Here is a 72,089-nt window from a genome sequence, read left to right as displayed (position 1 = left end):
GTGGTTTGGCAAAAGGAATTAGTTCAGGAAAGTTCATAAACGTCTATTTTCTTTTCACTTCTACTACACTTCACAGCTGTCTCACTGTACTCTTGTCACTTTTCTTTCGAGTATACTTATGAAAACCCATCACAGCAGCTAAGGTCTGCAGGGTTGGAAAGATGACCTTCCAACACAAGGGGCAGAAATACGGGAGGCAATCGTTCTCCCATCAAATAACAGTTCCTCCACAACCCTTTTACTGTTTGGGATATCGCTGAGAAAATGCAAAGCCTCAATTTTGGCTTGTTGCAGCATTCACAATGATGGAGAAAAAGCTGTCAGGATTCACTTGTCAGCAGCTTAGTTGTGGAACTTGAGGTCCATTTGAAAATACTTCAGTTATTTGTATGCAGTAGACCTAAATGCAAGGGCATTAAAATCTGGCATGAAAGCCTATATGAGCAGGATATGCTCTAGTCTGAAAGAAGACAGGTTTTGATTGAGATAAGATGAAACACAGACAACTAGAAAGAAGTACAAGTGCAATACTGCTGGTTGACTTCATGTTTAAAAACATGGCACATCAGTGCAGAGAAAAACTAGTCTGTAGCATCCAATTAGAGCTGTTGCATTTTTCTAAGCTGTCCGGCTTACTCTGCATCCAGGCAAAACAGTTCACAAAAATAGTATATTCCCTTTTTTATGTATCACTTCAGGAGAAAAGGAAAAAAAAAAAACACCAGACAACAAGACACACAAACCCCCAAACCTGTTGCTATAGAGGTATCATCTACAGAGATAAAGAAGGCCTAAAATGAAGCAAGAATTCATAGAATCACCTTTCTAAATCTTCAGTTGCTCAGTCTTGAAAATATGGGGGAAGAAAACTGAAATGCATGTGAGTTAGCATGCGGTTGCATAAAGCTATCCATGAGATCAACTAGGACTCTAGGAATTTCCAAAGAAGCTGATCCCACCACACCTGCTTTCTCCCTACCTGTGAGAAAGGACATCATGAAAATCAACCTTCAGACAGATAAGATTCCTTCTCCCTTCGAGTACTGCATCATCACAGAGAGCCCAGCACCCCAAAACAGCAAGAGAGATGAAGGAACTGGCACTTACTGCCACAGAGCATTTCCAGTTGGTTTGATACTGCAGGTCAGCTACAAGCAACAGGATCCAACTCATGTTCAAAGAGCTCCAGCTCTACGTCTTATTTAACAATGGAAGTGGTGCACTCTGGAAACTAATTTAGATGTCCCACTATATATGCTGGTAAAAGCATATATATATATATATATAAGTAAAAAAATACATACACACACACACACACACACACACTGATTATTCAGACATAATCTGGGGTTTGCCTCACACCTCCTGCAATGAATCTACTGATACTTACCTATCATCACATATACAGGGCATTGCAAACCATCCTTGAAACAACTCATCAGCAACTAGTAGACTCTGTATTAAAAATGTAGCAGTATTAATATTTGATGTCTTCACAACAGTAAAGATTTATTTATTTTTTAAAAAGCAGAAAAGTCTGAGAAAGCCATTATTTGTCATGGGATGATTCAAAAGCTGTTAATCTCCTGCCTACACCTTAAAGAAAGAAAAGAGGAGAAAAATCTAATTTAAACAAGTGTTATTAGGGATAAAAAATTCAGACTGATGTTACATTAAATTATTTGGGAGGCTGAGGTATCCAGCCATGGTCTTCAGTATAAAAGAAAATTATAGGGTCTATCAACTAGAGAAGCGGTGCTCTGAGTCTATGTGCTGGCATGCTTACAGGTTTTTTAATGTCTGGCAGGTTGTTTTACAAACTAAACTCAGCAAGATGACAATTCCACCAGAAGGTGCTTCAGATGGTTTTGCTAATAATTTTGATCAGCTGAAATGGAGAAAAACATAACTTCATTTATTTGGCTTTTCCAGAACCTGTCAAGTCTGAGCAGAACCATTAATTCCCCCTTCTGCATCTCCCCCACCTTCTTCCAGAAAAGACACACTTCAATTTTATTTTTTTTCTACAAGTATTCTGCATAATCAGCCTTTGTTCCCAAAACAAACTTTGGTCATTCTTTGTTCACTTCCTTTGCTAGAAGGAAGTGCCATTTCTTGAGAATATTCATTGGAGGCTGGTACTGCTACTGCTGCAAACATGGAAGTGCTAACCACATCTATTGGCTTTTGTTTTAAGAGCCTTTTAACCAACTTTGTTAATGGACTGAATGCAATTCAGATATGGAACTTGGCTAAAATGTAGCTTCAATTGGCTATGAAAATTTAAGAGCCAACTAAGATAGCTAATTACAAAAAAGCTCCAGTGATAATGCTAAGCAGAATTAGTAATAGCAAATGACAGTCTGTCTAGTCTTATTCCCAAAGGGAAAGAAACTCTTAACTAAGAAGTCAACCAGACAACGTGCAGAAAACCTAATTGCATTACTGTTATTATGGCATCCCAAATCTGGCAGCTCACTAGGATAAAACAGTGAGTAAAGTCTGTCAAACTACTCAGGAAAGCAGCTGACCCCCTTCTTAATGCTAGCTGTAACAGACATCGGGAATTACATTATCATTTTATATTAACTTATTGGGAAATATTCCTGTAAAAATTAGCAAAGCAGCACCATCTAAAAAATATCTTATACCCATCCTGAATTTGATTCTTTCGCCAGATATTTTAGATTAAGGAAAAAAATAGAAACAATTTGTCTGCAAAGTGTTCAAGCACTAAAAGAAGCATTCTGTGCTTCATTATCAATAGCCTCATTACACCATCAGCTGAAGTGCCGACTAGTTCTCCTAGTGGCCACTTTGAAACATAGGTAGCGGAGTCTTTAACATTCCCTACTCAAGAGTCTCCCTGCTGTGCCTGTAAATGTCAGTCCGGTTTTTTCACGGCTGTGCGCACAGATTGGAAACAGCAGGAGAGCTTGGGAGTATGACTGCAATACCAGTAAGGACACTTGTCTTCACGGCACTGCTCAAGTGATTCTGGGAATGCAGGACCCTGCTGTTCGCTAATATTTACACACACCTGGAGCCATCAAGAGCAGTAGATGCAGTCTAAAGGCAGCTTGCTTCTTTTGTGTTGGGGGCTTTACTTTCAAACAGGGATGGCAACAAAATCCTACCGTTTCCCTATCCCTGTTCTGCAAAACAACACACACGTGTGCAAGCACATACAGTATGCGGTATGTACAGTAGTACTACAGGATTATCACAGCCTTCCACTTCGCTTATCCTGACCATCCCACACTGTAAAACATCATTGCAGTTCACAGTGAGCCAAAGACATTCTTGCTTGCCAAGACTGTAGTTTTGCAGTCTCTTGTGAGCAAAGGCAAGCCCTGAAACAACATTCACCTAGGATGGAAAGCACCCCTTTTCTTCGCAGAACACTTGCCAGTACAAACTTTTTCCAGGAGTTTTTTGGGGTGGGAAGAGACAGGGATGGCTTACAAAATCTGCACCTCAGAACATTCTTTTCAAATATATGGAAATATCTGTGTTTCCTGCATTTGGCTTTGGCAGTCTCAAAAGAAAACACACTGCTTGTAAACTTCAAAATAAAGAGAGAAAGTTTACTGGTAAATAAGTTTCTAAAACAATTAAAATGTCAAACAACTAAAGTACAAAAGAATGACATTAACTTTGAGTATGCAAGACAGCAAGAGAATACAATATGCTTTCTTGACAAAGTTCTTCAGAATAGTGTGACATACTTTTTGAACAAAATGATTAAATGAAGTCATTAAAATGATAGTTTGGTTTGAGGAGTTTTAAATATGAGAGAGGCTTTAGCAGTCCTGTTTTGCATCTGAAATGAAAAGCATGCTATGCTTAAAGTCACCAGCCACACTTTGCTGATTGAGTCTGTATAGCAGTCAGAGTAGAAACGAACTTTTAAATATGTTATTCCAGTTTTATTTCAAAACAATGGATTCCCTTGTTTTCAAAACATAACCTCAGCATTCATTCAACATTTTATGCTACAACATATTTATTTCAGTAGCGATTCAGACATAAAATCAAGCTAGCAGAGCACTGGACATCCACACAAATACACCACCCACTGGCTCATATGCATTCGTTTTGGTTTGCCAAGCTTCATAAAGCACTCTCCCTGATAAGAATAATGTTCATGCCCTAACTGGTTTGTTTTTTTTTTTTCAGTATCTAAATGTAAAGTAGTGGTATTTCACACCAAAATTAAACACTGCATTTTTTTACTTACAGCTCTGAAAACAAGACTCAAAGCCAGGCAAGGAAGTACTTTTAAGAAAGGTTATGGAAGGTTACATGCTTCTCAACTATGAAAAAAAGGTAAACCATTATTTTGTTATGAGAAGCACATGTGAGTCAAGCTTCCACTGGAACTAGACACTTTACAAAATTATTAATAATTACAGCTTTTCACTAACATAAAAAGAAAACCTGAGGGGGCGGTTGAGAATGGAACTTGGGTTTTGGTTTGTTTTTTTCTTTGCCCTGGGCCCTATGTCTGAAATTCTGGTCTCCTCCTTTCCAGAGAAAATCTGAATAATTAGAAAAGTGACACAAACACAAATACTATGAAAAAAATGACTAACATTCACTACCTGTTCTCCAAATAATTGTTTAAACATATTTTGTAACAAACTGGAATGCAAGGATGTGATTTTTGTCTTACATTCTCTTTTTTTAATTCAAACACTTGAAAAATATTTAAAAGGTGTCTCTACCATTTCAGACTTCCTCTTCGTGTACATCTAAGTGGCCCTCAATAGGACTTACTCAAAATTAGAAGAAATCAGATGCAACACCACTGTTCTTTATAAAGTACCCACAACAAAAGTAAATGAAGCTTTATTTCTACATTATAAAGCAGAAAAAAGCACTTTAGTTTGCCTTTAAGATATGAATTTGTGTATATAAAGAAAACACATCCTCACTTCAAAGTTGGCAAAACTTTGCATTTGTATTGAAGTATTCATAAATTGTGCAAATATTTTAATAAAATGGCTATTTAATAAACATCTATTTTAATAAAACATGTATTCTTCAAAACAGGTACAAACATCATTTCAGGATTCATCACTTTAAAAGGAATGAAATAGATTCCAGTGCTACAGTAACTGAAAAAAAAAGACAACCCAGAGGTAAGCCAAAGAGCAACTTAATCTGTTGTTCCATCTATAGTTTACTTCTGGACTCCCCTTCTGGATGCTGTGCCTTTCTTGGCTTTTGGTGAGGTCATCTTCCACCGTCTGGTAGCTACTGCATCAGCAATCCAAACAACAACAACAACAAAAAAGACAAGACTTTCTAGAAAAATAACAGAAACATATCAGAAGAAAATATGTATAGTCTTAAAGAGGACAGATCTACTCAAATCATGCATTTAGTTTTGACTGGGAGGCAGGCGGACACATGATAGGGACTCAGAAGAATTTACCACAGCTTCTGGGCACAACATTTTTTCCTGAAAAACATGTACAATTCAGCTTCTCAAATGGTAGAATTACATACCTTGGAGCCAACTTAATAGCTCAGGTCCACTAAAGGATGAAGAATCAGATCCTCTTCAAAACCTAAACCCCTCCTTCGTCCCCACGCACCAACTTTTAGTTCCATGATCCCTCCCAGTATTAAGCCATTTTTGGTGCTCTTTAGCCCTTCCGCTAAGCTGATCCAGCTCCACAATCTGGCAAAGAACTTTTCTTTGGTCTAATAGTTTAGTGAGCTGCAGCATCTTAGAGCATTCTGAATGAAGCTTATACAAGGGGAGGTGGAAGGCACACAGGTAGAAAAAAGGAAGATTTTTGTTTGGCACTGTTGAGCTGTTAAATCAGCTCAGCTATCTGTGCAACTTCACCTACAAATTTCAAGCTATTATTTGGCAATATTTTATTAGCAAGTGTAGCAAACAGTGCCATCTAAGTAAGATTCCTAACAAACTTGGCGGGCAGGTTGTTCAAAAAGACCATACTCAAATGCAGCAATAAAAAACTCCCTGCACTTTGATTCTTTCCTGCCCACTAATAGGGAAAAGGGGAAAAAACCCCAACAAAACACCACAGCTCATTTCTGTAAATCACATTCAACTGTAGTCACTTTGAGAAAAAAATATTACTTACCAATAAAATTGCTACCATTTTCACAAATGCAGTAACAGTAATATGTTTTTCATCTCTTAGCCACAGTATTATTTGGTTTGCTTTTTTTTTTTTATCCTGACTTCACCCTTGAAGTCAGTATGCCTAACTATTTAAGTTCTTGCTTGCAAAACTATATGTAACTCTACAGTTCCTGTTAACCTTTTAATCTGGATTACTGACAAAGGAAAAAAGATAAAATTGAGTTTCATGGAAGTCTGTAAGAAAGAAGCTGTTTGCGTAAGACAACAGCCTTTGAGCAGTATGAGTCACTGATTGTCCAAGCTCAATGAGTATGTCTGGGGGAAAGTAAGAGGTAGAGAACAATACAAACCAAACCCAAACAGTTCTGAGTCTACCCAAAGCCAAAACCACACCAAGAAAAGCAGCAAACTACTGCAGACAGTTTTGCTTTCCTGTTTGCTTAATTTTACACACCTTAATTTGCTCTGAAAATGTTGATTTGAAATTAAAAATACCAAAATTTGCTTTGAAGAATTCTAGTCTTGAAAATAAAATGGAGAATGAAAAAATATTCTTGTTCCTTTTTTGTCCAAAAGCACTTGCTGCATTCAACACATAACTATAAAAAAATTGCAAGACAATACATCTTTGATTAATAAATCACTTTAAAAAAAACAGCACAATGGACAGTTCTGGTGATAGTCTCTCATTAAGCAGAGCAGCTTTACCAATGAAAAATATGTTCTGGCAAAACAGACCGCTGCCTCCCCCCCAGCTGCTATGTAAAAATCAAATCCATTCTGGTACCCTTACATAGCTAAAAGATATACAAGCAGGTATCATAAACGGATGTAGTAAATTAACTATGTAAATCTTTCCTTCTCTCAGCTAAATTCTGGTTTATGTTCAAGAATTATTTTATAATTTTCAGAGTCACAAAATACAGAAGTATTTCAGCTACTATAACTGTGAATTCTAGCAATAGATGGTTCTCCTGAGTTTTCAAATGGAGTATTCAGTGGTATGTAGGTCAAGCTGTCCTACCAACTGCATGAGCTGTAAGTTTTCCTCTCTCCACCTCTCCCGAGATTTTTTTTTTTCCTGGCATCTTTGTATTGCAACAGAAAGCAGAGAACGACCCAAGTTTTCTCTTCAAGAAAATACAATAACCTGATCTTTTCCCCTTTCATTAATCCTCACTGGTTATGACTGAGGTAACCGTGATTTTTCTTCTCATCCAATCATAAGACTGTGTGATCAAACACGGCAAAGACAGGTCAAGTTCATGGTTCTATTATCACAAAGATGGTCAATATGAAAATGATGAACTTCAGTAGGAAGGTGTCAGTTTATAGAGAAAAAAAGAAATGCGTTACCAGATTTTCACATTTGTATTTCAAGAATGTAGTATTTCATGGTTGTCACAGACAATACAGGCAACTGCAGCTCACCCATTCCTCATTCAGCAAGAGCTTACCCATTTCTAGTGCCTATGCTGGAACATCAAAAAGGAGAAGACAGCTGCCCTGTCTCTGATTTGTCCTTTATGTTTATTGCATTAATGAATTGTTTTCAAGGCTTTTCTAAACAAACCACGATCATGGAGAATCTCCAAGTGAATCATAACAAAAAAGGGAAAAAATCCTTGTCATGGTTCTTCTATTCATAATTTCAAACTTCAGCAGCAGAAAGACTCTCTTAAACTAAATTAATTATGTTCAAGTCAGAATGACTGCTCTGAACCCAGGTTTATCTTCAAACTTTTCAGCTATTTCAGAACTAAAGGTCTTTTGTACCAAAAAGCTTGTCTGCGTTTTCAAAATTGATTAGTTTGATAGCATATACTGCCCCCTCCCCACAAACTTTTTGTGTGGGAGAAATGCCAACTCTATTCCTGAAAACAGGAGAAGTCCTGTGTGGGCAGCACCGAATGAGGACACAAAGCTATTACAAGGAAAGGAGAGAGTTTTTATAAAGCAGCTTAAACTGAATTAGGTTGAAACAGCAATTTAAATGCAGAAGAACTATATAGGCAAAACCAAACCAGATGGTGTCACTGCACAGCTTGTTTTGAGACTGGAACAAAGTTCAGCAGAGGCATAGAGTCTCACAGGCTCTAGAGGAATTATTAGACGAGTTGACTGTGATATGTGTGTAAACAATATTATAAAGCAACTTTAGAAAAGAAGCCCAGTATAGTTTTGGGCTCTATCCTTCAAGAAAGTTCTGAGCAAAATAGAGGTAGGGGAAATACCAGGAGTGGTGGTCATGGTTTCTAGCTTTAGGAATAAATAAATAAATTGAATTTAACCAGTTTATCTGAAGAAAGGAAAAAATTAGAGAGAGATGTGATGTGCAAATGTGTACCACATGTGCAAAAGGTTGCTGCATAAAATTAGAGCAATTTTCATGTCCACAGTGGATAGGACAACTAATAAGCTTAAGGGAAATTTGTATTAGGTACTGAAGATATCAAAACAAGATACTCAGCCTTATGGAATCCTTTTTAGTAGTAAGGACAGTAAAGTATTGCAAGTGGTGTTGACTGGGGCTGTTTTAAAACCTTAATCATAGAGGTTTTAACAGAAAATATTGGCACCCATGTAGAGAGATAAGCCTGTCCTTAGGCTGGTGTATAGAGCAGGTGACCTCTTGTCGTCCCTTCTCCTCCTGTTTTCCAAATCTGCATACACTGTTTTAGAAACACACATAAGTGTTATAAGTAAGAGAAATAAAACTGTACTTGAATCAAAAAATGAGAGTTTTTATGAAATGACAGAAGTTCCTTTGGTAAAAATAAGCAGACACTGGAGTCCCAAGTTTCCCACTCAACTGCCTGTTTTGATGGAAATGAAGACAGTGAGAGATTCTGAGCAAGAAAACACAGCTAATGAGCAGATTAAATCAGGTATGATTTAGGTGATAATGGTGACTTCTAGGTTACATCATAGGCTAGCATATTTGAAAACATACATTTTTAGTCATACAGATTTTTAGACTCTAGGCAAACATCAGTAAGTGAAAAATCTCTAGTAGCAGGCGTGCTGGAGGTTAGCAGCTGCATCACTTGCATGTGCTGAATTTACACCTGACAGAGGCTGAGTACATGCCAGTCTCTGTAAAATGGCTGAAGAGTTCCAGGAATTCTAGTTAATGCAAGCTCTTAAACTAGGCTTGTAGTAATCATCATTAAAAAACACACCTAATACCTTTCACCCTCAAAAGAAGCATATGCATCCAAGTACATTGATCACACACCACCAGGTTTCCTTTCTTTAAAAAAAATAACCTAATGTGTGTTTACACATGTGTATAATCTCATGCATACACACTGCTGTATGTTTATCTCTTTAAGAAGTAAAGGTCAACAGACTGGGAGTGTTGGACCAGGCGCTGAAGAATTCTCAAGTGGTTTCTGGAAGATATGTTCTCTAGACTCCACATAGATGGAGACAGATCATCATTTCTGTATAGATACCCAGTGTGCTACAGCAGGACACCTATGACAGAACCGACGTTTCTTTAATGCTGGTAACTTCATGCCACATACACTGAACTGCCACAGTTAAGCTGAGAAGCGATGAAGTAGGAATGAGAGGATCACTATGACCTACCACAACTCTCCCTAGTCAACTAGATATGATCTTACATATGTCACTAGATCAGATAAATTAATCCAAGAATATGTTTTGTTAATAGTCTAAGTAACTAATTGTGGACTTGTAACCTCCAGAGGAGACAAATTTAGGACACTGTTCTTCAAAATTCCTCCACCGACCACAGTGTCACTTTTTACTTGCAAAATGTGTTTCAGTCATATTTCAGCTGTCTCTGATGGTACCAAATAACCAAGTCATGTTGCTGGATGGCTCCATAAGAGACTCTTTTCCTTCAACAGCGCCTTAAAAGGATTGTACAATCATCAAACTGAAAAGGGAAAACAAGAGAATAGAACCCATACAATTGCTATTTACATATGGAAGGAGTAAGGAAATGAATAGCATTGGAAGCTGAAAGACTACACTCAGCGTCCAGCTGCAAACATCAAATGGGAACAGAAGCCAGGCTGTGCAGCATTTGAGGAGAGTTAAGCATCACACTAGTCTACCATTCCCAAATCAGTTTGGGCAGTTCAAATACGGTACCAAGGAAGAGCTACTTTTCTTTTGAGATAAAATAAGGAAGAGTATGTAGTCCTCTGACAAACCCTTTCCCAACTTGGCCAGGGAACACTGCACAGCTGATAAACCTTGTAGTATAACACTTCTTAACCAAGAAGTCTTCAGTACTTTGAAGGCTGTTGAAGGAACTGCAAGGGCAACAAACAGTAGTTTTGCTTATTTGGCATTTTCTCAGCAGTTCTCTTCCTCTACAAAAAAACAGAAGTATGATTCAGAAAAAAGAACAGAGAGACCAGAAGAATGCAAATATGGATGGGAACTCCAGGAAATATGATTGCGGGGTGGGGATGAGAGAGGGGAAAGTAAGTTTGAAGAGTTATGGGATGGGATTTGGCTTTCGGTGCTCTGTTCCTTCAAGCCCTCTGTTTCCTGCAACAAATGAAGCTGACATGTTTCAGTATTATCATATGGAAAAACATCAGGACACAAGAACATATTGTTTGATGACTTTATGCCTGTGTATTTCCTAAAGATAACATCAAATCTATGAGTGCTGTTTTAAAAATTTTAATATAGAATTGTTCCAGATAAAACTGATGTACTTCCATTTGTAAAAATTGCTTTACTGAAGACATTCCAAAACACAATTGTATGTACACATATAAATCGGCAGTCACACACAGCATGCGTTTAGAATATCCCTCTTCACCTCCACAAAGCAATCTGAAGGAGGAACAAAAGTTTAATTCAAATATATTACTTGCAATCTTGAAAAAGTTTAGTACCCTGTAAAAATCTGAGTCACTGCAGTACAATTTTTCTTTCTTTACTGTAGAAAAATTTCACTTGCAAATTTTATATCCGAGTTTGAATTGCAACACTTGTTCAGCATACTGCAATACATCTTCAGGTTACATAAAAACAACTAAAAAGCAGACATCACTTTTATGCTTAAATGATTTAGTTCTACATGTAAAGTCATTATACAAAACCTTAATCCATGAAAAATTTTCCTCAGAAGGTTTTTGGTTTTGTTTCTTTTGTTTTAACACTTTTTTATTAGCAGCAAACACAAGACAATCCTGTGAAGTGTAACAAGGAACTTAAATGTATTTACATTTTAAATGTGTTTAAATGCTACAAGCATTCTGAAGACATTGTATAGAAAGAAACTTAAAATACAAAGGAAGACTAAGTAGAAAACTGTTCTAAGCAGAGACAGGAGTAAACAGGAACACTCTCATACTTTACATCTTGGACATTAATGTTGCCTCTTTATTATAAGTGGCACACGTTCAAGGTGCTTTTCAGTGAATGTGTCACTTGCAAATTGTCATGGAAAACCATTATGCAGGAAGAACCACAAAGATCCATTTGTTTTGTACCTAATTTACTTTAACCTTCCTACCCACAATACTTCAGGATCTTTATACTTTAAAAGCACCTTCTACCACCCCTCTTCTACTTTAAATAGCTTTTGAAGATCCTCAAACAATTTTGGGGCGCACCATAAAAAGACAGATCACTTCATATCACGTTTGAATATACTTAATGAAAAATACAGAAGCAAGTTTGTCGATATTTCTGAGAACTAAGCACAGTATTTCTCTGCTTTAAAACCTAAATCTTGCTGTTAATTTCTAGACACAACATAGCAGCACATGCTTTTAATTTTAACTTCTAAAACCAGATCAGGTAACTCTCATACTAGAACATTTAACTTGCAACATTCCTGAGGCAGGGAAGGGAAAGCTAAGAATGGCACAGAAAGGGACAGATCTTTAGGTGACTAGTCAAAGAAACAGATACACTGTTGTAAAACTACTATCCACTTACTCCTGGAGTGTGTTACTGATAATAGTATCAACTCCTTCACAAGAAGGAAAAGATGAATAACAGACAGTTAGAACTACTGTACAGCTACAGGTTTTGTTGGAAATGTCTGTATTAGGGTATAAAATTAAGAGGTAAAAAAAATATCTACCTATAATGTGAACATTGGTGTGGAGTAGAAAGACAAGTAACAAGTGGCGCCATAAACAAGCTCAAAAAACCTGTATGATTTGCCTTCTCCTAAAGCTTGATGATAAGGCCAATAATTCTTTAAATATAAAAATGAGCCTAAGTGCAGATTTAATCCAACATTAAGGAATAAATCTTGCTTGAATAAAGAAGCCATGCAATGTAAATAAACAAAGCTAAGTGCCTATTAATTGAGTAATACTAATAAACCTCCATTTTGGAAAGCCGCCTAACCATTTTTACATTGGAGCTTTTTACATAGTTTTTATTTATACTGCAAGAGTATAAATAAAACCCAGTTAAAGCCTTACCATGCTAGATGCTATTCAGCAATGCAGACATGCACAATTCCTACCCTGAGAAGCACTGACTATTAAAAAGAAGTCCTTTAAAGAAATACGGTACTTTCATTGTCATGATTACTTTAGTATTTCTCTATACTGCAAAATTGTTTTAAAAAAATTCACAACAGAAAATAAAAAAGGCTGGTGTTAAAAAAATCCTATTCTAAAAAAATCCTGTATTTCTATAACCCAATCTCCATCAACCCCAAGACTGAAAAAAAAAAAGACTAGGCTTTGAACCTAGCATTATTTACAAATTCCCATTAAACTCTTCCAGCATTTATGCCATTTTCACCAAAGCTCGCTATACTAGCTACCTATTCCATACAAACAGATTAAAAATAAGCATATGAATCTTATTAATATTATGCGGTACAACCCTGCAGAAGTGTTGCTGGGTATGTACAGCATATATCAAAATATGGTATTCTGCTTTAATAGTATCATCACTTATAAGCCTGTATTATTTTTACTATTATACATGAAGGCAGCTGATACAGAAAATAGAGCTGTGACAGCATGAAAAAACCTTCATTTAAATAAGAATAATTTCTTCTGATAGCATTTTTCCTGGTGGACAAACAGTGACTAATATAATACTTCAACATCATCCATATTACCTTAAAAAGATACCTCTTAAAATTCCACCTTTCAGGAAAGAATACGGGTTCCAGTTATCACAGGGGGAAAAAAAGAGGAAACTGATAACATGCTAATTTAAACAAAAAACAGTATCAGAATTCCACAAAATTTTGTGCATCTTATTTTGGAAGTACAACAGAGCTTGTTTCTTGAGAGCTTTCTAAAATTCTGTGTCTAGAGTCTAACACTCTTGCTTGACAGCTCCAGAAACACTGATGGCCAACAGGACTGAAGAAGATGGCCTTCAGGGAACTCATCTGAAGCGGCCACCCTTAGGCGGAGAGCAACCAGGGGAGCAGAAGGAAAAAGCAAGAATTCCCAGATGCCTGTCCATTTTTTTCTCAGTGCCATTCTTCCTTGCTCCTCCACCAAGCCTGGGGGCTCCCCAGCCTCAGCAGTAGCAGGTTTCATGGCTGGCAGAGTCCCTGGAGCCACTGAGTACCCTGGTGTACTCCAAGTGCTGCACAGCTGAGTAGGGTCTGTTTGGGACAATTGACCTTTTGACTGGATCAGACAAACTGCATGGTCAGATGCAGTTCGTACTGAGCAGCTGAGCAGCAAGAGGCTGCGTGGCCAGCTCTTCTCGCCAGCGCTGGTAAGTCCAATAACTAAATAACTACACTTCAAGTTCTACAATTAATAGGTATCCAGAACTTATCCATTTCACCGGACAGTAAATTTCAGGCTGTTTTTTTAGTCACAGAACTAATTACATAACAGAGGAACAAGCCGATGGTAACATAAACTAGCCAGATTTGGAAATGGAGTTTTAAATATTTCTATAATAGTCATTTTCAAATTATCAAAAGCATCAGAATCGTAAGATTATGAATCAGTTGCACTTCCCTTCAACAAAGATTTATGAATCATGTAATAAGTGGTAAAGTATTTAATTCCAAATCTGGAGAGAACCAAATGAGTAAGTGCATGTATCACTTTTCACCTGAAATAATTTGATATACTTCCCCCACCTTGGTATTCATTAAATTGGGTAGTATAAAAAGGTGAAATTAGAACCATTTCACCTGTAATTCTATTGAACTGGCAAGAGGAGATTTAAATTTAAGGTTATGTCCCCCACTCACTTTAAGCACTGAATGCTGAAAATAGATATATAACCTCCCAAATACTTTGGCTTAAGTCTGAAAAAAAATTAGCATTTACAAAAAGCTGATACCACCACTTGGATTGCAATTCCTCAAGTTCTTTTTCATCTCTATCCATGACAATTTCAATCTACCATCCCAGGAAAAGAGAAGTCTAATATATAATATATAATATATAATATATAATATATAATATATAATATAATATATAATATATAATATATAATGTATAATATATAATATATAATATATAATACATAACATATAATCTATAATCTATAATATATAATGTATAATATATAATATATAATGTATAATGTATAATATATAATATAGAATGCATAATGTATAATATATAATACATAATATATGATATGTAATATAAAATATAAAATACAAAATATAAAATGAAAGCATATTCTGCTCATGTGTATCAAATCACAACCAGAATATAGTCAGACATATCTAGTATTTTGTTATAAAGTCTTAAATAAAATAAAAAAATGCTAAAACTACGAACATCAGCATCTTCTCAAATAATTCATTTTTCCTTGAAAGAAAGCATAATCTAATTAACACTTTTCCAGCCACTGGCAGACTAGAAAATTCATAATAAATGGAAGTCAACAACACAAAAGGCATTCATGAGCTATGTGAAGTTGTAGCCACTTTAAAAGCTGTATTAGTAAAGCTGTAGTCTCACACAATTACAAACAGACAGTTTAAGAAACAGGGTAAATAGTGTCTTCTATTAGTTCCGACTTGCACAAGTAATGCAGGTACATACAGAACTGATGTTGCTTTCCAGAACTTTTAAACACATACGAGAAAACAGGAAAGGTATTTACACTTAGTATTACCAGTGTACACATAATTACAAGTGTAATTAATTTACACTGATAAACTGTAAATAAACCATCAAGAAACAAAAAAGTTACAAAAGATTTATTATGACTTTAAAACAAATATGGTGAAATCTGATTTATTAGCAAAAGTATCTGCTTACCTCTGAATTTTTTCCTATAGTTCTTCTTGTCTCTTCTTCTAGTTCCTTTTGTCTCCCAAGGTGGTTGTTCAAAATTCCTTCTTGAAGAGCTCTGGCCCTCTTTTCCTGAGAGAGCTGTCTCTGTGTTTCATCACGTTCCTCTTCAACCTGCAGCACTACAATAAAACTACTTGCATCTTGAGAAAAACCAGAGCTAGCAATACATCTTCCCATTCTCTCCCTTGTATACTTGAAAATGTTTTTGATTCCCCACAGTTATGATAATCCACCTATAATAAATAAATTTAATAAATAAATAAATTTAAATTTTCTTATGAAAATTTAAGAAGAAATACAGGATGTTTTGTAGCAATCCAGAAAAAAGTCAGGCTTTGCCTGAAATACAAAATGAAACCTAAATTTTGAAAAAGGAAAAAAGGAATAATAAACTGCAAAGAAAAAAAAAAGAACAGCCCAATTGTGAACCAACTGTATTCTGCTGTCCTCAAAATTTGACAATTGTTATCCAGTGCCTCTTCCATGAACAAAGCACCTTCTTCTCTAGGCATACTGGAACACAATTGAAAAGAAGCAGAAAATAAGACAAAGTGTTTAATTCATTATTTAATATACCTGTTTCAAGAGCTTTCTCAGTGTTCTTAACTCCATTTCTAAATTCCTTGGGTGTAACTCAAGTTTCTGTTTCTCCTCCATCTCTTTACAATATTGATCTTCTTTGCTTTGGAGGTCTTCTCTCATTTTCTCACACAGCACTTCTACTCTGAGCCTCTTTTCTTCTTGTTGTTTCAAAGAACATCTGGGATTTAATAGAGTATTTGAGAAACAAAAGCACTGATATAAAAGTAGATATTCCACATGATGAACTTGCAGAGACAACTCAACCCATAAAAAATGTTAAATATTTTCAGAGTTCATATTTTTACTGTACTTTTCAACTTTTTAAAGAATTCTAACTTCATGCCATTGTCCATGGTATCAGTTGTACAAGATACAGAAAAAAAACGTTGAGTGATTTATCAGTTATTTGTAAGTTTGTATAGGGAAACACACACCAGTGTGCACACTTCTATAATAAAAAAATAAATCATTTTACAGCCATTTTGTTGAAAAAGGAGTTTGTTGTCTCAACAGATCAAAGCATCATAAACTTTTACTATGGTTAATATACATTTTCTTAGTATACTGAGGCTACATATTACGGATTCAGTGACTAGAAGTAATACTGGTGAATCAGCATGCCGCTTACCTATGGCAGACCCAACAATTTTTCAGCAAGCCTTCGGTAAGTCTAAAACAACTGCTGACCACAGACAGAACAAGCAGTTTCTGTTTACTCAAGAACGATGTCAGTGTTCAAAACCAGATTCAGAAATGCATGGGGTTTATGCTTAATACAATTAAAAACAGTTTTAAACCTCAGTGGATGTACCTCTGGGAGAAAGAACAGCAATTTCATTTTGAAGCTGATTTACAAGGAAAGCCTTATGGAAGGTCAGCTTCTTCACCAACTGAAACAATCAGCAATGAGCACTGACATGGTAAAAAACGGTCCATGGTGTGCCCACGGTACCCAAACAAGAAAGCAGCTTTGTGTTTGATCATTATCTTGACTATTTTTTCCGATAAACTCGCAACGGTGAACAAGAAAAAAATAAAAATCAAGTATCAACATAAGGAAAGAACTGCCAATTGAAAGCCTGCTTTAGAAATTCTGCAAAACAAGAATCAACCACCACTAAAATTACTTGAAAGACTGACAAACATTTGTATTTGAATGGCGTATATTGCAAGGAAAAAGCTTTACATATAATTTCTAGTGTAATTTCATAAAAAGTGTAACTTTTGAAAGTATAAATTAACGCTGCTTGGAGAATTCATTTAGAATGAAAATATTACTTCTTTATACTTGATAGATGTTTGAGGATTTTGAACACCTGCTGAAGTCAAACCCAGGCCAAGCTGGGACCGGCCTCGTCTTCTTCGTACCCCCCTCCCCCGCGCTGGGAGGCCCAACTCCCCCAGGCCCAGCTCCCGCAGCCTCCCCTCACAGGGCTGGTGCTCCTGCCCCCGGGCCAGCCCGGCATCTCCCTGCCGACCTCACACGGACTGGGCAAGATCGCTGGGGCCAGGGGGCCAAAAACCAGCCGTGCTGGCCGCACCTCGGGAAAAACAAATGTAGGAAAGGGCGAAACCACCACACGGGCAGAGAAGGTGAAAAGCATGTGAAAACCAGCCCCGCAAACGAACACCCAGGTCAGCGAAGGAGGAGGGAGAGGTGCTGCTCCAGGTGCCAGAGCAGAGATTCCCCTGCAGCCCCTGAGAAAACCATGCTGGAGCAGATACCCACAGCGCAGTGCTGCGGAAGACCCTGTGCCAGAGCCGGCGGATCTTTCCCGAAGGACCTGCGACCCATGGAGGGCCCAGGCTGGAGATTTTCCCCGAAGGACTGCAGCCTGGGGGAGGACTCACAGTGGAGCAGGGAAAAGGGACGAGGAAGGAGCAGCAGAGAGAAACTGCTACGTCCCGACTGCAGACCGCAGCCTCCCCGTGCTGCCTGGGGAGGTGGCAGGGAAGGAGCGCAGCAGAGCTTGAGCAGGGGGGGTGCTGACATGTCCTTCTCAGGTCTTGGGTCTTTGTTTCTCACTATCCAAATGTATTTTAATCACTGGAGTCTGTTTTGCCAGTGACGGTCACTGGGAAGTGACAGCCCTGCCTTCACACTGACCCACAAGCTTTTTCACCCTGTTTTGTCAAGGAGGGGCAGTGGCAGCACCAGGAGGGAGTTTGGCCTTCGGCCAAGGTTAACACTTGCCTAATGAAATTTTAGCATAGTTTAAGAGCCCTAGTAAGTGATGCTTATGTTTATATAATGCTTTGTGTATAAATGCAAGCATCGTATGACAGTTGATTTTTGTTATTTATTTATTTATTTATTATTTTTAAGCAAAGCCATTATTTTGCTATACTCTTTGTCATTAGCTGTTGAGGGGTGTGCTGGTTGTGGCTGGGATAGTGTTAATCTTCTTCACAGTCTCTGGTACGGGGCCATGTTTTGCATTTGTGCCGCAAACAGGGTTGGTAGCACAGGGATGTGTTCATTATGGCCAAGCAGTGCTCACACAGAGCCAAGGCCTTTCCTGCTTCTCACCCCACCCCACCAGCCAGCAGGCTGGGGGTACGCAAGGAGCCGGGCTGGGACACAGCTGGGACAGCTGACCCCAGCTGACCCAAGGGATGTGCCATACCACGCGGCATCATGCTCAGCATATAAAGCTGGGGGAGGACGAAGGAAGGGATGGACATCCAGAGTGATGGCACTTTGTCTTCCCAAGTATTTGTTGTGTGTGACGGAGCCCTGCTGTCCTGGAGATGGCTGAACACCTGCCTGCCCATGGGACGTGCTGGATTAACTCCTTGCTTTGCTTTGCTTGCGTGCGTGGCTTTTGCTTTTGCTATTAAACTGTCTTTGCTGACCCATGGGTTTTCTCACTTTTCCCTTTCCGATGCTCTCCCCACCCCACTGGGGTGGAACAAGTGAGTGGCTGTGTGGTGCTTAGGTGTTTAGGTGTGGCTGGGGTTAAACCACAACAAGGGGATATAAAGAAGAAAAAGCTCTTGCCGACTTTTGATGACCACATTAGAAGGAACTGAACTGTACTTTGCAAGAAACTGCTTCTCCAGCTCTGACTACACAGAGAACCAATGATAAAGTAAGGCACGTTGGCTGGTAATACAGGCGACATCTCAGGCTAGGTGACAGTTTCACAGCTTTTGAGGGGCATCTCTAATCAGAAAGAAATATTATATCAAAATATGAAATTAAAATACTTAGGAATGCATACAAAGAAATCATGTTTTAAGGGGAACTTGTAACAGCTGAAGACAGAGACTTGAAAACATACCCATATGAACCACACTAAGCTTTTCCAACAGCAGCACAGCCTCCTTGCAGGTTGAAGCTTGTAACCGGACATCCTCTGGAGTTGGGTCAGATGAGTGAGTTAAACCAGGGTCATCAGTTACTTCCATTTGTCTGCTGACCTACAAAAAATACAGTACTTTCTGTAGTTCCACTGTCTAGTATTACAGACCATTACAAATGCATGAATGATTCATTCTCTCCTTCACAGCCCACAGATTTGTCTCAAATACAATAAAGCTGCATACCAGCAGCAATTTGTACATCTGGTTGATCACTACATAAACACTGCTCCCATCTAAGTGATTAAAAGCTGATAGAAACAGTTTATCAAGAAACTAGTTTTACAGTACCTCGTTCTTTTCACTCCTGGTTGTTGCTGCAGGTCTAGAAAACAGAAAGGTATTTCAGTACTGGAATGCTTACATTGCATTATGAAAAATACCTCAAGTTGCTTTGGAAACTTCATTTCAGAAGTGAATTAAACTAAAATCTAGTATAGTAACTTTGCTAGATATAGTTCAAGACTGAAACAATTATTGTGTACTATTATGTATACTGGAAGGCTAATTTTCCCACAAGATATTAAGCAAATAGTTGAAATAACTGTTCTCCCAACTTCACACAAAGTGACAGAAATCTTACAGCTACAGACATGTAGCTATACGGTTACGTGCATTCCCTGTTTAATACCAGGGGTTTAGCTCTCTTTGTCACCGAAATCTCGGAATGAAGAACTTATCGACACCAATGTGATGTAGATAAGCAGACACTTCTTTATTAACGGCCGGGTGCGTGAGCGAGTCCTCTCGCGATCAACGCACGCCAGGTCCCAAAAACAGATTCCATATATAGAACTTATTCATACATATTCATTAATTATTCATGCATAATCATAACATTTCCCAAAAATCATTAACATATTCTCCTCCCATATCCGATTCTGCGCAATAAAGCTTAGAAAGGTCCAGAAATGGGTCTGGGGTACGATTTGGGTAGGTGGTATATGAGTCGGTGGTCGCGATCTCCCCCTGCCGGAATTACCTTTTACTAAAGTTCACGGTTTCTTGGCAGGTAACTACAAGCTGTTCCAGTCGACTCTCCCCAGTTTCCATTAATCCTACATTCTGACATCTCAATATACTTTCTTTATACAGAAGTCTAGTTAGATACAAAGAAACCTTTCAAACCCTAAATTATTACTTAAGCTTCAACAATGATTCCAACCCATTCTTCTGGCCTTAGTACAAAATGTATAAAGGGTCTCACAACTACTTTTACTAAATAATCATAACTTTCTTCAACATATTTTTTATCTTCCTATATTTCTATTCTATAAAATAACTCTATAAAATCAGATAATCAAACCAATAAAATCAATTGGTCTCAACTCTTTAACAAATCGACAACACATCCCCCCTTTGAAAGTGCTGAAAATCATTATTTCAATAATTTCACACTATTTACATGTCATTTGTTTCAACATATTTTGGGGTGGATCATATCTTGGTGAAATAGTTGGTACTTCTCTTATAATCATACGATTCACTGCAATTCTATTGGTAAGCTTTCTTCAGACATGCATATACTAGCATGCTCATCAAAAGACAACTAGTAACAGAAACAAAGTTTTAATTATAGATTGTATCCAAGAGCTCAAATTCCATCCCTGTTTGCTAAAAATTTTTCCAAGCCAATCTTCTGACATATCCTTTTGAATTGCTTCAGTTTCTTTTTCAATTTTTCCTAATAGGTCTAGATCATGTTCCACATCCTGAGTGACATTTGGAATGTGGATACAACAGTGGTCCAGTTTATCCTTGAAATATCCACACACTCCATGTTCTTTAAATAGGAGCATATCTAGTGCCATTCTATTTTGTAGAGTCATTCTAGAGGTTGCCTATAATTATATATTCAATTCCTTAAACCCCTTTTTAGTAACGTTTGCTAATTTTTCCACTTGACCAGCTAACTAATAGAGCCATGCTCTGTTTCTATATAAAGCTGTAAGATTTAAAAGTGATTCCAGTGTCCAGCCAATTTTCACTCCTATAGATGGTTCATTCCAAATATCATCATTTATCTCAGATCTCTTTATTCGTTTCAATTCTAAATTCTCTAGGGATCCTCTAAATGGTAATTTTTCCAAATCGGACACAATGTTGACATGCCTAAGGTAATTTGTTTCACTTTACCATCTAATGGTAGATGAGTTGTCCAGGTTCCATCATTCAATGCCCAAATTAAATGTCCAGGACTTCAAATAGTAGATTTTCTACAACTAAACAAAGTTCCTCTTCTGACTGTAAAAGTACTGGTTAAATTGAGAGTATTCTTAAGACCTCGACAAAAACAACCATATTTCAAAACAGCGGCCAGCGGAGGAATTCTTTGGATTACTAAGTCTGCATTACTGCAGTCATACACTTTTTCACATTTCCACCATGGCACTATTTTATCTTCCTTCTCTCCTAATAAAGTTGACCTATCGTTGACCCAGGGTAATACTGAAAAAACTTTTCCCTCCCTTGTAAAACACCAAGGAGTTTCTGCCATATACTGAAAATGGGAATATAAGGTCATAGACCAAACTGAATCCCAAACTATTTCCTTTTCCTGTAGGGTTCGGTTCTTTTTCTCACATTTTGTCTCAGTTACCCATACACTGGTGTTTGTTGTAGCCATTTTAGGATAATAACACCATCCTTTGTTCCCTACATCTCCCTCTAATCCTGGTTTAGCTACAAATCGTCCTTTACATTCCCACATAGTTGAATATACTGGTGATTCTTCTCCAACTTTAACCTTTTGCAATTCCCAAGTTTCTCTAGGTTCTTGTTTACAATCCACAGTCTCATTTCCATATTCTAATTTAGTCAAGTTCATGGTTAAGATTCCCCATGGAACAGATTCACCTACTGCCCTCGGTATTGGCAAACAAGCAGTGATCTGCGTGATGTTTTGTAAATTGGCAAATTCTTTAATCAATCCTACCATCAGATTTTCCTCAGTCGTTTGTTTGGGAATTTCAATTACTTGTTCTGTCCCTATTTGTCTTTTGTTCCTGTCCACCAAGTCAGCCCATGATCCTGTCAACATATTCAACCAACATAAGATCCACAAAACAATTATGATCTGATACAAAAAATTAGATATGTTTCAAAATTAATTTTTAAGTCTCTGGGTCACGATTAGCAATCTTCCACAAAGTAGATGCTTTCTTCACGGTGCTTTCTTCACTCGAGTATAATATATCCAAGCATCCGATTCTGCAATTTTGATAGCTGTAAAAGTGGTTAGCAGTATCTGGAAAGGTCCTCTCCAGTGCTCCTGCAAAGGTTCAGAGGTCCAAGTTTTCACGTAAACATAGTCTCCTGGTTGGAAATAATGCACTGAATTTTCCAGGGATAAAGGTCTATTCCAAATTACTACACTCCAAATCACAGCCAAAGTTTTCCTTAAAAAAAACCAAATAGTTATATACATCCTGCTTTCCTTTTACATGTATATTTGGATTTGGTTCTGGAGATTCATATGGTTTTCCATATAACAATTCATAAGGACTGACTGAGGTTCCACTCTTTGGCTGTACCCTGATGCATAATAATGCCAATGGAAGTGCCTGAGGCCACTTTAAACTGGTTTCTTGACAAATCTTGCTTATTTGTCGTTTCAAAGTTTGATTCATCCTTTCCACTTTCCCACTAGACTGTGGTCTCCAAGAGGCATGTAAATCCCAATTAATACCTAATGCTTTGCTAACACTTTGAACTACTTCAGCAACGAAGTGTGGACCTCTGTCAGAAGAAATTCTAATAGGAACTCCAAATCTCAGAATTATTTCCTGTAATAACCACTTCACCACTTCTTTTGCTTGTGTAGTGCTACAGGGAAGGGCTTCTGGCCATCCTATAAAAGTATCAACCCCTACCAGAATGTACCGATACCCATTTTGTCTGGGTAATTCTGAAAAATCTACTTGCCAATAATCTCCAGGTTCTACACCAGATTTCAGTCTACCCATTTGAACCTTTTTCTTAATCACTGGATTATTTTTCAAACATACCTCACACTTTGCAGTTATCATTTTAGCTATTCCCAACATTTTAACTGATACCACTTGTTTTCGTAAAGATGTTACTAAAGCTTCTGCCCCCCAATGACATTCTTGGTGTTTTACTTAAATTATCTCTCTCATTAAAAGAGGGGGAATTACTACTTGTCCATTAGGAGTTATCCACCATCCAGCTAAGTTTTTCTTAGCATTTAATAACTGACCTAATTTGTCATCTTCCTCTGAATATTTCGGTTTTTCCCTAGGAAGGGTTACTGTTTTAGAAGGAATTATTGCCATTTGCGATATTTGTCTCTTTGCTACCTTCTTTGCTGTTTTATCAGCTAAATTATTTCCAATTATTATTTTTATATTTCCAATCTGATGTGCTTTACAGTGCATGATTGCTACTTGATCTGGTTTTTGAACTGCTTGCAATAATCGTAAAATTTCTGTTTGATGCTTAATGTTTGATCCTTGAGAGGACAATAACCCTCTCTCTTTCCACAAGGCTCCATGGACATGCACTACCCCAAAGGCATATTTTGAGTCAGTCCAGATATTTACTTTCTTGTCTTTGCTAAGCTCTAAGGCCCGGATTAAAGCAATGAGTTCCGCTTTTTGTGCTGATGTGGTACTCGCCAATGTTCCTGCTTCTACAACTCTGGTGTCTGTTGTTACCGCATATCCGGCGTATCGGACTCCTTGTTCCATAAAGCTGCTTCCGTCAGTATACAATTCCCAGTCTGGTTGCTCCAATGGTACATCTTTCAAATCCTCACGACTGGAATAAACATACTCGACGGTAGCCAAACAATCATGTTCTAGTTGTCCTTCTTCCTGTATAGAACTTAAAAATACTGCAGGTTTTGCCAGGTTAGTCGTTTTTAGAATCACATCATCTTGTTCAGTCAATACCACCTGGTACTTCATCATTCGGCTGGGAGACAGCCAATGTCCCCCCTTCTGTTCTAAAACAGTTATCACCATGTGTGGGACATAGACTGTTATTGTTCTTCCCAAAGTCAATTTCCGAGCTTCTTGTATGAGCATCACTGTTGCGGCTACTGCTCGAAGGCAGTTTGGCCACCCTTTGCTCACTGTGTCCAGTTGTTTAGAGAAGTATCCGACTGGTCGTTTCCAGCTTCCCATCTTCTGGGTTAGTACTCCCAGTGCCAGGTGTTGCCTTTCATGAACAAACAACTGGAAATCTTTGGTTAGATCCAGCAGTCCCAAGGCAGGTGCAGACATTAAGGCGTGTTTTAACTCTACAAAAGCCTTTTGTTGTTGTGGGCCCCATACAAAGGGAGAATTCTTTTGGGCTTCATAGAGTGGTTTAGCTATTAGCCCATAGTTCATAATCCAAAGGCGACACCACCCAGTCATTCCCAGAAATGCTGTGAGTTCATGAATATTTCTCGGCTCAGGTATACCACAAATAGCTTCTGTGTGATCTTTTCCTAATTGCCATTGTCCTTTTGAAATCTCAAAGTCGAGATATATCACAGTCTGGCAGGCTAGTTGGGCTTTCTTCCTGAATACCTTATTGCGACGAGCGAGGGGAAGCAAGCAGCCGACTCAATGTGAGTGATAAAGCAAGCTTCCATTTATTACGGCGCGATTATGTCTTATATACAGTTCCAGTTAATTTTATGCCTACAAATCATCTGCTAATTGGCTAAGCTCTAAAGGATTACATTTTTATACGTTCTCCTATTTGTGGTTACAGCGGGCGGTTACAGCGGGTTCGGGTTACACCTTGTTCTTCATGCTTACTCCCTTAAAGTTGTTTTTCTGTTTTTGTACAAGGTCAGCACAATCTTCTCTCTCTTCTCTCTTTCGCAATCCTGGTAACTTTCCACTGCAGCTGAGCTTCTTAGTGTTTTTTTCTCTCTGCGGCCTAGTTTGGTTCACTCAGACCTAAGCCAGACTTATGTCAAAAAGTCGTATCACACAGTCCTTCCATAGTACCGTGGCCGTTCTCTTTCATCCATTCTGCAACAATTCCCCCTTTTTCTTTTTGGACAAGGAAAACTGGTCCAGTTACACGTTCAAACAATTTTCGAATACAGGAGAGAGCACAACTTAAACATATAAATCCGATGACAACAATTATCACTATAAGTAATACACTTTGTAAAAGTCCCTTTAACCAGCCTCCTATTCCAAACCAATTTGCTAAACTTTCTAGGCCAAAGAATCCAACATCTTGTTGAATCTTTTGAGAATGTTCCATCAACTGTTTAATTTCTTTGTGTATGGAGCTGGAATTGTCTTCAAGGTCCATACAACACATGCCTTCAAAATCTTCACAGCCATGTCCATGTGCTAATAATAGAAAGTCAATGGCCATGCGATTTTGTAAAACGGCATGTTGAACAGTGGTTAGGCTATCAGCTAGGTCTGATAGTACCCGGCTGGTGAGGTTGGCTTGTTTAACTATCCAACAAGACAGTGTTTCTAAGTTTTTATGGGCTCGAGCAGCAGCAGCACCTGGGATAAAAAACGAAGTAAAAAATACTTCCCATTTATTCCAAAGTTGTATACTATCGTCACAGGTGTTTTGAAGAGTTTGTATAAGATCTCTTTTCCATCTTGTTGGATTTGACTTGTTAGGATGATGATGTGGTAAAGCTAAACTTAAGCGACCAATGGTACATGGACCCCCTACAGGCATTGAGGGTATTCCATTCCATGCTCTATTACCACAAATAAAAAATAGACCAGGGGGTAACTTTCTAGGATATAATAGTCCAGGGGCAGGATTTGACAGGTTTCGACTGGTATGGTTACACCAACCACTCCAAATAGACTGATTTCCAATTGGGTATACAAGAGTGCTAACAGTTGCATTACAAGGTGTGGCAGAACTTTCACCAGCACAAGGATACTTAGAAGAATTTAGATATACACAATAAGAGGCTTTCAATGAGTCAACTAGTTCAATTTCTTGAGGATTAGGACCAATAGAAAGTTTGTCATCCCAATTATCAAATTTATCAAAAAACTCACTCATATTTGAACCTCGAGCTAATTGGGTAATCTTTGTCTGGCTAAGAGACTGGTTAAGGGTGATCCAATCTGAGTCATTTAATGGCACACCTACTAAACAAGTTAAAAAGGGTACACTAGGAGTTGACACGCTTGCACAAAATGTGGTTGTGTTGACAGCTCTGCTTAAGGTTACCCATACATTTTCCCGCACATCAAACAGTGATTTAGATACTAAAGCTACACCTATAACAATAAGATTAATTAACACAACAACTGTTAACATCATGATTAGAATATAGATAAATTTACACTAAAAGATTAATCACAACTGTCACTGGTTGTTGGAACATTGGTCACCGCTGCTTTGGTCCACTTTGCTGGGATCCACTGTGGTCCTGTGGAAGTAAGTACACACATATAACCTCTTCCAGCATATTTCACTTCTGCTGGTCCTTTCCACAAACCAGTTGAAGGATCCCTATACATAACAAACATTGGAACATCATCTTTACATAGCTTAGAATACCCATGTAACCATGTAGGCGGTTCCTGTTGATCTGTAAAGATACATAGATGATTTAACACAAAAAGAACTTTAGCAAGTCTTTCTTGTACATCTGTAATTTTTTCAAACTTTTGTAAATATTGTTTTAATGTCTGATGCGTTCTTTCAATGATTGCTTGCCCTGTGGGAGAATGAGGAATACCTGTACTATGTCGCACTCCCCACGCTTGACAAAAACGTCTCATTTTTTCACTGACATAAGCAGAGCCATTATCAGTTTTTATTGATTGAGGCACCCCCATAACAGCAAAACAACTTGTTAAATGCCGAGTTACATGAAGTGCACGTTCTCCTGTTTGTGCTGTGGCCCATACAAACTTACTATATGTATCAACAGTAACGTGAACATATTTTAATCTACCAAATTCGGGAACATGAGTGACATCCATTTGCCACAACTCTCTGGCTTTAAGTCCTCTGGGGTTCACACCGATACCTAAACCCGGTCCATGATGACTGCACGTAGGACAAGCTCGTACAATTCCCCTAGCTTCCTCCATTGTAATGTTAAACTGTCGATGCAGACCCCGCGCGTTCTGGTGAAATGTGTTGTGTGATTCTCGTGCCTTAACAAACTCATTTATAGGAGCCGCTACAGACACGAGCTGGTCAGCGCGCGCATTCCCTTCCCCCAAACCTTCAGACCATTTGTGACTTCTAATGTGTATAATGCAGTAGGGTTGCGTGCGCTGTTGTATTGCTGACAACAGCTGCCTAAGAAGTTCAAACAGTCGTTGATTTTGTAGTTCTTTAAGACGAGCATCTTCAATTCGGCTTACAATTCCAGCAACGTACATTGAGTCCGTTACAATGTTTAATCTTGTATGCATCCATTGGGTACAGACCCATACAACAGCAGCTAGCTCTAAGGTTTGTAACGAATCTCCTGTTTTTGCAGGGAGAATTTGATGGTGCCATTGATTGTTTTCGTACCATGTTGCTGCCGCTTTTCTTGAGCATTTTCCTACATCTGTATAAACTGTAATAGCATCTGTTAAAGGTTTCTCACTCCGTTTTGGACACTTTAACCAATCATAATTACTAATCCATTTTAATATTGGTGTTTTCAAAGGCTCGACTTTAATCTCTAGAGCTTCACTTAATAAGCTTAACTGTAAAACCGATGAATTCTGCAACCACCACTCTAAGTCTTCTCTGCGTATTGGTAGATACACAGCATTTGGCTCCATTCCGGTGATTTGTAAAATTTGCATTCTTCCCTTTTGAATGATTTCCGCCAGATTTTGTGTTTTTTCTTGGATGGTGGTTTTTGGTTGCATTTTGGTAAATATCCATTCTAACACTCTTACAGTCTCCCCCTTTTCCTTTTTGCACTGTGTAAGTGCACCGATAAAATGTGAGGGACCATTTAAGACAGTGAGGTCTACAGGAAAGGTAGGGTCAATGCGATCTACTGCTCGTTCTACAATCCGGTTACTGAGCTGTTGGATCATAACGTGTTGCTCTTCAGAAACATTAATAGGGCGAGATGGGTCTGTACCCCTTAACAATGGGCGTAACACGTCTAATTCGTCATTGGTGATGCCTGCTACAGGACGTAACCATTGGAGATCACCTAATAACTTCTGAGCATCATTGAGAGTATGTAAATTTTGACGAATAGTTAACTTCTGTGGACTTACTTGTGAATGAGTAATATTCCAGCCAAGATATTTCCATGTGGGTGAACGCTGAACTTTCTCAGCTGCTATGACTAACTTCTGTTGTTCTAACTGTTGTCGTAAAAAGAGTTCCTGTTGCGCAGTAAAGGGCTGTTCTTGCGCAAATAAAATATCATCCATATAATGGTAAATAATAACATGGGGCCATGCTTTTCGAATAGGTTGGAGAGCGGCATCAACAAATAACTGACACAAGGTAGGGCTATTTTTCATGCCTTGTGGTAACACAGTCCATTCAAATCGCTGGTCAGGACCTTCTCTGTTCACTGATGGTAATGTAAATGCAAATCATTGAGTGTCATTGGGGTGTAAATGAATTGTAAAAAAGCAGTCTTTCAGGTCGATTATTAACAAATGCCATTCGGCGGGCAACATGGCAGGATTGGGAAGGCCTGGTTGTAAGGCTCCCATCGCTTGCATCTGTCGATTCACTGCTCTTAAGTCATGTAAAAGTCGATATTTTCCTGATTTTTTCTGAATGACAAATATAGGCGTATTCCAAGGACTGGTCGACGGCTTAAGATGACCTTGTGTTAATTGATCTTGAACTAGTAAATGTGCCTGTCACAGACTTTCCTTTTTCAACGGCCACTGTCCGATCCAAACAGGCTCTTCTGTTAGCCATTGTAAAGGAATCGGGAAAGTCCAATTGACAGTGACCGTTCCTAAAAAGGCGAATTTGTAGTAAGGATTACTCTCATTTGATTCAATACATCTCTTCCGATGAGGGCGTTTACTCCATTTGGTAAAGGCATGACGGTGACATGCAGAAGCGCTGTTTTCCCGTCTAAGATGACTTGTATTCTTTGCTGACTGCGTTGGACAGGAGCCATCCCTCCTACTCCTTCAACTCCTCCAGGAGCATGTTGCAATGGCCAGCAAGAAGACCACTGAGCACGTGCGACGATGGTAATATCCGCACCAGTGTCCAAAAGTGCAGTCATACGTCTTTTGTCAGTTCCATGTACAAGAATAATGTGGGTGAGTGGCCGTTGGTTCATAGGCATGGTTAGCAGTGCCAAGCCTCCTGTGGAACCAAGACCACTGGTTCCACGATCATGGTCAAACATCGTCGACATGTGGTGAGTCAGCTGTTGAAGCGGTATCAATTGAGCTATGCGACTACCTTTAGGAATATAGATAGGTGGAAAATTTGTTTGTACAATTATAAAAATTTCTCCTTTATAGTCACTGTCGATAAGTCCCGGTAAAATAAAGAGTCCTTTGAGGCCACTCGAAGAACGACCCAGTAACAAAGCTCCATGAGGTTGGTCATTTATCATGACAGGTCCTTGGACTCCTGTAGCAACTTTTTGTGGACGAGTATCAAGTAAGGTAATGTCTATTGCCGTTGCCAAATCCAGTCCGAGGCTCCCTCGGGTTGCAGGTTGTAAGTTGGTGGCTGGTCGAGGGCGGGAGATGTCGGTTTTGGGTGGGGAAGCTGAGTGGAGACAGTTGTCGGCATGTAAGTTGCTGGAGCTGCTATTGGGGTCAGCGCGCCGCGACTCTTGGCGCTCCGCTTCCCGTTTCCCGAACGCTGACAAGCTGCAGTATTATGATTATTCATTTGACAATTCTGGCACCATACTTGACGCTCTCGACACTGTCGGCGCATATGACCTGAACGTCCACAACGGTAACATACACAGTCCGTTTGCCGGCGTGATTTATTTTGGCGCTCATCTGGAGGTTTCAGTGGAGCGAGCGCTGCAAATGCTTGTTGTTGAGCTTTGACTAAATTGTCCCCTACTTCTTTAAGCGTTTCAACTAACACAGCTTGAGGCCCTACGGGAACCCTGCTCATTCTTTCTAACATGGTTTCAATAGAAGCATCTAGAGGAAGAGTAACTAAAATGCCTTTTGTGTAAGAGTTACAATTTTCTAACACACATTGTCTTAACAAAGATCCCTTCATAAAATCAGATACATCAGCTCGATTAATAGCATCCGTAACTTTATCTACAAAAGATGCAAAGGACTCGTCCCTTCCTTGCTTAACTGACATATAAGAGGGTGTAGCTGGTGTAGTTTTAACCTTTTGTAAAGCTTCTCTTGCTAGCCTCATAGATTCTAATAAAACATCTGGGCCGGTCTGCATTTGCATTTCTATAGAAGCAAAAGGTCCAGTTCCCATCAATTGTTCTACAGTTAAACCTGCTAAACGATCATTTGGCGCGCGCGGCGTATGCACAGACAATTCACAAAGCCTTTGCCAATGAGCTTGCCATAACAGTTGTTGCGATTGTTTTAAAATGAGTCTCATTATATTTTTAATGTCTTCAGGACAAAGCAACCCGCTACCCCAAATATAATTTAACATCTGTCTGGCAGGTTCACCATGCAAACCGGAATCATTAACAGTACTTTGTAATTGGCTCAATATTTTCCAGTCTAAAGTATGATGTTCTCCTGTCATTGTGCCAGCATTATCAACAGTATAAAGGACCGGATAGGCTTGGGGATCAATTTGAGCTACAACATCAAATTCCTGTTGTTCCATTGCCTCTCGGATTATTTTGTCCCAACCGACTCGAATCAGTCGTTGCTGAGAACGAGGGCAAGATGGCTTAGAAGTTTTAGTGATTAAGTCAATTTGTAACTTTTCCTTATTCATTTTTACGTTTTTATCATTTGCCTCCTCCTCCGAATCACTCTCTTGTGATTCTCCCTGCACCTCCTCTCGAGGGGGTGCCGGGGAACAAGATTTCTCCTCTGGAGGAGAAGAAGAATGATTCGAGGGTTGCCGGACAACAGGAACAGGGATTCCTGAGGCAGGGGGTGTAAAATAGTCACCTCCTGCCGTAAAACACCCAGCAGCTGGGTCAGACCGCTCGAGTCGGCTGGAAGCAGCTGCTGCCATTTGTTTTTCAACTTTATATCTCTTTAAGCAGTTAATAACTTCCCTCCAAGGTTTCATTAATTTCTTAGCAACTTTATCATCATCAATTACCAAGTCCCATAAACAATCTCCATAATTACGCCATTCATCTACTTCAAAGATATGCTCAGGATCTGTAAAATATCCTTTCGCTTTACCTAACGCAATTAACCCGGCCAGATCTTTTAAAAGGCCTACTCCCCGCTTTTCTAAAAAGCGTTGTAAAAGATCGAGTGCTACCTCTTTTTCCATAGCGAGCTTTAAATAGTCCTTTTCCTTGATTAAGATGCAGCCTTTTCCCTGGGTAGACACTCACGGACGGCGAACCTTTCCCTGATTAGTCGTCGGTTCAAGCACGGATCGAGGTACGATGCCTGCATCAGTCGATCTTCGCTCCCTGGTCGCTGCTACCAGTGCTTCTCCGTCCTCGCTGTCCGGTGAAGAACAAGGATTGGGTGTCCCTGTTCGGGCGCCACTTGCGACGAGCGAGGGGAAGCAAGCAGCCGACTCAATGTGAGTGATAAAGCAAGCTTCCATTTATTATGGCGCGATTATGTCTTATATACAGTTCCAGTTAATTTTATGCCTACAAATCATCTGCTAATTGGCTAAGCTCTAAAGGATTACATTTTTATACTTTCTCCTATTTGCGGTTACAGCGGGCGGTTACAGTGGGTTCGGGTTACACCTTGTTCTTCATGCTTACTCCCTTAAAGTTGTTTTTCTGTTTTTGTACAAGGTCAGCACAATCTTCTCTCTCTTCTCTCTTTCGCAATCCTGGTAACTTTCCACTGCAGCTGAGCTTCTTAGTGTTTTTTTCTCTCTGCGGCCTAGTTTGGTTCACTCAGACCTAAGCCAGACTTATGTCAAAAAGTCGTATCACACAGTCCTTCCATAGTACCATGGCCGTTCTCTTTCATCCATTCTGCAACAATCCACCTCCGGTGGAATTTCTTGTTCCTTTACCTTTTCTTGTATCATCAAGATTTCTCCCGTTTTTGACTCAGGTATTTGCAAGAAAAGTTCTCCTTCGTCAAAAACAATCTGTGCATTTAATTTAGACAACAAATCTCTTCCTAATAAGGGTATCGGACATTCTGATACATACAAAAATTCATGTGTAATTATCTTATTTCCAAATTTCAAATCCAGGGGTTACAGGAATGGCCTGTTTTTGTTCCAGTTTTTCCTTTACAGATATTTAATAAAAAATGTCACTCCTATATCCACTCCCAACCTCACAATTTAAACAACATTTTTTTTTTCCCACTTTCTTATTATCAGAAGTTATAGCCATTACCAAATTATCTCTAATAGTTAGCTTACATTCATCCTGCCAATCCTTTCTTTGTCTTAAATAAAAAAAAAACAAATCCACATCTGACATTTTATTCCATTTCCCTTCTCTTTTACAATACAGCATTAACTGCAGAATAGTGTTATAATTCAGTGTGCCATTCGTGGGCCACTTTTCCTGATCATCCAATATATACAAAGGCCACCAATTATTACAATACTCAAATTATTACAATACTCAATCACCTGGCTCTTTTGCAGATCATCCTGTAAATTTCCCCAATGTGCCAATAAACATCCCAACAAAGAATTTTTCGGGATTTTGTCATTTACAGCAAGATTACCCATGCTTTTACTTTTAAACAACCGAGTTAACTTAGATGCCATGATATAATCTCTCACCGTACAATACACAATTATTCAACTCTGTCACTCCGATCCGCGGATCCACACTCCACACTCGCTTTCGTTCTCAATTGCACGTCTCACCCTTACAGCCACACTCACACTTTCCCACAGTTACTTTAAACAAACATATAACACAATATTATACCTCTTAATTTTCTTCTTAGTACACAAACTCACAAAACAACAAAGAACATCAAAAACTTCTAACTTCTTGTTAGAGGCACTACCTTAGAGAACACTATAGCATATAGTTTCTCTTGTTTCCACTTTTTGTCCAACCCTGCAATAGCTTTCGCTTATGTCTTACGGGCAGACGCCTAGGCTTCCACTTCCACAAGGATCCTTTTAGTAGAACCCTGCGCAGCTCTTTCACCGCGTCTGACAGGCAGACTCCTAGTCTTACCCTGCGCAGGTCTTTCACTGCGTCTGACAGGTAGACTTACTCAGTGGGACTCCAACCCACTGGTGGGACTCTAACCCACTCCTTACCATACACTTATTATAGTGGGACTCCCCCCCACTTTCTCTAGTGCACTTACTTACTTACTTTAGTGGGACTCCGACCCACTTACTACAATTAAAAAAAAGAAGTGTCTTACCAAATATCCAGGGAACGTCGCGAAGAGCCTTACGGATCGGGGATCGATGGGTAACCCCGAGAAATCCTTGGTGCCGGCTGGAACCGATCAGGTCCCCGACTCCTCCGGTCTCCTTCAGCGAGGTCCCACCTGGGTCGCCAAAACTGTTACCGAAATCTCGGAATGAAGAACTTATCGACACCAATGTGATGTAGATAAGCAGACACTTCTTTATTAACGGCTGGGTGCGTGAGCGAGTCCTCTCGCGATCAACGCACGCCAGGTCCCAAAAACAGATTCCATATATAGAACTTATTCATACATATTCATTAATTATTCATGCATAATCATAACATTTCCCAAAAATCATTAACATATTCTCCTCCCATATCCGATTCTGCGCAATAAAGCTTAGAAAGGTCCAGAAATGGGTCTGGGGTACGATTTGGGTAGGTGGTATATGAGTCGGTGGTCACGATCTCCCCCTGCCGGAATTACCTTTTACTAAAGTTCACGGTTTCTTGGCAGGTAACTACAAGCTGTTCCAGTCGACTCTCCCCAGTTTCCATTAATCCTACATTCTGACATCTCAATATACTTTCTTTATACAGAAGTCTAGTTAGATACAAAGAAACCTTTCAAACCCTAAATTATTACTTAAGCTTCAACAATGATTCCAACCCATTCTTCTGGCCTTAGTACAAAATGTATAAAGGGTCTCACAACTACTTTTACTAAATAATCATAACTTTCTTCAACATATTTTTTATCTTCCTATATTTCTATTCTATAAAATAACTCTATAAAATCAGATAATCAAACCAATAAAATCAATTGGTCTCAACTCTTTAACAAATCGACAACATCTTCAGTACTGAGAATCCCTCTCCTACAGGTCAAAGAACTGTAATTTTGGATTCTCTGGTGTCCTGCATCTGGCTGGGATGCAGTTTATTTTCTTCACAGCAGCCCACACAGCGCTGTGTGTTAGATTTCTGCCCAAAACAGTGTTGATAACACACCAGATTTTTAGCTAAGGCTGAACAGCGTCAACAACTTCTCTTTCTCACTTTGCCACAACCCACACAAGTAAGTTCAGGGTGGGCAAGAAGTCAGGACGGTACACAGCTGCAAGAGAAAAGGTGGAGCGAGAAGCAGGACAAAAAATCCTGAGATACCTGCAGTGCAAAAACCTGAGATACCTCACCCTTTTTAAACACATGAAATACTTCTATGCCTGTGCACACACTCATGTAATTAATCAGAATTTGTGCACGTGACCTTACCGTTAACTTGGCCAGCATGCTCAAGGCACTCTAAACAAAAAAGAAGTGTTTGTCAACACAAAGCACATCAGTTAGTGTGGTCACACGAAAGAACAATAATCTTCATATGCATCATATTTGCCAAAAACCCCGAAACACAACAAAACCCCAAACTTGCCTCCAGCTCTCAGGTCAATTTTTATCAGTAAGTTTTACTTGTAACATTCCTTATATGCATACCTTCCTTCATCCTGAGATGTTTCACTGGAAGTGCTATCATCCAGTACTTGACCATGATTGCCACTGGAAGAGCTCATCTGCTGATGAGCCTTCTGCTTTCAAGGCTTTTATTTTTCTTTGCAACTTTGGCATTCAGGGCAATTTTACTGCATTAAACAGAAAGAAAAAAATCGCCAAGTGACTAGGTTTGCAAAAAATATTTCTGTGAAACAGACATACTTAAGATGATGTCCAGAAACAACTGAGACGACAAATATCTATGATAAAATCACAGACTTAACTGCAAAGATCATGGAAGATACCCAAGTATTTAAAATCCTTGCCCTAGGAGTCAGGGGGACACAGGGAATCTGAGCTAGATCCAGGTTAAGCTGGACTATATCCAAATAGCCACGGTACAGAAAGCATCTAGAGCAGAGATTCCTTTGAAGAACAGACAGGAAAAAACTCCTGCTTAAGTTTACATTAAAATATGTGTGCTGCCTTTAGACTTTTGAGATTGGTTTGATAATATCATCTTTTTCTGACAAAGGGCATATTAACTTAATGAAAAGGAAAACACCAACTGCACAGAGATCACTAAAACCACCTAGAAAAGGGAGTAGTAGCAAACCGCGAGTTCCTCCTTTTCTTTTCTAGGTGGCCATTTCCTACAAAAATAACTGCTTTTTCCAGTCTTCAGTTCTGGTTTTGAAGATGCATTTTGCCTCAGTATTGACAAGGAAATCACAGGAATTTGGGTGGGGGTTTTCTTTTTTTTCCCCCTTTTCTTTTTTTAGAGCAGGCAATAAATTTGAACCTCCATCACGCGCTTCGTGTATTCTAAAAAGAAATTTTCTTCATTTTTTGAGAAGCAGTGGACTACTCACTATGGCTTTCACCACTGAGGAAACTACTTCAACTACTACAGTATTAGAAAACCTAAGACACTTACATAGCACTACAAATAAGAATTAGAAATTATTTCCTTAGCTTACCATTTCATTGGCATTTTAATCAATTTTGAGCGCTCCCCAGATGAAAAACTCTTTTTGTCTTTTTCTTCTATCGTGTTTTCATTCTCCATTTTCAAACAGTCATTCTTCCTTACAGTAATCTTTTGTTTCATTTGCCGATTAGTGATGTTATTTATCCACACATTCCTGTTTTGCCACTGATATGGAGAAATAGTGTGAAATGGGGACAATGCACATCGATTGTGATTGTATATGTCTGCTCAAGGAATGTGGGTATGGTGACTGGTCATGGGTGCGGTGTCTGGTCACATAGGTACACAGCCTTGAGGAGACGCCTACAGTTTTGAGGAGACACCTGCCCCTCTTCCTCTAACAAAAGGGGCTATTTTAAAAAAGAATGAGAAAAGGATGAGAGATATTCCAATGCTATCTAGAGGGAGGGAGTGCTAAGTCTCCTTGCTGAAGAAGATCCGATGGTCACAAGAACATGAATCACCTACAAACCTGCAAGACCACCACATTGCAGGCAATGGACTGATAAGCTAATTAACATACGAAGCCAGAGTAAGCGGGTTTAGGTAACAAATATGTATAGGTGTTAATTGAATATTCATTTGTTTTATTGTATAAATGTGAGATGGTTCGTCACTTCGGGTATGCACGCTTGTGGAGGAGCGATCCCCCGTGCATCTGCGCGCAATAAACATACCTACTTTATAACTTTCGAGTTATAGAGTCTAATTCCGCACGTCAGTTTTGGCGAGCCAGGCAGGAGGATTTCTGCTCGGCTGAGGGACCAGCTGCGGAGCGGACGCTCCTAGGCGCGCCCCGGGAGATTTCCTCGGAGGAGCCTCCTCTTCTCAGCTGTTCACCCGGGAGCAGAAGAGAAACCCCTGGATCCACCGATAAAACAGTATGTTTAGTAACGGGGCGGCTGGTGAGACGCACGGAGACGTCCGGCGCGCAGCGTAGTCCCCAGGAGGAAAGGTACCTTGGGAGCGCGTTTGCTGACCAAGGAAGGGGTGGCCGCTAGCGATCTTGAGGGCAGATCGAGCAAACCCGTGGTTACTGCCATTCCTAAAAGCCCGGAGGCCTCGTGACAGAAAGCGGGGGGTGGGACGGATTAAGGCGGAATCTCACAGTAACAAGAGGGACCTCATAGCAAAAGTAAAAGGGAAACTTTTGCGTAGGAAAAAAAAAAAAAAGAAAAAAAAAGAAAAAAAGAAGAAAAGAAAAAAAAAAGGGGGGGGGGGGGGGAAGCTAAAAACTTCCTTTAGGTTGTCTTAAGAATTGGGGAATTCCTAGAATGTAACAACTGAAATAGCGCTCTGTGTCTTGTTTGTTCTATGCGTTGTCTTGTTACAAGTTCAAAACTTGGAGTTATGAAATGTATGTTGAAAAATAATAATATTCTGGTAATTCTAGGCAAATAGCGGAAAACTTAACACTCTGCTTAAGACCAGGAAAAATTGGTTTTTTGTTTGTTGTTTGTTTTTTGGCAATTGTTCATTGAAATGCATACTTCGTGAACTGTCAGTGTTCCTAAAAGTTGTACATAAGTGCACGGTACCGTATAACATACTGCTTGTGTGACTGCGGGCTGCCCGGAGAGTGTGAATGGTGTGATTGAGATGCGCATTTTGATTTTCCGTGTATAGCTTAATTATTTTGACTGAGTGTGAGTACAAGAGTGCTTGAGACACGCGTTTGAGTGCAATATGAGTAAGGAGCTCTATCCGCGTTTCCGACCTTGGGTGGCTAAGGCGGCCGGAGAAAAACAAAGTAATTAAAATTGTAAAATGGGAAATGGAAGGAGTAAGCCCTGTGAAAAATCGCCCTTGGGTTGTATATTAAAACATTGGAGGGATATCGTAGGACAGGGTGGCACCGAAAATAGAAGGAAATTGATTAAATATTGTAATCAGTGGTGGCCTTTGTATAAATTGGGGAGTGATGCGAAATGGCCTCAGGAGGGAGGAACGTTAGATTATAACACTCTCCTGCAATTAATGTTGTTTCTGAGAAGAGAGGGAAAATGGGACAAAGTATCATATGCAGACATGTCCTTCGTCCTACGGGACAAACCTGAGTGGCAAAAGGACTGTGGATTAGTACCCCCTCGGGATCCTATGGTATTAGCACTAGAAAGAGTGCGGGATTAACATCACCTGATCTTTGATTATGGCTTTAGAAAAGGATAGAAAAAAAAAACCTGAGACCTAAACTAGAAAGATGTTCTTGTTGAAATTTTTGTGTTAAAAAGCTCAGGTTGTGGTTCCTTCTGTGGAGCAACCAGAATGAAACACGTTGTAAGATAAAAACTTGTACTGATGTATGTAAAACCTGAGGGGGTGGGGAGGGGGGGGTTCAAAGACCTTGTGAAAGTGTTAAAGTATTGGGGTGAGTTTGTACAAACCCCCGCACCCCCTCGAAGGTGCGACTGAATCATGCTGGGATGCATGGCAGGGTGTTTGCTATTTGCCTGCAAAGGCTGATATGTAAGAACAGACTTAAAGCAACAAGGAGCAGATTTGCATTCAGGGTAAGAAAGAGTTAAAACAGAACTGCTGTTGCAGAGGCAGCCTTGTATAACCTACAGAGCAGGAAGAGCATCTCCTACCCCGAACCCTTCTGCTGGTGAGGAGGAGGGGGTTGCTGTTGCTGACGATTGAGCAGAAGGACCTGACAATGTCACCCCAATTGCTGCAGCATTTGCAGCACAACAGGACCAGTAACGGCCCCTCTAGGGCAGGGAATGGGTATGAGGAGAATAAAGGTGAATCTCTGATGGGAAATTTAGATGTTTGAAAGTTGGTTATGAAAGATTTGTCAGGATGATCTAATAGGACTAGATAAAGGTTCGAGTTACTAGGTAAGCGTGATATAGAAAAGTTGATAGAAGGAACAGGGAATGTGTACAGATGGTAAGAGAAGAAGAGCTGGATCGTGCTAAACTGGCAGAGACAGGAGTGTCAGGCAGAAGTGAAAGAGTGAAGCCTCTCCTATGGGATCGGATCACTGTTCATATTGTAGGGAAAGTGGACACTGGAAGCAAGATGGCCCTGAGCTAAAGAACCAGCAAGGGGTTCTGGTGAACTAGGGACTAGGAAAAATGAGGTGGAATTTTAGTGAATACAAAACCAACTTATTTGTTAAACTTCAGTAAAAAAAAAATAAATAATTTGTTACAGTTGTGGGAGCTGCTGGCCACCAGGAAAACATCCTGAAACCTTTAAAGTACAAACTAAGAAGACAAATAAGAATGCCAAATTCACCAAAATCTTTGTTGGGATGAGATTTATTAGAACATCTAGACGTTTAAAGAAGGAGAAATGAAACTAAAAGTTAAAAATGATCAAGTAATTGAAATCTTGAGCTTATCTTTAATTCAACAGAAAAGAGGAAAAGAGGAAAAGAGGACCTCCCTGAAGTAAAAGAAATTTTTAACCAGGTGTATCTGAAAATAAAAGGTGAAAAATGCTTTACCTGTTACAGTAAAAATGATAAGGGGGAGACTTGCCCAGTTCAGATAAAAACAATATCCCTTGGTCAGCAAGGCTGTGGGGATATTGGCAGAAAAACTGAAATAAAATACACTCTGTAGTAGTTCTACTAATGTAAATCTGTGTTTTACCATGACTGTGACTTGTTATGGGATGTCCAGATGAAACTCTGCATTGACAACAAAGTACAAGGAATAAGGTTGGTCAGGTGCCTCCTACCATAGTCAAGGGCAAGACTGGGTTGGCCTCTATGTTTGCTACCGAGAAGAATCTTGAGCTCCGCTGTTGGCTGCAACCCAGTAGGCATTGAGCGGTGGGAACATGTGCCATGCCAGACCTTGATGTGAGGAATGACCCCCTCTGTTATAAGAGGGTCACCCAGGAAGGAAGAACATAAGATGACCCATTGAGGCACTGATTTGGAAATTGGAAACCACCTGGCCGACCATGAGGCCAGACAAGTAACAGGAGGTAGAAAAGGAGGAATTATCCTTAATACCAGACAATAAAAACCAAACTGTAAGTACAGATCAGGAGCCAAACTATTCTAAAGAAAACTTAAAAGGTAATTCAGGACATGAAGGATAAAATAAAAATAAATAAGTGGACTTATTTAAGGGATGGTCGTATAGTAGTACCATCCAATTTAATATGGACCACAGCCCTATTATTAATAAGATGCATTGGGGAGCTGATGCTTTATATAAAAGTCTAAATCAGAAATTGATAGGGCAAAACTTGTATACTGTAATAAAACAGGTGACTCAGCAATGTGAAATGTGTTTACGCAATAATCCCAATACAGCAAATAAAATAAAACTAGGTAACATTAGTAGAGGAAATGCTCCAGGGCAACATTGGCAGATCGATTTCTCGGAACTTCCAAGAAAAGGGGGGTATTGATATTTATTGGTACTAACAGATACCTTTTCAGGTTGGCCAGAAGCCTTCCTGTGCAGAACTGCTAAAGCCCGGGAAGTGACCAAAATACTACTCCAAGAGATAATACCTAGGTTTGAAGTCCCAGCAGTAATGTCCTTGGATAGAGGACCACATTTTGTGTCCAGAATAGTACAACAGATCAGCCACCATCTAGGAATAGATTGGCAATTACATACCCCATACCGACCACAATCGAGTGGCCAGGTGGAAAAGATGAATCATCTAATCAAACAACAGATTGTCAAGTTAGGTCAAGAAACAAATCTAACTTGGCCCCAGTCTTTGCCATTAGCTCTTACATAAATTCGAACTAGACCAAGAGCAAAAGAGGGGCTTAGCCTATTTGAAATTTTATATGGATGACCCTATGGGGTACAAAAGGGGACGTCTTCACAGATTGGTGAAGAAACAATGACTTCCTATATGGTGGCACTAAACAAACAATTAATAAGAATTGAGAAGCATGTGATGGGAACATGCAGTAGGGGTCTGGATGGACCTGTTCACGATATACAACCAGGGGACTATGTATACGTTAAGTGTTTTACAGATAAAACCCTGGAACCACAGTGGACTGGACCTTTTCAAGTCCTACTCACCACCTATACTGCAATCAAGGTTGAGGGACAGAATTCTTGGATTCATCATACCCGGATTAAGAAAGCCCCTGCAACTTCGTGGAAAGTAACCCCAGATAAAAAAGAACTGAAACTCAAATTTACTCGGACAAATGGGAACAATGTGCGTGACAAGTAAGCGAACCTGAGCGGTTGTGGATCCACCATATGGGAAGGGCACCACAACAAACAATATAGGACAAAAGAGTCTGGGACTGAGCCAGTGGCCACTCTTGCCCAACTTGTTATCAGTAAGCCCCAACTCAAACAAAGATATTTTTGATCAAAACAGATTTTATATGTACATATGAGGAACGTTTAGATTCTTAAAATGATCAATAGTGGGTTTAAACCATTTGTGGTTTTTGTACCCTCTCTTTTGCCTACAACCAAGAGCTGATAACTGGCCTTGGAATCATGCCCAGAAAAAACACACTGGAATAATGGGAAAGGTGGACTCAAAGACAAAACTAGCTATGGTGGTTTATTCTGAAAATGAGGTGTACCAAAGGAATCAATGGGATTGGGAGGATGTACACAAATTCGACCGATTATGGGGAAAATTAGGAGATAGATAAAAGTAGGGTGTCAAACATATAATGAAAAGGATAACAGCAAGATTTCGGGAGACACCCTGATTAATGTCAGAAAGGTAGATAAGGAATTTACCCTTCTAAATACAACCATGTGCTTTAATTCACGGGAATGTTGGCACAATTTTACCTTAACCGAGCCCATCTTTATAATATGCCTAGGAAAATATCCTTTTGAACATAGAACATAGGCCAGAAAGACAGGCAACAAGTGGCAAAAAGTAGATTTAGAATCTTGTATTATGCGAGAGCAGCAGGGCTTCCTCTGTGAAAGCAATACTATAATAGCTCAGGATACTTGTTTAGATACAGATCAGAAAATATGTCATTTCGAGGCCCGACCAAATGCAAACTTGAAAACAGTAATTATATATGCAGGGAAGGGATGTGCGTGTTTGAGAAGTAAGTGTAACACAATAACCATAGATGGGGAGGTAAAGGAGACTGCACAATATTCAAATTACTGTATCTGTAATATTACTACTATCACAGGATGCGATTTTAGTTACTCAGCCCCAGTAGTGTCTCATCAATTCTTAAAATCTAACTTTACCCTATCACAGATGATAATTCCTACCCCCATAGGCCTAAATATAAGTAGTATAAAAGAACTATTAAAACATGCAGATTTACAACGTATACTGGAAGAAACCAAAGAAAAGGGACACAAAACTCTTCTTATGATCCATCATGATGTAGATGGGATCAAGAAAGTTTTAAAAAAGGTAGAACAGGATGGAAACCATAATTGGTGGGATACTCTCTTTGGCTGGTCACCTTCTGCAACAGGAATTCTTAACACTATGGTACACCCCATTGTGATCTTATTGATCAGTTGAGGAATTTCCTTAATACTAACCATTATGTTATATTTGTGGGTTTGGAGAATGTTTAAAAGGGTAACACTTATGTATGATGCTTTATATCATTTGGGAAGACTGCTTAAGTAAAAGAATTTACTTAGTTTGATAGAAAAGGGGGGATTGATATGGAGAAATAGTGTGAAATGGGGACAATGGACATGGATTGTGATTGTATATGTCTGCTCAAGGAATGTGGGTATGGTGATTAGCCATGGGTGCGGTGTCTGGTCACATAGGTACACAGCCTTGAGGAGACGCCTACAGTTTTGAGGAGACGCCTGCCCTTCTTCCTCTAACAAAAGGGGCTATTTTAAAAAAGAATGAGAAAAGGATGAGAGATATTCCAATGCTATCTAGAGGGAGGGAGTGCTAAGTCTCCTTGCTGAAGAAGATCCGATGGTCACAAGAACATGAATCACCTACAAATCTGCAAGACCACCACATTGCAGGCAATGGACTGATAAGCTAATTAACATACGAAGCCAGAGTAAGCGGGTTTAGGTAACGAATATGTATAGGCGTTAATTGAATATTCATTTGTTTTATTGTATAAATGTGAGATGGTTCGTCACTTTGGGCATGCATGCTTGTGGTGGAGCGATCCCTCGTGCATCTGCGCGCAATAAACATACCTACTTTATAACTTTCGAGTTATAGAGTCTAATTCTGCACGTCACCACGGCCTGCACTTTTGAACATCTTTGTTTGCTTTTTTCCTTCTCAACCTACAAAACCAAAGTTAAGCTTCATGTATTTCTAGAAGACAGAAACTCCACATCCAAGATTGATTAATTCAGGGTTTACCCCTGAAATAATATAAAATGAAAACTTTTTTTTAATTCATAGAGAAGCATTTTCACAAAATTACACTACAAATTGTATTATTTGTCATTGAGAGTTCTTCAAATTCACTCATCATGAAAGACATAACAAAAATACAGCCCTTAGAAAGAAAACAATATCTTAAAACATGAACAACAAAAAAAGTGAAAGCATTACTGATGGACAAAGAGTTAGGAGGACTGCACAATGTTAGAACACCACCAGAAAAAAATCAAGTGGAACTGTGCTGGGCTACTGCTCCCTGATCAAGGGGAGGAAAGAAAAAAAGATCCCAAACCCACAAACACAACTGGCTTCACAGGAAAGAGGAATTTTAGTGCAAGGCAATGAAGACACACCATGCAGATATCACAGCACATGAATTATTAGTCAAGACCCTGTTCAGAAGCTATTTTCATTCTTTGATTCAGAAGCGGAACTGATAGAATTGTATGGATTCCTTTTTAAGGGAATGAAGTGATAACTACTTGCACTGGAACCGAGTGCCACCTGCTGTTAAACTGGAACAATAATGCATTCCATTTTCCAAAAATGGGGAAAAAGACAACTCTCCACTTCCCTCTTTATTCACCAGTCACCTATTTCCGTTAGAACAAAACCTAATTTGTAGGAAGCATCTTCCCTTCATGACAAATAGCTAAAGTGAACAGGAAATATTCTGCCTGGCTCCAGAAGGCTGCAGGTCTCCCTAGGCTCTTTTACACACGCTCCATCGCTGCTATTGCTTCAGCAGCGGTTTTACCTCCCAACAGAGACTTCCTTAAAAACATGTTCTGACTTTCCTGAACAGTGGATTGTATCTCACAGTTTCATTGATTTGCACAGCAGAATCCTGAAGTTTCCGTTGAAGCTAACGAACACTGCGTGCTTTCAAAACCAAGCACATTCAGCACCTCCATCATAACTCTGAATTAGAGCTATTGCCTAAACAACTACATGCTGCCCACGCTGCCCGTGCCAACCCTGGCTAGCCCAGCCCTGTTTTACTGATTCATCCAGGCACTTGCATCAGTGCGTCTGACTTGGTGAATTTACACATGAGAAACCAGGCATTTCTGACCAACACCCATGCTCTTTAACTGCACCGGTTATTTTTAAATTAATGACACATTACTAATAGTCAAAATCACATGCGCCGCAGATTTTCCCTGAATTTCTTCATAGAATCACCTGTGATTGCTCTTGTCAAATACATGACTGCTTCTTTCTTTACCTGCAGAAAGCTTGGCACAACACGTACAATATTGTACAACATACAGCTCCATCTGACAGTGAGACCAGAATGACCTTCCTACAGTGCAGGCGGGCTGCGTATCTCCAGTAGCACCCACAGCCCCAGCCTGCACTACTTTAGAGACAGCAAAGATCCGGGCTGATGAGAAACGCTCTCATGCACATGGCATTTCACCTTGTCCACGGATTTGAAACACGGGTTGCTTCACGAAATTTAATTTTATGGTATCGTTCCAAAGCAAAACAGACTGTCCAACAACTTTTGACTTACACTAAAACCCATAAATATTCACCTTCCATATGAACGGATACATGCCAGGATATGTACTGCTGATGAATTTTTTCACATGTTGCTGGGGAGCAATACCTGCACGTGTTCATCTTTTTGTCCATCTCTTCTGGGATTCCTTCTAGCTGGGTACGTTGCATCTCAGGGTTGTATGGAGGGGATTACCTCCAAGCAGCGGGACAGATCACCAGCCACCCCTGTCGCTCCTAAACTGCCTCTGCTGAGCATCTCAGTGCTTCCCACAGTGGTGGCTTGCTCAGGAAGAGGTGGCTTGTGATGGCTCCTCTCCAGTGCACACACCCACAGGACCACTGAGCAAAGGACTATCCCACACCATCTTTCCCCTCTTTGAGAAAGAAAGCACGTACGTATCTATGGCTAATCTCCCTTCTGAAGCAGTACAGCTCAGCTGAGACCTCAGACTGCTTTTCTGCAGCATCTGGGATTCTTACCAAAACTGTCTCCATGGTCTCTACCCGGACTCAGTTTTGTGCAGAGGAGGTATTTACTGCCGCATGCACAAGAGCAACGGCAAGGGCAGGCAGCGCAGCGATCTCCTGTTACTGAACGTGCTGCTCTGGGACTCCCAAACAGGCAGTCAGTCAGATCCCTGGCAAAGTTCTCCAGCAAAGCCGCCCCTGATTTGTATCCACCTCAGCTGTACAAACACGGTGTAAACAGAAGCAGAGCAGCTCTTTACCTCCAGCACTGTATGTCCCTTTCCTTCCCATGTCACCACCACCTGCAAAAGCGCTCATGGAAATGAGCAAACCCCACGCGCCAGAAAGAGGCAGGGCTTTCAAAGGAAAGGAGGGTATTCAATGGAAGCTGCAGATGTGCCCTGCCTGAAGAAGGCACCACTGGCAACCCCTCCTCTGTGAGAGCTGGGGAGATGCAGAGGGGGCAGGAAGGCAGGCGTCCGGGAGTAACTAGAAGCCCTGGTTTGCTATTGCTGCAGTATCCCTGGCTGAGGGACAATAGAGCTCTCCATGAAATGACAATCAACCAAAAAAATTCAGAGGGAGCACAAGCTGCTGGGCGTCAGCAAAGGGCTGTGCTCAGCTTTTCTGCGGCAGGTTGTCATGGTGAACGGCAAGGTGAACACGAAGCACAGGGAGGATCTGCAGTTCTACCTGCCTTGCAGGGGGTTGGCCTGAGCTCCCCCTTTGCAAACCAAGTCACCCTCCGACCACACGGCACAATCTCTTCTTAATGTATGTCCCAGCAACTGGGGTACCACATGCAGATAAATCTGAGAGGTCCCCCCGTTCAGAGCTCTAGTCATCAGTGGTTCCAACAACTTCTGATGCTCAGGGTGTCCCCTGCGCCAGTGGTCCTCCCTCCAGGCGCCCCTCCTCCTCTCCATTTGCCCTGGAGTAGACAAACTCAACATCACACCCATTCTGTGGAGATTTAAGCCCCAAAGAGCTCAGAACTGGGGGAAGCCAGCACAAAAGCCTATCTTCTCTCTTGAGAGTTGCAATGTCCTTACACCCTTCCTGTCCTTCCCGTCTAGATCAGAAACCAAACAGGGGAAGCGGTGCATGCAGATACACAGAGAATACTGAATGGGACACACTGGCTCCTCTCCTAACTCCTTTATTGTCTCAAAGGTGTTTTCATTCTGTTGGAGGAAAAAGAGAGAAATATGTATAGTCCTCAGGTTTATCCCTAGTAAGCACTTTCACATGTTCATTTAGTAAAGCAGATTAGATTGATTCCTCAGATTTTTTTTTTTTTTTTTTTTTTTTGGAGGGGGGGGATTATAATGAACTCATTCAGTTTTAAAATCAGGCTTAGGAGCCATGACTCACTGGCTACGAATACATGTACACACATGCGTGTACAGGACAGCATAGAATACTCTATTTACTCATATGGGTCTGAAAAGACATTTTTTTTTTCTATCATTTTTTGTTCTGTGCATCGTTTATGGCTGGACTGCACGAACAAGATGGTTTTCTTAATTCTCTGAAAACACTTGCATCTATTGACGCCTGCACCTCTGAACATAGTGATATGGTCATACAGCCAAATTTGCAAAGCGGATTACTGTTCTTACACCATTCTGGGCATAGCAGACATACCCATAGAAACACCCCTAATGGCCTAAAGGTCATGCCTATTTACACATTTATTTCTGCTATTTCATCGTCTGTAAAGAACTGCAGGAGCGGGCTGGAAACTAGGACCATGCGTGGCAATCAGTTAGCTGAGGGGAATTTGCTCGAGCTTGTCTAGACAACAATTAACATGATGAGGCATGTTTGCAGAGCACAGGGGAGTGGGAGACGGATGGCGCCAAGGATGGCGCCAAGGAAAGATAACACCTTGTTGTTAATTGATGGTAGTTAACCACCAATCGGGGATTGCCTGGTATGCAAGGCTTAGCTTCAAGAACCAATTAGTTTAAAACGCGCAGCTTCTGAAAGTGTATAAAACCTCGTGCTTCTGTACAATAAATTGACATTTGCTTGCATCAAGCTGCGTCCCGTCTCTTCATTCGCCGCAAATTGGTGACCCCGTCGTGATGTGTTTAAGGATCTGACGTGAAGGGCTCTCGAATCGCCTATCTGAGCGACATGCAGCGAATCCCACAGAACTTTAAATGATCTGCTGAAAGGAAGCAGGAGCCGGCCTGAAATCCCTCCGGAGTTGAGAGGTGAGCTGTGGGAAATCCGTAATGGGGAATCAGGGTTCGTCCCCAGAAAGAGACGTATATGGACTCATGAAGGGTCTTCTAGTCAGATCAGGGAGTCCGTGCCTCAGTCTCCTCAAATGGTGACCCCTATGGTGGTGTTCCGAAGCCTTGGAAGAATAAGGACAGAACTGGTCGATAAAAAAGACAGCTCGTGGAAGAGGGCTGCGTTCCGGAGGAGACGGCTTGGCTGAACTTGCTATCTGGACCAGGCGGACAACCTAAACCCCGAGGATAACACCTGTATTCATCGAGACAGGTGAGCAGCCAAGAAACTTTAGAGACTTTGAAAGAATGAGAGTGTGTACATACAGCAGCCAATTGTATGATGCTGCCGCGGAGGGGAACTCCGTGTCGGGAATGCATTTAGCATCTTGGTGGCAAATTCTGACTACTCTTTGCCAAGTGTGGACTAATTCTACTAACGGTGCTAAACCAGAGGAAGCTGTAAATTCCACCGACAGCGCGACTCTTCTCAAGACACAGTCAGCGATGGCGATTCTGTCCACACCTCCTCTGCCCCCAAAGCTTCTGTCACTGATTGCAGCAACCCTCACAACACAGGGCCAAGCACGGGAACAAGACAACTCGGACAATGATTTTATTGACACTGATAAACCTTTTGATCCAGGTCCTATAGATCTGGAAAAGGAGCTAGACCTTTCCCCCACCCCCTTGTCTCTCCTGATGCATTGATTGTATTTTTGGGGAGGGTGAAAGGGAGTCTGAGGGATTTGTGGCAGGAATGCAAGTGGGAAACACTTCAGTGATGGGTCTTGGGAGTCGCTATGGCATGTTCAGTATTTTGTCAGACAAATCAACCTGCAGAGTGGCAGCCTGTGCAATACGAGGCTGTTAAAGAGTTAAGCAAAGCAGTGGGGGAAGGGAGGATTCATAATGAGAGAACAACCAGGTATTGTGAAGGAGAATAGGAAAGATAAACATGGTTATCTAGTGTTTAATAGGTGTCTGCACGCTTGTAGAGATATATAGCTATGTAACTACATGAATGATTTCTGCCCTGAGCCTGGTGGAGCATACAGCTGCGGTTTGTGTCCGGGCTCAGAGATGTAAATAGGGGCTTCTCTGTTATGGTAAAGTGTTTCTCTTTGCATAAAAAAGAGAGGGAATGAAGGGAATGACCCCAGAGGTATGTTCAGAGAAGGCATGCTATGTTTCGAACTTTTTGACTGAACCAGTTCTTGTTTGGTGTGCCCTTCCACCTATGTATAATGTTAATCCAAAAGATGATATTGTTTACACTTTGAATGTCGATAATTGTCTTTCTGTAGATGCTAATGTAGTAGGAGGCTATGATAGGAATGTATTGCAGCAGTTCTTCTCTTATCCGGAGTAACAGCAGGGAAAGCATTAAAGAGTTAAATCACCTTGTTTGGTAGGCAGTTAAGAATGTGAGTCAAAATTGCTACTGCTTTTTGTTGTTGGTTCAAGGACACATGACTGTGAGGATTTTGATGGTATATGTGCTGCGTGGATTTTAGGCACCCCATTGCAGCAACATGTTGTCAAAATCTGAGAAAATTTCAGCCTTTTTGGCATTCATTCAATTGGCAGTATTTTTGTTTGCTATTACCTTGGTTGCTGTCATGTTTGCAAGGGCCCTGCAGAACATGAAAAACCTGGTACTAGCTGTTCAAAAACAAAAAAGGGGAAAGTGTAAAATTGTATGGAACAGAGACAGTGGGTTCTTTTGACACTGATAATATGTCTCAGTTTTTTATTTGTTCTATTACTTATACATTGTTTTTACTTGTTCGGTTTCAAAGGTTCTTTTTGTACAACAGGAAGGGGGAGATGCAGGAGCGGGCTGGAAACTAGGACCATGCATGGCAATCAGTTAGCTGAGGGGAATTTGCTCGAGCTTGTCTAGACAACAATTAACATGATGAGGCATGTTTGCAGAGCACAGGGGAGTGGGAGACGGATGGCGCCAAGGATGGCGCCAAGGAAAGATAACACCTTGTTGTTAATTGATGGTAGTTAACCACCAATCAGGGATTGCCTAGTATGCAAGGCTTAGCTTCAAGAACCAATTAGTTTAAAAAGCGCAGCTTCTGAAAGTGTATAAAACCTCGTGCTTCTGTACAATAAATTGACATTTGCTTGCATCAAGCTGCGTCCCGTCTCTTAATTCGCCACAAAGAACAAGTGCTCCTTTCCTCGACCTGTCTCAGAAGAGATCTGAATATTTAAGGAATTAAAACAGGTAAGTCGGCCAAAGGAAAATTTAAACATACTTACTTTAACAGTGCCAAGGTGTTATTACTAAAATGCAAGCACTTTGACAGCAGGTATCTTAGGAGTGCTGTGCAAAGTGACAGAGAAAAGCCTCAAGAAAAATCTACTAGAGTTTGGGTTAATACACTAAATCCCAGCACAATGGTTCAAGGGTAAGGGCACTTTAAAACAGAATGTGTCCTGAATCATGTTAGGAAGAAGACAAAGAACATATCCTGCTGGGAAGATCATTAATGATTAGGAAAACTCGACCAGGCTACTATAAATTTGTCCCAGGTTAGAAAAGGCCAAGAATCTTTTAAAGGACACTACAAAAAAATAACATTTAAGACAAAAGGCAGTGTAGTAGCAAATGGAATTAAAAGGAGTCCTAGAAAGTAAATCTTTCAGGAATAAACAAACAAAGCTAATCACAGTCTAGGGCATAGAAAAGATTAGTTCAGCAGCAGGATGCACAGCAGACAGGAGAGCAAATTAGTTCTGTCTTACCAAAATGTAAATGGAGGGGGGAAAAAAATTCCGAACTTACGTGTTTCTCTTTATTTTTCCTGTATCTAATTTTTAACTGTTAAGAGAAATAACACAAAAGCTTTATTTTTGCTAATGCCAGGCACATGGAATCTGGAATTTAAATTAATCCTTTACACACTGCCATTTGGGGATCATTTCTATCAGATCCAACAAGGATACAAGGGATAGGACAAGAGGAAATGGCCCCAAGTTGCCCCAGGGGAGGTTTAGATTGGACATTAGGAAAAAATTCTTCACCGAAAGGGTTGTCAAGGACTGGAACCAGCTGCCCAGGGAAGTTTCAGGGTGGCCTCGCCATCCCTGGAGGCATTTCAAAGATGTGTAGATGTGGTGATCAGGGACACAGTTTAGTGATGGACTTGGCAGTGTTAGGTTAATGGTTGGACTCAATGATCTTAAAGGACTTTTCCAACCTAAATGATTCTATGATTCCACACTGTTCAAAATGACCTACAGTCTTCCTTCAAAAAAGAGGGTTTATACTGCTGTTCCAATTGTACTGGTTATCAGGTAATCCAGCCTCGTAGCGCTCTTTAATTTAAAGTTTACAAGCACCAAGATATCCCCCAGTGACTGCACTTTAGCTAGTTTGATATTAAGCTATACATTTTTCTTAACATGGTTAGCAGCATATCTCAAGCTATGTTTGAACATATTCTTAGGTGAATGGGAGATACTACCAGCTTTTCATTAGACAGAACATGAGTATTTTAAAAAGCCATACTCCAACAGAATACACAGCACAAGCATGTGTTTCTGCCAAGGTATTTTCTATTAAGCAAATCAAATGCATATGTTCATTCTCTCCCTCTTCTGTCCATACTTAAAATCCAGGCAAATCTGCAGAAGAACAGCGCAAAGAGCAAGGTGTTAGAACTTAGAAGTCCCACAACTTCTCTCGCACATGCTCTTCTGCTGCCTGTAGCTACTTGCTTACCTTTGCACTCACATTTGTTACACAACACACTTTGGTGCCCCGGAATTTGATTGATTTAGATTCAGCCTGACAGAAAGAAACCTTTTTTTTAAACCGTTTGACCTTGTTTCACTTCTAACTGGAAGATCAGTCCTGCCAGGAAGGAGAGGTGAAATCTCACGACAGCTAGAGGGTGAATAATCTCTCTTCAAACTTTAAAACTCTCTGTATGAAGTTTCCTTTACAATTTGTACTCCACCTGGCTATTAAAAATGTAAGAAAAGCACAGCAAGAAATCAAGCCGCCCGTCAGTACAGAAGGTGCCAGCAGTTCCTCCTCATTTCGCGAAAATCCAGCCCTCACACTGAGGCTGCGGGACCAAATCCTGTGCAGGTGCAAGCGGCAGCGAGCCCTGGCCCCGGGGAAGGGCAGCTCAGCACCCTGCAAAGACGAGGCGCATTGCTCTGCTCCCCGCCACCCCGGGATGCCACACAGCCCCGACGCCGGGCAGCGGCGGCAGCACGGGCTCGCTGACGGTAACAGCGACCCTCCTGCCTCCCCCAAACGCGTAACGAGAAGCGAAAGCACCATCTGGGCCGGCGGGCAAAGCACCTGGAGCCGCATCTCCCACCCCGGCAGGACCACCACCCACCGCGCCGCCACCCCCCTCGCACCCAGATGGGGGGGCGAGCCCCGGTAACGGCCGCTGTCACACCGGGACATCGCGCAGCCCCTCCGAGCACCGAGGCCAGCCAGGGCTGGCAGCGACCATCTCCCTGGGACCTGATTCTGCCGTCAAATGGCTGGATCCCATCGCCTGCTGTGCAACAGATCGAGCACCCGCACGGCTGAGGGACCAGTTACGCGTGTCTGCGGGGATGGGAGCTGGGGGGCAAACCCACAAAGGTAGCACAGCTCTTTGCAACAGGAAAATAATTTATACACCTGGAAAAACCATTTACGATGACCTTTAGTCACACTTAATCCTCACTGGGTCTTATGAGCTTCGTCCCCATTTAAAAGCACAGTGGTCTTTACTTTCACTAAAGTGTTCATGCATAGTTCAAGTAATTTCTATTTGGTCTTGATATGGAGAAATAGGGTGAAAGAGGGACAATGGACATCGATTGTGACTGTATATGTCTGCTCAAGGAATGTGGGTATGGTGACTGGTCATGGGTGTGGTGTCCGGTCACATAGCCACACAGCTTTGAGGAGACGCCTGCCCTTCTTCCTCTAACAAAGGGGCTATTTATAAAAAGGATGAGAAAAGGATGAGAGACATTCCAATGTTATCTAGAGGGAGGGAGTGCTAAGTCTTCTTGCTGGAGAAGATCAGATGTTCACAAGGACATGAATCACCTACAAACCTGCAAGACCACCACATTGCCTGCAAAGGACTGATAAGCTAATTAACATACGAAGCAAGAGTAGGTGGGTTTAGGTAACGAATATGTATAGGTGTTAATTGAATATTCATTTGTTTTATTGTGAGATGGTTCATCACTTCGGGCATGCACGCTTGTGGTGGAGCGATCCCCCGTGCATCTGCACACAATAAACATACCTACTTTATAACTTTCGAGTTATAGAGTCTAATTCCGTACGTCACTTAAGAGTTTTAGGAATAAGTCTTATGGTTAAGTCTTAGAGCTAGGTATTAAGGTTAGGTTTAAGGTTCAGTCTTAGAGTTAAGTCTTTGGGTTAAGTCTTATAGTTAATTCTTATAGGTTAAGGCTTAAGGTTGAGCTTTAAGGTTAAGTCCTAGGGTCAATTCTTAGGGTTAGGTCTTTAGGTTAAGACTAATGGTTACGTCTAAATGTTAAGTCTTAGGGTCAAGTCTTTAGGTTAAGTCTTAAGGTCAAGTCATAAGGTTGAGTCTTAGGGTTAAGTCTTAAGGATGAGCCTTAAAGTCTGAGGGTTAAGCCTTAGGGATAAGTCTTAGCGTTAAGTCTCTACAATTAAGTCCTTAGATTAAGTCTCAATGTTAAATCTTAGAGTTGAGTCTTTAGGGTTAAGTCCTTAGTTTAAGTCTTAAGGTTGAGCCTTAGAGTTAAGTCTTAGTGTTAAGGATCAGGGATAAGTCTTAGGGTTAAATAACTAGGGGTAAGTCTTTAGGTTAAGTCTTAAGGTTGAGTCTTAGGGTTAAGAATTAAGGTTCAGTCTTAGGGTTAACTGTCAGGTTTAAGTCTTAGGTGTAAGTTTTAGGGTTAAGTCCTTAGGTTCAGTCTTAAGGTTGAGTCTAAAGTTGAGTCTTATGGTTAAGTCTTTGGGATAAGTCTTAGGGTTGAGTCTTAGAGTAAATTCTTAAGGTTAAGTCGTAGGGTTAGGTCTTTAGGTTAAGTATTAAAGTTAAGTCTAAAGGTTGAGTCTTCAGGTTAAGTCTTAGAGTTAAGTCTTAGTGTTATGTTTTAGGGTTAAGTCTTAATGTTAAGTCTTAGAGTTAAGACTTAAGGTTAAATATTAGGGTTAAGTCTTTAGGTTAAGTCCTAATGTTAAGTTTTAAGGTTCAGTCTTAGAGTTAAGTCTTATGGTTATGTCTGTAGGTTAAGGCTAATGGTTATGTCTCAATGTTAAGTCTTAGGTTTAAGTCTTAGGGTCAAATCTTTAAGGTTAAATCCTAGGGTTAAGTTTTAGCATTAAGTCTTTAGGTTAAATCTTAAGGTTAACTCTTATGGTGGAGTCTTAGCATTAAGTCTTAGGGTTATGTCTTAAGGTGGAGTCTTACAGTTAAGTCTTAGGGATAGGTCTTTAGATTAAGACTTAGAGTTAAGTCTAGAGGTTAATTCATAAGGTTGAGTCTTAGGGTTAAGTCTTAAGGTTGAGTCTTTTAAGGTTGAGTCTTAGGGTTAGAATTAGTTTTAAGTCTTAGGGTTAAGGTTAATTCTTAAGGTTGAGTCCTAGGGGTAAGACTTAAAGTTCAGTCTATAGAGTTAAGTCTTAGGGTTAAGTCTTATGGTTGATTCTATAGGGTTAACTGTCTGGGTTAAGTCTTAGGGGTAAGACTTAGGGTTAAGTCTTAGAGTTAAGTCTTAGGATTATGTTTTAGGGTTAAGTCTTACGGTTGAGTCTAACTGTCAGAGTTAAGCCTTAGGGTTAAGTCTTAGCGTTAAGTCTTAGGTGTAAGTCTTAAGGTTATGACTTAAGGTTAAATCTTCAAGTTAAGTCTAAAGGCTAAGTCTTAAGTTTGAGTCTTACTGTGAAGTCTTAGGGATAAGTCTTAGGGTTAAGTCTTTAGGTTCAGTCTTAAGGTTAAGTCTAAAGGTTGAGTCTTAGGGTTAAAACTTTGGGATAAGTCATAGGGTTAAGTCTTAAAGTCTTCAGGTTAAGTCTTATATTTAAGTCTTAGCATTAAATCTTAGAGATAAGATTTAAGGTTAATAATGAGGTTGAGTCTTAGGGTTACGTCGCTAGGGTTAGGCCTTTAGTTTAAGACTTTGCTTAAAGCCTTAATGTTAAGTTTTAGGGTTAATTCTTAAGGTTAAGTATCAGGGTTAATTCTTATGGTTAAGTTTTGCATTTAAGTCTTAAGGTTAAGTCTAAATGTTGAGTCTTAAGGTTAAGTCTTAAAGTTGAGTCTTAGGGTTAAGACTTAGAGATAAATCTTAGGGTTAAGGGTTAAAGTTGAGTGTTAGGGTTAAGTCTTAAGGTTAAGAAAGGGTTAAGCCTCCATGTTTTGTCTTACAGTTAAGTCTTATCGTTCAGTCTCAGGGTTAAAGTCCTAGGATTAAGTTTTAGGGTAAGTATTAAGGTTAGGTTAAAAGTTTTAGCCTTAGGATTAAGTCTTAGAGTTAAGTTTTAAGGTTAATTTTTCAGGTTGAGTCTTAGGGTTAAGTCTTAAGCTTGAGCCTTAGGGTTAAGTCTTAGGGATAAGTCTTGAAGTTGAATCTTAGGCTTAAGTCTCAGTGTTAAGTCTTAGCGTTAAGCCTTAAGGTTAAGTGTATGGTTTAAGAATTAGAGTAAGTCTTAAGGTTAAGTCTTAAGGTTAAGTCTTGTGGTTAAACTTTGGGTTAAGTCTTAGGGTTAGGACCTTACCTTAAAATAATGGTTAAGTCTAGATGTTAAGTCTTAGGGTTATGTCTTAGGGTCAAGTCTTTAGGTTAAGTCTTAAGGTTCAGTCTATGGGCTAAGTCTCAAGTTTGAGTCTTAGAGTTAAGGCTTTGGGTTAAATCTATAGAGATAGGTCTTACAGTAAAGTATTAGGGTTAAGTCTTTAGGTAAAGTCTTAAGGTTAAGTCTTAAGGTTGAGTCTTAGGGTTAAGTCTTAGGGTTAAGACTTTAGGTTAAGTCCTAAGGTTAAGTTTTAAGGTTCAGTCTTAAGACTTATGGTTATGTCTTAGGGTTAAGTCTTCAGGTTATGTATTACTGTTAAGTTTTTGGATTAAGTCTTAGGTTAAGTTTTAGGGTTAAGTCTCAAGGTTAGGTCTTTAGGTTAAGTCCAAATGTTAAGTGTTAGGCTTAGAGTTTTAGGAATAAGTCTTATGGTTAAGTCTTAGAGCTAGGTATTAAGGTTAGGTTTATGGTTCAGTCTTAGAGTTAAGTCTTTGTGTTAAATCATATAGTTAATTCTTATAGGTTAAGGATTAAGGTTGAGCCTTAGGGTTTTAAGTCCTAGGGTCAAGTCTTAGGGTTAGGTCTTTAGCTTAAGACTAATGGTTATGTCTAGATGTTATGTCTTAGGGTTAAGTCTTAGGATCAAGTCTTTAGGTTCAGTCTTAAGGTCAAGTCATAAGGTTGAGTCTTCGGGTTAAGAATAAGGATGAGCCTTAGAGTTAAGTCTTAGGGTTAAGCCTTAGGGATAAGTCTTAGGGTTAAGACTCTACAATTAAGTCTTTAGGTTAAGTCTCAATGTTCAATCTTAGAGTTGAGTCTTTAGGGTTAAGTATTTGGGTTATGACTTAGGGTTAAGTCTTAAGGTTAAATCTTAGGGTTAAGTCTTAAGGTTGTCTTAAGGTTGAGTCTTAAGGTTAAGTCTCAATGTTCAATCTTAGAGTTGAGTCTTTAGGGTTAAGTATTTGGGTTATGACTTAGGGTTAAGTCTTAAGGTTAAATCTTAGGGTTAAGTCTTAAGGTTGTCTTAAGGTTGAGTCTTAAGGTTAATTCTTAGGGTTAAGTTTTAGAGTTAAGTCTTAAAGTTAATTCTTAAGGTTGTGTCTTAGGATTAAGTCTTAAGCTTCAGTCTTAGAGTTAAGTCTTAGGGTTAAATCTTAAGGTTGAGTCTTAATGTTAAGTCTTAAGCTTGAGCCTTAGGGTTAAGTCTTAAGGTCAAATCTTAAGGTTAAGACTTAAGGTTGACTCTAAGTTTTAAGCCTTAGAGTTAAGTCTTAAGGTTAAGGCTTAAGGTTGAGTGCTATGGTTAAGTTTAAGGTTGAGTCTTAAGGTTAAGTCTTACGGTTAAGACTGAAGGTTGAGTGTTATGGTTAAGTCCTTAGGGTTAATTTTTAGGGTTAAGTCTTTAGGTAAATCTCAAGGTTAAGTCTGAAGGTTGAGTCTTAGAGTTAAGTCTTAAGCTTAAGTGTTAGAGTTAAGCATTATATTTAAGTCTTATTGTTAAAGTCCTTAGCTTAATTCTTAAGTTTAAGTGTTAAGGTTGAGGCTTAGGCTTAAGTCTTAGGGTTATGTCGTAATGTTGAGTCTTAGGGTTAAGTCTTTAGGTTAAGCCCTAAGGTTAAGTTTTAAGGTTGAGTCTTTAGAATTAAGTCGTGGGGATAAGTCTTAGTTTAAGTCTTAGGATTAAGTCTTAAGGTTAAGTCTTAAGGTTGAGTCTTACAGTTAAGTCTTAGGGATAGGTCTTTAGGTTAAGACTTAGGGTTAAGTATCAAGGTTTAGTCTTAGGGTTAAGTCTTAAGGTTGAGTTTTGCAGATAAGTCTTAGGTATAGGTCTTTAGGTTAAGACTTAGGGTTAAGTCTTAAGGTTGAGTCTTAGGGTTATGTCTTAGGGTTAAGTCCTATAGTTAAATCTTAAGGTTAATTCTTAAGGTTGAGTCTTATGGTTCAGTCTTAGAGTTAAGTCATTGTTAAGTCTGAGGGTTAAGTCTTAGGGTTATTGGGTTAAGTTTTAATTTGAGTCTTAGGGTTAACTGTTATGGTTAAGTCTTAGGGATAAGTCTTAGGGTTAAGTCAAGTCTTTAGGGTTAAATCTTAGGGTTATGTTTTATGGTTAAGTCTTAGGGTTAAGTCTTTAGGTTAAGTCTTAAGGTTAAGTCTTAGGGTTAGTTCTGAAGGATAAGTCTTAGAATTACGTTCTAGGGTTAAGTATTAGGCTTAATTCTTAGGGTAATTTCTTAGGGTTTGGTCTTAGTGTTAAGCCAGCTTTAAATCTTAGATTTAGGTCTTAGGGTTAAGTTTTAGGGTTAAGTCTCAAGGTTGAGTCTTAGGATTAGGTCTTAGCATTAAGTCTTAGGCTTACATCTTAAAGTTAAGACTTAGGGTTAATTCTTAGGGTTAAGTATTAGTGTTATTTCTTAGGGTTAAGCCTTATGGTTAAGACTTAGTTTTAAGTCGTAGTGTTAAGACTTAGGGATATGTTGTAGGTTTAAATCTATAGGGTCTTAGTGTTAAGTCTTATGGTTAAGACTTAAGCTTGCGTCTGAGAGTCAAGTCTTAGTGTTAAGTATTAAGGTTGAGTCTTAGTGTTCAGTCTTAGGGTTAAGTCCTTAGGGTTAAGTGTTAAGGTTAAGTCCTCAGACTTAACCCAAAGACTTTATCATAAGACTCAACCTTAGACACTTAACCTTAAGACTCTAACCTTTAGACTTAACCTAAAGAACTAACCCTAAGACTTCTCCTTAAGAACTAACCTAAAGGTTTAATCTTAAGACTTATCTCTAAAGACTGTACCTTGAGAGTTAACATTAAAGACTTAATCATAAGACTCAATATTAAGATACAACCTTAAAAGTTAACTCTAAGACTCAACCTTAAGAATTAACCTTGAGACTTAACTCTTTAAGACTTAACCCTAAGACTCAACCTTAACACTTAAGTTTAAGACTTAACCCTAAACTTATCCCTAAGACGTAACCCTAATATTTAACCCTAAGACCCAACCTTAACACTTAATCTGTAGACTTAACCCTAAGACTTAACCGTAATACTCAACTTTCAGACTTAACTCTAAGATTCAATCTTAAGACTTAAACTTAAAAATTAACTCTAAGACTTAAACTTAAGACTTAACCCTAAGACTTATCTCTAAAGACTGAACCTTTAGACTTAACCTTAAGGTTTAACCTAAAGACTTAATCCTAAGACTTAACCCTAAGACTTATCCCTAAGACTCAAACTTAAAAGCTTATGACTTAGCCTAAAGACATAACCCTAAAACCTATCCCTAAGTCGTAACCCTATGATATAACCCTAAGACTCAATCTTAACACTTAACCCTAAGACTTAACCTTGAGACTTAACACTAAGACTTAACCCTGTAGACTTAACCTTAAGACTTAACCTAAAGACCTAACCTTAAGACTTTACCATAATACTCAACCTTAAGACTTAACCTTAAGACTTAACTCTAAGACTTAACCCCAAGACTCAACTTTATGTCTTAACCTTAAGACTTAACCCTGAGAGTTAACCCTAAGACTCAGCCTTAAGACTTTACCTTATACTTAGCCTAAATACTTAACTCTAAGATTTAACCCTAGGCCTTTAACCCTAAGACTGCACCTTTAGACTTAACTGTAAGACTCAACTTTGAGACTTAACCCTAAGACTTAAGCGTAAGACTTAACCCTGATAATTATACTTTAAAGACTTAACCCTTTACACTTTAACTTAATATTTAACCTAAAGACCTAACCCTAAGTCTTAGCCCTAAGACACAACATTAAGACATAACCTTAAAACTTTAACACTTAATACTAAGACTCAACCTAAAGACTTAACCTTAAGACTTAACCCTAAGACTTAAACCTAAGACTCAAAAATTAAGACTTTAACCTTAAGACTTAACCCTAAGACTAAACCCTATAACTTAACCCTAATGCTTAACTCTAACACTGAACCTTTAGAACTTAACCTTAAAACTTAAACTAGACTTAACCCTGTAGACTTAACCTTAAGACTTATCCTAAAGACCTAACCCTGAGAGTTAACCCTAAGGCTCAGCCTTAAGACTTAACCTTATAACTTAGCCTAAAGACTTAACTCTAAGATTTAACCCTAGACCTTAATCCTAAGACTTAACCCTATAACTTAACCCTAATGCTTAACTCTAACACTGAACCTTTAGAACTTAACATAAAGACTTAACCCTAAGACCTAACCCTAAGACTCAACCTTAAGAATTAACCCTAAGACTCAACCTTAAGACTTAATCTTATAACTTAACCTAAAGACTTAACCCTCAATCTTAACCCTAATAATTATACTCTAAAGACGTAACCCTTAAGACTTAACCTAAAGACCTGCCCTTAAGACTTAACCCTAAGACTCAACATAAAGACTTAACCTTAAGACTTAACTCTAAAACTCAACCTTAAGACATAACTCTAAGAGTTAACGCTAAGTCTTTACTGTAATTCTCAACCTTAAGATTTTAATCTAAAGACTTAACGCTAACACTTACCCCTAAATCTTATCCCTAAGACTTAACCCTAGGAATCAACCTTAAGACTTAACTTTATAACTTTGCTTAAAGACTTAACTCTAAGATTCAACCCTAGGTCTTAACCCTAAGACTTATCCCTATGACTTAACTCTAAAGACTATACCTTTAGACTTAACCTTAAGACTTAACCCTATGACTCATCCTTAAGATACAATATTAAAACTTAACCCTAAGAATACTAAAGACTTAACACTTTAGAGTTAAACTGAAGACTTAACCCTAAGACTTAACCCTTATACTTAACCCTAAGACTTATAACTAAAACTTAATCCTAAGAATTAACTACAAGACTTAACCCTTAGATTTAACACTAAGACTCAACCTTACGACTGAACCTTTAGACTTAACCTTTAAGACTTAACTCTAAGACTTAACCCTAAGACTCAACCTTAAAGACTTCACCTTACCACTTAACCTAAAGACTTAACTCTAAGATTTAACCCTACGCCTTAACCCTAAGACTTGACCCTAAAACTTAACCCTAATAGTTATACTCTAAAGAGTTAATCCTTTAGACTTAAGACTTAACCTAAAGACCTGACCCTAAGACTTAACCCTAAGGCTTACCCCTATGACTCAACCTTTGGAAATAACCTTAAAACTTAACTCTAAGACTTAACACTAAGACTCAACCTTAAGACTTAACCAAAAGTCTTAACCCTAAGACTCAACCTTAGGACTTAACTCTAAGACTTAACCCTAAGACTCAACCTTAAGACTTAAACTTAAGACATAACTCTAAGACTTAACCCAAGTCTTAATCGTAATTCTCAACCTTAAGACTTTAACCTAAAGACTTAACCTGAAGTCTTAACCCTGAGACTTAGCCCTAAGACTCAACCTTAAGACTTAACCTTATAACTTAGTCTAAAGCCTTAACTCTAAGATTTAACCCTAGGCCTTAACACTAAAACATTACCCTAAGACTTAACTCTGAAGACTATACCTTTAGACTTAACCTAAAGATTTAACCATAAGATGTAACCCTAAGAATCACACTCTAATGACTTAACCCTTTAGACTTAAACTTAGACTTAACCTTAAAGGCCTAACCCTAAGACTTAACCCTAAGACTCATCCTTAAGACATAACCTTAAAACTTAACTCGATAAGACTTAACACTAAGACCCAACCTTAAGACTTAACCTAAAGACTTAACCTTGAGGCTTCTCTTACCACTTGTCCTCCTGCAGTTCTGAGTGCCCTGGCTCCTCCTTTGAAAACATTAAGGGCAAAAGGAGATCTAAGCATCCGTTATTGGGTACTGGGGGAAACATAGGCACTTAGGGACATGATTTAGTGGTAGAATATGCAGTGCCATGTGTTGGGTTGGTTAGGCTTATGGTCCTTGTAGCCAGAGGAGGGCTGTGTGTCACCTCTGTGCTGGGAGGCCACTTGCACGGGGAGACGAAGAGCACAGGCAGGGGATGGAGGGGATGTCAGTGGGATGACACGGACAGTACAAGCCATCTCCCTGTCACACATGCCCTGGACACTGTGCCTGACTGCAGTATCTTGTGATGCAGCGTGCTGTTGGGCTGGGGGTGGGCATTTGCCTCCTCATCCGTGGGCATCTTTGGCGGCGTCTGCCGATGACTGGCCATGGTCACCCAGGGGAGATGCTGCCTCCTGAGGGAGTGGCTCTCCTGGGAGTAGGTACCCAGGGCTCTGGCTCCTTAAATACCTGCGGGGTCACCGTGGGGACCCGCATCACAATGACCTCTGGGCATGGTGCGCCGCCTGCATCACAAAGCCTGGCTGTGGATGCTGTGGAGCCTGGCGGGGACTGGCTGGGACTGGCTGGAACCAGCTGTGCCTGGCGTGGGGCAGCCCCTGCTTACCCCTCACAGAGGCCCCAGCAGGCCCGAGCCCGCACCTCCCACATCCCCCTGGTGCCAGCAGCCTCTGCAGAGCTCAGTCCTGTGTGCGTGCAGCAGCTCTGGGTGCCACCGCCCTGGGCCTTGTCCCCAGGCATGGCTCCCACACAAGGCGCCCAGGCCTGGGGACGCTCCGGTGCCCGCCTACAGCAATGCAGGGAAGGCCTGCAGGCCCGTGCTCAGAGGCCACTGGCCATGCTGAGCTGCTCCCGGCAGTCGCCGTGGGCCGCGGGGTGACCAGCCCTCTCCCCAGCCGGCTCTGGGAGGTCCCTCCCAGGCTGCTCTTCTTCAGTGCCTTTCCTCCAGAGGTGGAGCATGCAAGGGCTCACACCCACAGCCAGGACGAGGGAGCAGGGCTGCCTCCCTGGGGCTGACGGTCTGTGCTCCCTTTCGAGCTGGAACGAAAAGAAAAGCTGCCTTTGTTCCTAGTTACAACACAGAGAAACACCTGTGTCTCATGCACATGCCTGCACCTTTTCTGACAGAAAATGGCTTTGGGGCACAATGGAAACTGCTGGGGAGTTAAAAAACCCATTAAAATAAATGCTGCTCAGCTGATGTTGGAGACCTTGGTATTAGACACCCAGACTTCTTGTTCTCCATGCAGTTATCACTCCTGGACCAGGAACTGCTTGCTAGTGGATGAATCTGACAGCAGCAGCTCCCAGACAGAGCTGGGAGCAGCCCCTGGGGACATCCTTAGGCTTTACAGCAGTGTTTGCTGCCCCAGCACAGGTCCCCTGCCCCCTGCAGAGTCCAGGCGGGAGGCTGGAGGGAAGAGTCCCACCAACAGCTTTGGCCTCCAGGCTGGAGAACCCTGTCCCAGGCTCAGGCACTGCTGCCTCTGGGCTCCCCTACCCCATCCTGGGGCAATAAGGCAACTCTCTTCCTTCTACAGAACAACACTCAAAGCTTAAGGGGAGGAGGAAATGCCTATTTCCTCTCTCATGCAGGTTTCCCCCAGGCCTAGAGGTTGCTGCTGTCTTCTGCTCTGCTGGGAGAGGGGTTGGAGCCTTTCTCCACCTCTCCTTGACCACCTCTCTCCTGGGCTGGGCTGGAGGGTGGGGATTCCAAGCGCCTCCAGTGCCGAGTGCCTGCCAAGGAGCAGACGCTCTCAGCAAAGCAGACGGCATCCACAGGTGCTGTTTCCCAGAGGACCTCTTGAAAGGAGCCTGCAGCAGGACCTGGCAGCTGGGAGACCCAGCACTGCATGCCCGTCATCACAGGTGATTTTGCCGCTTGCATCCTGCTGCCAGTCTCTCCCTCATGTGCATGAGCAGGCAAACCCCTGCCCTGCAGCCAGATGTCTGTCCTGCTCCCCACCTCTGGAGACCTGCCGCCCTGGGTGCCCCGAAGGAGAGGGTCGCTGCTGCCCTCAGCGGTGTCAATCGCTGCCCGTACCTGGGGTTGCTGTCAGTCCTTCCCTGCAGACCAGGCTCCCCACGCCGCCCACTCTGCCTTTGCTTGCTTGAGCTGCTCTTGCCACTTGGGCCTCACCTGCTCCCACTCTGCAGACAGCTGCCAGACCTCCTGGAGGAGATGGCAAGGCAGCAGAAGGCAGGATTAGTCTCCGCTCCTGGAACGGGTGTCCTTCGGGTCTGACCCGTGTTGCCGCCCCTTGCCTCAGCTGGTCGGTTGGCAGGGCTTTGCCCCTAACAGACTGGGGGCTGTGGGGTCATTCTAGGCTCCTGGCAAACACAGCTGTGACCAAAGCCCTCCACTGTGAACAGCCGAGAAAGGACTTGGGCATCTCCCATAGCCCCTGGGCCAGGAGAAAGTGTTTTGTGACAACCCAGGGGGCAAGGAAGATCTGAAGGAGGTGACAGACAGCTGACAAGGAGCACATGTCCAGAGGTCCTTTCAGGCTGGCTCTCTGCACAAAGAGGCTTTTGCCGAGTCCCCAGCAGCACGGCAGCTACAGCAAGGCACGTACCTGCAGCGCTTTCTGGCAGTCGTCTGAAGATGGGAGTGTAGAGGTGGGTTTGGCTGGAGAAGCCGGCTCCTGCCTGCCTGCCTTGCCTGCCTCCTTCATCCTGGGGGAGCTGCCTGGACACGGGGGGAGCGCACTGCAAAGAGGCACCAGGAGCAGTCGGCATGAGCACGGGGCAGTTTGCTCTCCCACCTTCGCCTGGTACCAAAGCTTCCCAGGCTGGCAGAAGCAGCACGGGAGGTGGGGCCATTTCTGCTGGCAGGGGGGAGCCTTCCCTGAGCCCCCTCAGATGGACAGGGGAGGACTGCACCTCAGCTCTTGCGTAAGGGAACCACAGGGACGTGGGGTGCACACAGCGTCCACCACCTTCCCCAGTGAGGGGCCCACAACAGGGGAAACAAGCACGTAAGAACCATGTGGCATGTGTCAGGGACCTTGCCGCGTCCCTGCAGCTGGAGTGTTCGGAGGGGATGTCTCTCCTCCATGGGTGCAGGATCCCTTTCATCCCTTCCCACCAGGGTCTCACCTCTCAGAAGTCTTCTTGCCCAAGTCTTTCTGTCTTGTGCCTGGCCCCTGACTTGGCAGTGCAGCAAGGGAAAGCTTCATCCGTCTCTGCAGCAGCTTGCCAGGATGCTCCTCTGCACCTGGCAAAGGAAGAAACTTTGCAGAGCAGCCCCCTGAGGAGTGCCTTTTGACGGAGCTGTGGTCACCCAGCGCAGAGCAGGGCCTCAGCTGGGCAGCAGAGACCTGTTCCCATACCTTGTCTGAGCCTGGACTTTGCTGCAGCCTTCTTGGCCCAGGTGGACAAAGCCTTGGCCACTGCTCTGCTGACCACCGTAAAGCGAAACCTGGGCAGGAAACGATGACACAGGCTTGAAGGGTGACCCCTACCCTCTGCAGCTTCCCAGCACTAATCTTCACAACTCTTGTGTGAAGCATGGCACACCTTCTTCTCGTGGCCATGCAGCCATGCATGGGTTTTATTAGCAATCTTCCCCCAACACCAGACGATGTAGCTTAAAGCCCTCCCTGTGTGCATCTGGCTCTCTCTGACGGAATGGCGGGCAGGCTGGGCATGAGAAATGCAATGATGGTGCCTGGCCACTCCAGGGGAACACACGTGTAACCCCAACTCGTCATAAGTTAACCAGAAACCAGCCCCTTCAGGTCAGGCCCCCTCCCAAACTCAACGCGCAATGCTGAGCCCCGGCAAGGCGCACCCCTCATCAGGAGATGGGAATCCGCCCGCTCGGTCAGTCGAGGGCTGCAGAGAAAATGCACTCACCTGGGGAAAGCGTGGGCAGGAGCAGCCTGCATCCCTCGAGTACTGGTCGCTCTACTGGAGACAGCTGCACCGGGCATCCACAGCCTCTGTAAAGTGACACAGAGCTGCTAGAAGGTTTCCAAGGCACTTTGCTCTTGGCTCCCAAAGGAAGCAGACCTGCCTCCTGCTCCAAAAGGAAGCCACTTCTCCAAACCCCTTCTCCAAATCTTCCTCCGTGAACATGAGCCCTTGCTTTGCTCTGGAGAAGCTGCACAGCAAACACTGAGACTGCACAGTAACACTGCTAGCCTTTCTGTAGGGCAAGAACTTAGAAGCTCAGAATAAAACTTCTTTTCCAATGGAGAAGTCAGTGTGGGTGAGCACGTGGAAAGGTGTCGGACTGGCCTGCCATGTGCAGGCTGGCCAATGGCCATCGGATTGCTCACCCTTCAAAAGGCTTCCCAAAGTCACTGCATCACCCTCAAAGCCTGATCAACTCGCAGTGTTGAGCAGAGCAGTCCAGCTGGCCTTGCTCTCCAGCCCTGTGACGCAGTTGCGATAGAACTGCATGCACAAGACATCGTCGGTGAAGGACAGAATGCCAATGTCCTTGAAGGCGAAGGCAAGGCGCTGCCTGTTCCTCAGTTGGAAAGAGTGCAAGAGTATGGTCTCTTGCACACAGCTCTGCACCACATGCCATGGGAAGGAAGTGGCTCGCCATAGCCACCTGTAGTTCAGTGGCTCGATCTTGACATTGTCTGCAAGGAGGAGGAACATCGTCACTGGCAGAGTGGGCTGAATTTCCATGTAAAATTAGAAACGGAATGCCAGAGAAAAGGTCGTTCATGGAAACGGCTCTTGGGGAGTGGTTATTTTGGGAGGAGCTCAAGCTGTCCGCCTAACTTTGGAGGGAATTCTCCCCAGAGAAATTCTGAAATCCCAGTTTCTCTGTGCCCTTTCTGAAGTGCAGAGAGCATGCACCCAGTCCCAAACAGGGCGCGGGAAAGTGGATGGTGTCCGTTGCCTTCTCACCAGGGATAACCTCTGTGGGGAACGCAAGCTCCCGCAGAGTTAACTCACCAATGTCTAGCTGGGAGACGGGTCTTCGACCCACGTACACCTCTTCCTCACCTTGGAATTGCTCTTGGAACGTAGCAAAGGTCTGAGTCCTGTGACCAGGACCCCCTGCCCAGGAAAATGACACAAAGGCTGACCACAGGGAAGAGCAAAACTCATGCCAAATGCTTTCTCAGACTAGATCTGGGCATGCTTTCGCTCCTTGTTGACCAAGAAGCAAGAGCAGGAGAGCTGCTGAGGGACTCCCTGAGAGAGGCCTGCTGTGAATCCTCCCCGGGAGGAGCAGCAGTGCTTCACCTTTCTTGGCCTTGGCCATTGGGCTGGGTGAGGGTGAGCTTTTCAGCGGCTGCAGGTCTCGGTCGCAGAGTGCAGCGAGGGTGAGGGCAGGCAGAGATCAGGCAGGAGAGGCTGTGCTCACTGAGGACATCCCTAGGGAAACAGGAACTCTGCAGTGACACACTAGGGACACCAGGACACAGGCAGGGACAATATTATGATGTTAGGGACTTCCGGGGGGACACCAGGACTCCCAAAGGGATGTCACTGGGACATTAAAGACACCCACTGGGACACACTGGGACACAAGAACACACGGGGAGACACCACGGCGATATATAGAATGGCCTGGTAATATCTGGACCCCTCCAGGGACACCAGTGTGACGTCAGGAATTTCCCAGGGACGCCCCCTGGGACATCAGGGGCCACCCCCTCACCTTCCCCGGGGACACCAGGACCCCTACCAGGGACAGCACTGGGACATTAAGGACCCCCCTTTAACACAAACCCTACCCCAGGGACAATGTAGGGGCATTAAGGACTCCTCCCGGGACACCAGGACCCCTGCAGGACCAGAAGCGCACAAGGGACATACTGGGGACACAAGGACATTCCTGGGGACATCACTGGGACATCAGGGACACCAGGACCGCCCCAGTGACACCACTAGGACATTAAGGACCCCCACAGGTATACCTTGCGACACAAGGACATACTGGGAGACACCACTGGGACATCATTAGAATAGCTTTTAGGACATCAGGACCCCTCCAGGGACACCACTGTAAAATTATGAATTTCCCAGGAACCCCATCCTGGGACATAACGGACTACCCACTTGCCTCCATGGGGACACCAGGGACAGGTGTCCCAGGGACATGCCCAGGGACGCCCCAGAATGTCCCAGGGACACACTGGGACACCAGGACTACCCCCCCACCCCCACCCACCAACTCCCCAGGGACACCATTAGGACATCAGGGACTCCCCTGAGGACACCACTAGAACGTTAAGGACCCCCAGAAGGACACATTAGGTCACATGCACCCACTGACAGACACCACTGGGACATCTAGAATGGCCTAGGGACATCAGGACCCCTCCAGGGACACCACTGTGACATTAATGACCCCCACCAGGGACACATTGTGATACACAAGGACCCATTGAGAGACACAACTGGGACATCTAGAATCGCCTGGGGATGCCAGGACCACCTCAGTGACAACACTGGAACATTTAGGGCCCCCTGGAAACACACGACCTGCATCCAGGGAAACTGTAGGAGCATTAGGAACTCCCCCTGGGACACCAGGACCCCCCCAAGACACACTGGGACACCCAAATGCCTATAGGGACACCTGAGAACACTAGGACATCCCTGGAGACATCTGTGGGACACCAGGGACAATCCCGGGGAAATTAGAACCTTCCCAGGGACATCCTAGTGACATTAGGGACATCTTGGAAGCAGAAGGACCCCCCACAGAGCACTCCTGGGACATCAGGACCCCCCAAGGGGACCCTCCAGCAGGTCACTCTCATGCAGTTGTCACGCAGAAGCTCCCCCTTGATGGAAGTCCTTAGCAGCAGGGCAGCCCTCAGATCTGCACTGTCAATGAAACGGAGCCCAAAAACCAGACCCCTCCCCATCCCAAAATGGGAGGACCGCCTCCCCACATGACACTTGTTAGTTTAACATTATGCTAGGGGCCAACCAATGTCCTCCTTTATCTTCTAGTGCCGTGACGACTGTGGGTGGTACATGGACGGTCACCTTCTGCCCCATGGTGAACTTAGGGGCCTCCTGCATCAGTAGCACAGGTGCTTCTCCTGCTTTAAGGCATCCAGGCCATCCTGAGCTCACCTCATCCAGCTCTTTGCAGGAGCAAGCTACAGCCCGCCCCTGAGGCCCTAAACAATGTGCCAGAACTCCAAAGGCAATGCCTTTTCCCTCACGCTTAAAAAGTGCACAGGTCTTTGTCACATCAGGTAATCCCCACGCGGGGGCCTCCACCAGAGCTCACTTTTTTCAGATACTTGAAAGTGGCTTTACCCTCCTCTGTCCCGCCAATAGACCCATGGCAGGAGGTTTTCAGTAGCTCGTACTGAGCTTTCACAAATAAAACACAATTGCCTCCCCAAAGCCAACGCCATCCGACCACCCCGAGAAATCCTCGTCGTTCCTTGAGAGTTTGAGGCTCCACAAGGCAGCAAATAGTCTCCTTCTGTTGAGATCCCAACTGTCTCTGGCCTTCCAGCACTTCAAACCCCAAATGTGGACGTGACTCCTCGATAATTCCATATCCACTAATTCCCAAGATATTTAGAAGGCTTATCATCAGGGAAAGACACAGCTCCCAAGTCCCTGCTGCGACCAGAACTCTTCCCTGATCATTTTCTGTTCTCCAAATGTCGAACTGCTTTGCCAACTGATTCCCAAAGATTGTCGGGATATTTTGAAAGCCTTGTAGTATAACCGCCCAAGTGTATTGCATTTTCCTTCCCGTTTCTGGTTTTGCGCATTCAAAAGCAAAAGGCTTCTGACTGTCAGTGCCCAGGGGAACACAGAAAAAGGCATTCTTCACATCAAAACCTGTACACCATCCCTGTTCCCCTGTAAGGGTGGTTTCATATCTGTATGGATGTGCTACTACAGGATAAATATCTTGAGGTATGTGATTTATTGCTCTTAAATCCTGCACGAAACGGCAATCTTGACCCTTGACCTTTTTCACTGGCAAAACAGGGGTGTTGGATTTTGACGCACAGCCCACCAACAGGTTGTGCTTCAAGAATTTCTGAATTATCGCTACCTACCCATTCCTAGCTTCTCATTCTCAGCGGGGATGATCCAGGCTTTAAGTCAATCCTTACAGGTTTTGACCTGTGGGATTTTCCAGGAACCTCTCCGGCACGTACAATAGGAATCACAGCATCTCTGACCTCCGGGCGTATCTTTCTCTTTTCAAGGCAGCATAGCCTGTAATAACAAAGCTGCTGCCTCGACACAAACAGTTTCTGGAATTAAGATTTCTATTTCCTCATTTTAAAATCAGATTTCTGCTTCCAATTTTTTGGAGTAGATCTCTCCCCAAACAATGCTTTTGGAGAATTTGGCTAATATAAAAACTGATGAGTAACCCACTGTTTTCCCAGATTCATGGCTAAGGGTTTAAAAAATGGCCAAGTTTCATGGGTCCCTGCCATACCAGCAATGCTTATATTCTTATTGCTTAGTTCCCCTCTAAAGTCTTCTGAACAGAGGAAGTAGCCCCAGGATCTACCCAAAGCTCAACTTCTTCACTTCCCAGCTCTGCTTTAACCAGAGGCTCCTCTGGGGAGAGACTCCTCCGCTCCCCCTCATTCCTCGCTTACTGGGAGCAAAGGGGCAGAGGGGCTCCAATCCTTAAGCAGATGGTCTTCTTCTGAATGCCTATCCCTTTTGCACTGTGCACACTGATTATCACCCAACCAAGGGCTGGGCCGCAGTCCCCCTCTCGGGGCTCTGCCCCATCCTCAGGCCCTTGCCCTCACTCTACTATTTTGCTCTGATACCGCCAACAAGCAACAATTTACTCTTCCCTTTTGACTCTCTATGATGATATGCAATCCAAGCAACATCCAACAGCTTTCCCCTATCTTGAGCAATCACTTCCTTTTAACTTTTGTAATTTTCTTCTAATACCATCCCAGGATTGGCCCACCAATAGAGGGGCCAATTGATCTCATCCCTCTTAAGATTCAGGGTCAATACTTGTAGAGTTGCAGGCTACCTCCTTCATTCTGTTCTGCAGATCTGTGGGGGGCTCTTGGCTACCGTGCCTAGCCTCGTACCATTCAGACATGGTTATTGCCTTAGCCACAGCATTTTGAATGCCAAATATAATCCCTTTCTGATACCGAGTCCAAAGCTGCCTGGGTCCGTTAATTTGCAGGTCCCAGTTCGGACCAACAGGGGAAATGATGCTCCACAGTTCCTGTTTTAACCTCAGCTTCCACATGTATTCTAGCTGCTTGACAAATCATCTCCTTCTCACTACTATCAAACAAAACCTGCAGTATTGCCTCTATATCCTTACACTCTGGATCCTGTGTTTTAACCATCATTATTTCAAAAACACCAGCCACCTTCTCAGGGTCGTCCCGGTAATTTCCTGCGGTTGCTTTGCAATTCTTCAACTCTGTTATTGAAAATCGGACCATCACCGTAATGAGTCCTTCATTTCCCACAGTCTCGCGCAGGGGAGCCTGTACCACTTCCCCTGGTTTGGCCCACTCCCACCCTGTGGCTGGGCTAAAACCTTCTGCCCCACTAAATTGCTCTCCCTCTTCACAGCCACTTTCCCTGTGTGAAATGTGTTCATTTGATTCATGTCAATATAGAACAATGCTAGGACCATATGATGAAATGTAACCTTCTGTCTTACATACCCTTGTATAACCACACGCTTAAGAAAAACAGAGTGATCAATGTATATAGTTCCTGTATCTTGCAAAGAACATCTGGCTACATACCTAATTTCTGTATCTTAAAAAGGACATCTGGTTACACACCCTGATACGCAGGCTGAGCTGCTAACAGCACAGTGTTAAGTAAGAGAAGTTTACAGGGCGCATGCGTAAAATCTAGGGTCATCCTAAGGGTGAGCCGAGGAAGACTGCTGACTTCATCCACTGACCACCAGACAGGGCTTAAGAAGACCCTCGGAGATAGAAAGAGCATGTGCCACGAAGTACACGCCTATTCCAAGGATCCATTTACATAAACCGACCCTTTCTTAGAAATAGCTATGAATATGTATTGGTTTAGGAAATATAAACCAAAAATAAACTTTGTACAGCACACGTCTTGGTGGAGCGGAGACTCCCAGTGCACCCAGTCCTGTTTGCTTGCCTCTATTTGCTTAATAAATTGCAAACTTTGATTGTAATCCTATTTTGGGACTAAGTTATTTATCACAACGACGTAAACACAGTTCCCATCTAAGTGATTAAAAGCTGATAGAAACCGTTTATCAAGAAACCAGTTCTACAGTACCTTGTTCTTTTCACTCCTGGTTGTTGCTGCAGGTCTAGAAAACAGAAATATATTTCAGTACTGAAATGCTTACATTGATTATGAATAACACTACAGTTGTTTGTTTGAAAACTTCATTGCAGAAATGAACTAAACTAAAATGTAGTATAACAACTTTGTTAGATGTAGTTGAAGACTGAAACAGTTATTGTCTACAATTATGTCTATTGGAAGGCTATTTTTTCCACAAGATATTAAGCAAATAGTTGAAATAACTATTCTTTCAGCTTCACACAAAGTGACAGAAATCTTACAGCTACAGACATGTAGCTATACGGTTACGTGCATTCCCTGTTTAATACCAGGGGTTTAGCTCTCTTCAATACTGAGAATCCCTCTCCTACAGGTCAAAGAACTGTAATTTTGGATTCTCTGGTGTCCTGCGTCTGGCTGGGATGCAGTTTATTTTCTTCACAGCAGCCCACACAGCGCTGTGTGTTAGATTTCTGCCCAAAACAGTGTTGATAACACACCAGATTTTTAGCTAAGGCTGAACAGC

General features: G+C 41.6%; 2 long non-coding RNA genes across 6 annotated transcripts; one reads left to right on the top strand and one right to left on the bottom strand.

Moving 5' to 3' along the window:
- Nucleotides 1–36,403: 36,403 nt before the first annotated feature.
- Nucleotides 36,404–57,874, top strand: LOC308058110. 5 transcript variants are annotated; one of them, XR_013925662.1, is made up of 3 exons: nt 36,404–36,480; nt 36,512–36,936; nt 53,154–56,435. It is a non-coding gene; the product is annotated as an uncharacterized lncRNA (long non-coding RNA). The 5 variants fall into 5 exon arrangements; XR_013925659.1 differs by lacking the exon at nt 36,404–36,480 and adding an exon at nt 57,822–57,874 and having other exon boundaries at nt 36,879–36,936; nt 53,154–55,862; XR_013925660.1 differs by lacking the exon at nt 36,404–36,480 and adding an exon at nt 57,190–57,856 and having other exon boundaries at nt 36,879–36,936; nt 53,154–55,837.
- A 72-nt stretch (nt 57,875–57,946) lies between these two features.
- Nucleotides 57,947–64,281, bottom strand: LOC308058109. The gene is made up of 4 exons (XR_013925658.1): nt 60,926–64,281; nt 59,913–60,756; nt 59,643–59,767; nt 57,947–59,121 (listed from the first exon to the last, which is right to left on the bottom strand). It is a non-coding gene; the product is annotated as an uncharacterized lncRNA (long non-coding RNA).
- Nucleotides 64,282–72,089: the final 7,808 nt, after the last annotated feature.

Source organism: Falco punctatus (assembly GCF_963210335.1).
Source record: "Falco punctatus genome assembly, contig: scaffold_78, whole genome shotgun sequence".
In the NCBI taxonomy this organism is placed as follows: Eukaryota; Metazoa; Chordata; class Aves; order Falconiformes; family Falconidae; genus Falco; species Falco punctatus.
The sequence above is the reverse complement of the archived record's forward strand: the minus strand, read 5'-3'. Positions and strand labels throughout refer to the sequence as shown.